The 72,089-nt window shown below is 38.6% G+C and overlaps 1 long non-coding RNA gene and 1 pseudogene across 1 annotated transcript; one reads left to right on the top strand and one right to left on the bottom strand.

The window, feature by feature from the left end:
* Nucleotides 1-57,763: 57,763 nt before the first annotated feature.
* LOC107697988 (cilia- and flagella-associated protein 36-like) lies at nucleotides 57,764-64,655 on the top strand (annotated as a pseudogene).
* A 4,537-nt stretch (nucleotides 64,656-69,192) lies between these two features.
* Nucleotides 69,193-70,670, bottom strand: LOC107697990 (uncharacterized). The gene is made up of 3 exons (XR_001635290.1): nucleotides 70,629-70,670; nucleotides 70,246-70,376; nucleotides 69,193-69,249 (listed from the first exon to the last, which is right to left on the bottom strand). It is a non-coding gene; the product is annotated as an uncharacterized LOC107697990 (long non-coding RNA).
* Nucleotides 70,671-72,089: the final 1,419 nt, after the last annotated feature.

Raw genomic sequence — 72,089 nt, 5'->3', positions numbered from 1 at the left:
GCTGTTTCATAGAGAGAGAGAGAGAGAGAGAGTCATGGTCAGAATTATTTTGGCACGCTAAGAAAATATGATCAAAGAAGGTTACGAAAGGAAATCACAAAAATCTAACTTTTCAACAAAATCACATTATGAAAATATTTTTTCTCTAATGCACATTATTTGTTGTCCTAGAAATTATAATGAGTAAAATATCTGAAGATCAACAATCCCATTTATATTTACATTTGTTAGCACACCAGGGTGACTAGGAACATGGAATTATCCAGCCATGACTTCCTGTATATATATATATGAGGGAGCACACGGGCCAAATTCCCTTTATCACCCATCACAATGAGAAAAAAACAAAGAATGGTGTTCTGATGTGAAGTAACAGATATGCTTTAGAGAAGCTTGTTAAGAGAACCGAGAGGCTTGTTAAGCTTCTCAAAATATGAAGTCGAGAAATAGCACAAAATAGAAAGTCAAAAAATGTAAAAAAAAAGAGCTAAAGCATTGAACATTTCCATTTCCATCATTAGGACAATAAGTAAGGAGTTCCAATCAACAGGAAATGTTACAAATCTGCCAACAGTATATTGACTGTGTCTGTACTGTCTTAATGCAACTTGAGGAAAAAAGACTCTCCAAGGATCACAGCTGGATAATTGCAGAAAATAGTTGAGTCTTGGGGTCAGAAAGTCAACACAAAAATGGGTCACTCAGCACAAAACAAAGGTTCTGCCATGGCCATCCCAGTTCCCTGACCTGAACCCTATAGAAAACTGAATAGGAGTGAGTATCAACATGGAGCTGGGAATCTGAAGAGTCTGGAGTGATTCTGTATGAAGGAATGGTCTCTGATCTCTTGTCAGGTGTTCTCCAAACTCATCAGGCATTATAGTAGAGAGATTTATTTTATTTGTATTTTTTTGAATAAAGGATCGAAATCAAAATGAACAGTGCAGATTTATTTCCACAGGCTTCTTTGTTCATATCTACCTAGGGTGCCAATAATTTTGATATATAAAGACTGGAAACACAAAAAGCAGCTGTTGGTCAGAATTATATTGGCACCCTAAGAAAATATGATCAAAGAAGGTTGTGAACATAAACCTGTATTTTTACCCTTTGATCTTTCAGAAAGTAAATAAAATTTACTTTTTGGAATAAAAAAATCTAACTTGTTAACAATGCAGATATATTTTCACAGGCTTATTTGTTCATATCTACCAAGGGTGCCAATAATTTTACATAAAATGACAAAATACATAAAGACTGGAAAGGCAATGTTAATTTGAGGTTAAACCTGCTTCCTGGTAGGTTTAATTTAAGCCTCAATTTAATCCTGAAGTAATTCTAGTCTTCCTCCAGGAAATCAGCCTATTAAATTCTGGACTAGACTAAATCTAGATTTCTGTTAATCTGGTTTAAAGGGCCATTTTAGTCTAGGACTAGGTTTAATCTCTGTCCAGGAAACCGTCCCTATATGCCAAAGTAACATATTCATTATGATACCATCACTGTACCATACAGTGATAAAACCACTGTTGCTGATCTCAGTTCATCTACTGACAAACAGATGGCATTTTAACTTTTTTTTTTTTTTTAAGTACAACAAGATTTTGACACTTCATTTCATGCTCGGACAAAATAAGGAGAAAACATCCCTAATGTAACACATGCTTTATTGATTCACCATCATCATTATCTTGCTTGTACTTAATCAGATCTGAAGTAACTAGTCTTTTCATTTGATACTTTTTTACTTTTACTCAAGTAATTATTACAATTATTACTTTTACTTCTAATTGAGAAATTATTTCTGTAAGTGCTTGTACTTTAATTGAGTCCAGTTTTTGACACCCGCCTTTGCTCGCGTCTCTAAACACTGACAATCAGGGGACGTTGTGAGGACGTCACTTCCGCTGTTCAGTTGCTTTGACACAATCTGTATTGTTAAAAGCGCTATATAAATAAAGGTGACTTGACTTGACTTGACAATCAGCACAATAAACTGACGAGTGTTTATCACTGAACTTTAGCATGAGAAGAAATCATTCTGATAAAGATTTGATCATGACAAACACTGGGGAAACTATGTGACAAATAAAGAGCAATAAATAAAACACAAATAAAGTGGATTCTAGTATTTTCATTATCAATATTTGTGTTTTTTATTGTTCTTTAGTGTTTGACTCAAGGTTTTCTAGCATTATACTTGAGAAAGTTTTAATGCAAGTTTTGTTACAATTTAACCTGAAGAAATCCTGATGTTGTTCTTTGACCAAACGGTGATCATAAACTCCACTTAACAGATTGGTTTGTCTGACATAATTACATGTGAATTTATTGACTGGAAAAATACACACAAACACAGAAATATTGAGTAGAAATGTTGAATATATGCATTTATTTAGTATAATTAATACATTTATACACTGTAAAAAAAGTTGAGCTAACTTTAAAAAAAAAGCAACCTATCACACTGAAATTGTTAAGTTAACTAATTAGCCATCTTGATTTTTTTTTTTTAAGGTAAGCTCAAATTTTTTTTTACAGTGTACCATAGTTTACTCCCCAAAGCCTATGAATTTTTAGAAATATGCATTTAAATTTTTTTTATTCTGGGAATGTGAAAACCGCTGAAAAACATTAATGACTCTTGTGAATGTCTTCAGAGTTTTGTTCAATCAAATATTGTCTAGATTCAGAACATCCTTCTTGTCATAACTGGAGTGGCATGTTTCCCTCGCTTTTAGAAATGACTTAATTCTTATAAAGACATTTTAAAAAATATGAAACTGTTCACGTGAATGAAGCCTCTGATTGCTGGTTGGCTGAATCCCATTGGCTAGCGCTCACCTTTACCATCCACGCTTTCACAGAGACAACATGATTAATATTCATGAGTCCAAATGTTGATCTGTGCATCTACCTGAGGGAAAACGTGAGCAAAAAAAGAAGTCATCTTTGACTATTTTAAGTTAATGTTATTAAATAGATGAAAATGTTACATTTTATAAAGTAACTTTTAGCAAATTTTTAATTTCAGGGCCCGTATGTATAAAACTTCTCAGAAATGCTCTTAAGAATAGTCTTAGACTTTACTGAAAGTTGCTTTTAGCTTCTTTATAAACGTCTCCTACTCTTAGAAAAGTCTAAGACTGATTCTTAATTGTTGACTGAGGAGACACTTAAGGCTTGCAAACTAAGGACTACAATGATGTTAGCCCAAAATGGCCGACCTCGACCTCTGAAACAGCCAATAGTGAGCCTGCTCATGTGAAGTCACAGCAGCACAACACCAATCATTTGATGTAACTACAATAAAATCATTTAATTAAGACACTGAAATATTTTAATATTTAAAAGTATTTTTTTTTAAATGCTTTGCATTGTGCAAAATTATCACAAATTGTTACTGATGTTTTGAAATTGTTTTCTCTTTTACAGTTGGAGCACTGATGTGAACATGAGTTCCATCAATGGCTCCAACAACTCCAGGAAAGGCCTCAATCCTCATGAAAGTGGCTTGTTTATGCAGCGTGGCTTGACGGTCAGTTGGAAAGTCGAAGAACTGCCATATAGTAATGGCCAAAAGTGATGCCGGCCTAGGAAATTTGACATCTTCACTCTTAATAAATTTTTTTAAAAAGTGTTAAAGATTTTGGAAGCATATTGCATAGTTGCTTAGAATCAATTGTTTTATTTGTGATAAAAATGCGAAGAAACATGCCAATGAGGTCATAATTTTTGGCCATGCTGTCATACAAGGAAATTATGAACACATGCAAAAACAAGAGAGGACCAACGAAATATTAATAACTGATCATGTTGTAGTCAATGTCAGTGTGGCCAATTGAGTGATTTTGTCACTAGATTTAGTTACTTCCTCGCACCTTTTGAGACTTTTTTCAAAAGCCAAGCAACAAAATAAATTTCTTGGACAAACCTTATCTAGATTCCAAAACTCTCCCACTGATCTATATTTATATTTATATAGATCAGTGAACTCGCCATAAAGACGTAATCTAGTAACATTTAGACTGTTTTAGCTACTTTCATTTGAAAGCAGTTGGCAACACTGGTCAGTGTTATTTTTCCCCTCATATGTTGATGGATTAAGTGAAATGTGGGGTCATTAAAAAAAAAAAACACACATCACTTTTGGCCACTGTTGTGTTTGGTGGGGTTAGTGTCACAATATTTAAGACCCTCATCAACGGTGCATTGCTGCATTTTTCCAATTTTCCAGCCAACAAATGTTATTACTTAAAAACCTCCACACATCACTTTTGGCCACTGTTGTGTTCGGTGGGGTTAGTGTCACAATAGTTAAGACCCTGCTTACTGTGTCATCACCGGTGCATTGCTGCGTTTTTCCAGTTTTCCAGCCAAAAAATTTAATTTCTACTTTCATTTCTGCAGTTAGAGCATTGATTTGTAGAGTGGAAGAAGTTACAAAAAGAACTGACTATCTTGACGATCGAGTTTGTATCATTTTATCAAATCCATATCATCATATAACTCCAATACGTCCTATCTTCATTGGAAAGTGTGTGTCTCCTCCTCTTTGCTGCCATCTTGTTACTCCGAACTAGGTTAGTAGGCCTCTCCAGCTCTCTTAAGTAATTTAGGAGCTGAGACCTAGTCTTAACACTTAGGAACCTATATGAATCACACTTATTCTTAAGTCTAGGAATAAGAGTAAATTTACATCATTCTTAGAATTTTGACACACTTAAGACTAAAATTTTACTCTGCGCGGCTTTATACATACGGCCCTAGACCTCATTATTGTTAGTCTTTTTTTTCACAGAAACACTGAATGACCAATAATGTCTCAAGCACCAGCAGCCCTTAATTCTGTTTAATATGAAATGTATGCATTTTCATTCAGACATTGTTGCCAGGTTTCAGGGGCCGTATGTATAAAGCCGCTCAAAGTAAAAGTTTAGTTCAGTCAACATTTAAGAATCAGTCTTAGACTTTACTGAAAGTTGCTTTTAGCTTCTTCTACTCTTAGAAAAGTCCTACTTTTTACTAAGAATTTTTTGACACTTAAGTCAAAGCTTAAGACTATTCTTAAGAGCATTTCTGAGACGTTTTATACATACGGGCCCAGGTCTAACGTTTATATAAAATCATAAAATGCTTGACTGATTGATGATTCTTAAAAGTTCATGCTTTCAAATGATATCACATATGAATCTATCTTATGTATCTTTGCCATATCACTGTCATTTTGTGAAGAAAAGCTGAAGAGATTTATGTGTATTTGCCTCTTACAGAGACAGAGCATCTAAAAGTTCATGCTTTCAAATGATATCACATATGAATCTATCTTATGTATCTTTGCCATATCACTGTCATTTTGTGAAGAAAAGCTGAAGAGATTTGTGTATTTGTCTCTTACAGAGACAGAGCATCTACTGCTACAGTACTAGTACTTCAGAAAGTTTAAGTTGTAGTTAACTAACCCACATTAACACACTCTTCATGCTGCTCCAGAATCAGCTGTGTCTTTGAGGTGATTGAAGTGAATGTGATGTGATTTCAGTCTCAAGCTGAGCACATCTGCAGTTCTGATCCTGAATGTTCTTCCAGAGTCCAGATCTCATCACAGCCGGATCCACTATGTAAAAGTTCTCCTGAGATTCTGCTAGTGTGAAGATCTGAGGAACCTCAAATGGCGTCTTAACGATGAGTGTCTGTTCAACTAGATAGATAGATATATAGATATATAGATAGACACACGTAGATAGCCCTCTGGGGTCTGAGTTTTGACATGCGCTGATATTTGTGCTTTTTTCAGTATTTTAAAAACATTAATGTCTAAAGTCTGATTGACACTATTCAGCACAAACTGTGCTACAGTAATATGTAAGCAACATGAATGTACATGTCACTGAAACAAGGCCATAAAACACATACAGAACATTGTAAGACAGGTTTTGTGTTAGAAAGGCCGAATGTGAGGGAGTGACAATGGCCCATCAGTGTGACTGTGACTGTGAGGCAGATACGAAAGAATGTGAGAAGAGTAAAATAATGGGGGTTTTGATTATTTGTGTTTTATTTGCAACACAGTATAATCCAAATATACACAGTGTCGGTCAAAGACACATTATTGAGCACACTGATCTAAACACTGAGACACGAACAGTAACACAAATTTATGCCATTCCTGGAAACAGATCCCTTTTTTCAGTATTTTAAAAACATTAATGTCTAAAGTCTGATTGACACTATTCAGCACAAACTGTGCTACAGTAATATGTAAGCAACATGAATGTACATGTCACTGAAACAAGGCCATAAAACACATACAGAACATTGTAAGACAGGTTTTGTGTTAGAAAGGCCGAATGTGAGGGAGTGACAATGGCCCATCAGTGTGACTGTGACTGTGAGGCAGATACGAAAGAATGTGAGAAGAGTAAAATAATGGGGGTTTTGATTATTTGTGTTTTATTTGCAACACAGTATAATCCAAATATACACAGTGTCGGTCAAAGACACATTATTGAGCACACTGATCTAAACACTGAGACACGAACAGTAACACAAATTTATGCCATTCCTGGAAACAGATCCTGTTAAACTTTTGAAACAAGTAAACCATACCTGGTATTTCCAATCTGTTTGCTGCTTTTTTCCCCATGAATTCAGGTGCTCTCATTGCTCTCAGAGAAAAACAGTTTGAAGTGAAGTCTTCAAGGTATCTGGCGTGTATTCCAGAAAGCAAGGTTAACTTACCGTCACATATACCCTGAACTCTCGGTTGATTATCCCAAACCTGGTTTACTTGAGGTATGCTGGTTCCAAAAACACGTGCGGGGTAAGTTCAGTCAACTCAGAGTATGTTCCTGGTTAACACACGAGACATTCTCAACAGAACGACGAATCGACGAGTCACCATGGAAACCGATGCTGCTTCTTTCTTCTTCTTTTGTTCAGTGGTCATTTACATACTTACTGCATATCGCCACCTAATTGATGGTTGTGCAATAATTAAAAAAAAAAATTTGTTTAATCTTATTATATTGTTTGTTTGATGCTAATTATATAATAAAAAATATCACATGCGTATTTTTATTATAGAAATACATTATAGAAAATGCAGATCCACGATGTGTGAGATGACAATAAAATATAATAAATATATTAGAATAAAATGAACATTGTATTGAACAACATATATATATATATTGTATATTTGATAACTATATTGTAATCATATATAATATTATAAGGTGACACATGTGCTGATAGCTCTGAAGTAAACTAACCCTGAAACAGAAGCTACTCCGGAGCAGGTTATGTTCAGAGAGGAAGTTGCTATGGCTACTTACATACCCTGAGAGTTACCTCAATTTATGGAACGGAAAGCTGAGTTTATCTGCTTACTTACCCTTAAACACACCCGGGTATGTCACATAACCTGCTTTCTGGAATAGGCCTCTGTTGTGCGTCTCAGAAACACAGCAGTGTTTCGTTCCTGAATGAATCTACGTTACGCTTTTGAACAAATCATGTCAATGATTCAGTGAGCAATTCATAAACTTGCTTTGTTTCTGAATTAATCTGTTTGGAGGAGTCGGTTGAGTGACTCATTAAGACGGTGACCTGCCGCCACCTACTGGACGTTTTAGTTTCATATTTTGAGTGTCAATTCATTTAAAACAATAATTTAATATTTAAATATTCATTTTTTAAAACCTATTAATGCCCATCTATTATCATTATTTATGCAATGTTGAATCAAAACATTTCTTTCTAAAGCCACTTTTTGTAATGTCTAATTCAATGCTTTACTCATCTTACACAATAATGTTTTAAAAAAAGTATTTTCGGGGGTGTATTTTCAACTAAAATTTACGTGTGATTAATTTGTGATTAATTAGATCTAGAATTAGATTAATTAGCATCTAGTGGCTACATCATGGTGATGATTTTGAATATGAACATATATCAAATGTATGTAAAATTAATAATTTGACATATATTTGAAAGTGAAAAGTGTAAGTGACGTGACGTACTCAAAATATGTGCTCTAACCCATCCAAGTGCACACACACAGCAGTGAGTAGTGAACACACACAGCAGTATTTATGTATTTTTGTATCTTGGACTGACACTGTATACAGGCAGAGGTGGAGAAGTTGAGCTAGAATCCTAAGTATCCCTGGAACATATTTTGTCTTTAAAATGCAACCCTGTAAATAGGATTTTTAAGGATGAGAATATATTTGCAACAGTTAATGAAATGACTACAGACTCGACTCGAACTTGTGATGAAAGACTCGAGACTTGACTTCAGACTCCAGCTTAAAGACTTCATACTTGACTCGGACTTCAGATGAAAGACTTGTGGACATGTCTATATTATACACTGTCAATTAGCATAGCATTATAAATATACTTTATTCTTATGAAAATGAAGCTTGAAGAACACAGATAAACCATATATTGTCGCAGTTGTGTGTTCATTGTCTTCAGATCTAACAAGTCAAAGTGTATCCTAAATAATTGTTATTAGTCAGATTGCTCTATAAGTACAACATTTTGAGGTCAAATTGTGCAGCCCTACAAGTAGGCACAACAAACCAGGGCCAAGAAAGCACCTCAGACCCCAGAGGGTTAAAAAAACAAAACAGCATTACCAGCTTCACCTTTTACTTTCCAGTTTGACTTTATTTCTGTCATATACCTACAGAAGTTCTTGTTGAGAATGAACAGAGGTTTAGATATTGATGTTTTATTGTTTCAATTGAAGTCACCTGTGTTTGCTTTAGTTGGGCTCTTGACTCTTTATGAATTTCTTTGGTTGCTTAAACAATGTGTTTATAAGACATATTTTCTGTCGCAAAGTAATGCCAATGTAAGCTGAAATCAGTTTATATTGGCTACGTATTGATGATAATAGCATCATCATCATCAAGTTGTTTGACTCACTGATTATAGGTGTGTTGTGCCATTAATAAGTTTACATTTTGTATTACCAATCCTGTGATTTTGCAGCTTGAGATCCAGCAGTCGCAGCAATCAGTTATCATATAAGGATTTTTTGAGCTACTGTATAATTCAGACACACACAGACATAAACAATCAGCATATGAATCTCTACAATGGGAACAATCAACAAAAAGCTTCATGCCCCAATGCATGCTGGGTGCCACTATAGTACAAAACTCCCAGCATGCATTGCAGCATGAATAAATTATTAAGCTGAATTGTCCTATTATTTTAAGTCTTACTATTTATTTTTATTTTTTTCTGCTGTTTTTGTTGTGATTTTTAACAGCTTTGACATTCAGAGTTGATCTGTTTATCTGAATATTTTGTTTGTCACCATTGCTGAGGTTTGTATGACTGTAGATGTCTAAATGTTCTTTAGTTCTCAGTTCTTCCACAAAAGATGTTGTATATGCTTTAAAAAAAACAGATTTCTCTCCACCTTATCACAACGGTAATAAATTACAGTGAACTTTTGATCACAACGGCATGATTTACCGTTCAGTAACACCTTAACTTTCGTTTATAAAACATAATTATATTTTATGACACTCATTCAAATGTCATAAACATTTAACTTCAGCTGATTTTTTTCTCTTTCAGTGTCTTTATGCTTCAACATGCTAGTTTTTTTTTTTTTTTGTAAAACATTATTGTAACTCCTGAGGTCTGTTTCAGAAAGGAGGTTAAGTGAAAACGTCTCTGGTTACTTACGTAACCTCAGTTCCCTGAAAGGAGGGAACGAGACACTGCGTAGCTAACGCTTGGGGTTATCCCCCTCCTCCCAAAATACTGAAGCCTGATTGCATCGTGCCGGTAAATTTTACCGGCCAATGACGCTCAAGTGCTCGATCTAGGGGCGGAGCCACCCGCTATATAGGACGGCGCCCAGCATCATTACCTCGGAATCTTTCGACTGTTCAAATGGGTACTGAGGATTACAACACAGCAGTGTGCGCAGTGTCTCGTAAGTAACCGGAGACGTTCCCTATCAAGTTCGGTCTCTCGACACTGCGTAGCTTACGCTTGGGGAACGCGTACAATCCCGCTGTGTTGTATTCCCCACATTTGGTGAAAAGAGTCTTAACGAGACAGACTTCGATAGCCAAGCCCGTTAACTACTCCATAGCGCACTCAGGGGAAAAAATGCCCTCCAGCTCGAGCTGAGCGGGACTAAGCACAGCATATAACACAACACTACACATAGACTGGCCGCAGCTCCGCTGGAGCCATGTACATATGCAGCATATACCATTTGATACATAAGTAAAACAGCGCACTCACCGGGGTCGACAATAACTCAACGCATATAAGAGCCGCTGACTACAATGTACCATTGTAGGCATGTCCTGGGTCCACCAGACCTAGTCGAAACCACCCTGATTGACTGGGGGGCGTGGTCAGATGCAGGCAGCAGCCAATATCAAGCTGTAGAAACATCACTGCACAGACATTAACTACTCCATAGCGCACTCAGGGGAAAAAATGCCCTCCAGCTCGAGCTGAGCGGGACTAAGCACAGCATATAACACAACACTACACATAGACTGGCCGCAGCTCCGCTGGAGCCATGTACATATGCAGCATATACCATTTGATACATAAGTAAAACAGCGCACTCACCGGGGTCGACAATAACTCAACGCATATAAGAGCCGCTGACTACAATGTACCATTGTAGGCATGTCCTGGGTCCACCAGACCTAGTCGAAACCACCCTGATTGACTGGGGGGCGTGGTCAGATGCAGGCAGCAGCCAATATCAAGCTGTAGAAACATCACTGCACAGACAGAACGAGCGGTGCGAATGACGGAATCTCCAGGTTGTAAAATCTGGTGAAGGTGTCCTGTGAAGACCATCCTGCTGCCAGACAAATATCTTAAAATCGACATATCTTTTGCCCAAGCCCATGACAAAGCCATTTTTTCTCGTGGAGTGGGCATGTATGTACCCCCACGGACAGGCCTCATTTTTAGAAGCATACGCCAACGCGATCTCTTCCACAATCCAATGTGACAGCCGCTGTTTTGACGCTGGCAGTCCTTTGGTAAAGCCACCGAAACAAATAAACAGCTGCTCCGCCAGTCTGAAATGACTAGTCCTCTCCAGATAAACTCGCAGAGCACAGACTGGGCATAGCGGGTGCGTCGCTGGCTCTGAATTCTGAGGCGCAAATGCCTGTAGCGTAATGACCTGTGCTCTAAACGACGTAGAAAGCACTTTAGGCCCATACCCCCATCTACGCTGCAGTCTGACCATACAGTCATCCTTACCAAACTCCATGCATGCACGATCACCGATAGGTAAATGGAAAACTGATATAGCAGCCACATACACTTTTAGAGTAGATGGCGTGCGTCCAGTGTCCAAGCAGTCCTGCAGAAACGATAGAATGACAGACACATCACAGCCGGCTGGGTCCTCATCCCTCGTCATGCACCATGTAGCGAAACTTTTCATTTCAGACTATACAGGCATCTGGTAGATGGAGCTCTCGCTTCTGCAATTATATCCAAGACTTGCTGAGATACATTTAGCATCTGCTCTCCGCGCTGACCTGACAAACATGCAGATTCCATAGCTCCGGCCTGGGATGCCACAACGAGCCCTTTGCCTGAGATAATAGATCTCTCTGCAATGGAATCGGCCATGGGGGAGCCAATAGAAGCTCTATCAACTCTGGGAACCATGGCTGTTTGGGCCAGTTCGGCACGACCAGAAGCACCATCCCCTTTTCCTCTCTGATTTTTTGCAGCACTAGCGGCATTATCTTCACTGGTGGAAACGCATATTTGCACTTCTTGGGCCAGTGACTCGAGAGAGCATCCCCCTGCAGGGGCACGTTCGTCAGCGAGAAGAACGGCTGGCAATGCGCGTTCTCCTCTGAGGCAAACAAGTCGATCTCCGCCTCTCCAAACAGGTTCCAAATTATCTGAATAGTCTGCGGGTGCAGCCTCCACTCCCCATGAACTGGGCCACCCCTGGACAGCATGTCCGCGCCACAGTTCTGACTGCCGGGAACATGTACTGCATGAATCGACAGAAGGTTTCTGTCCGCCCAAAGTAGGGGTTGAACGACTTCTGATTTTTTGAAGTCGACTTTTATGTGATGAAAGTCGAATCGAAGTCGACTAGTCGCTGATGATGTCATTAATGAACAAATAAGTCTGGAGCTGTGACGAACACCTTGTGCACAGCTATGGCATATGACACAGCGCTGCCCATATGGCTATTGCTCCTATCACAGCTTTTTTATCAGTCCTTTTGTATTTGGGTCGTTATAATTCTCACATATTTCTGCTCATTCTAAATCAGATACAGATAACGGCGATTAACTTACCTGTGCAATAAGCTGTTTAAAACGTGCATTCTCCCGTTCAATTTCGAGCATCCAGTAATATAATCACACATGTCTTGTGGAGCGCTTTCAGAATATGCATTTATTTGTCATTTGAACTGTTTGGAAACGGAGCATAAATGTAGAAGTCCTTCAAAGATTTATTATCCTGTTGCACCCTCTATAGGACCAGCGACTAGTCGACGTCAAGCTTAAAGCGTCATGGCAGAGAATTGAAGTCGACTAGTCGATTAGTCGGTGCAACCCCTAGCCCAGAGGAGGAAACGTTCTGCCAACCTTTGAAGTGAGCATGTACGAATACCTCCCTGATGGTTGATATAGGATACCACCGTCGTGTTGTTTGTCCGAACCAGGACGTGTTGATCCTTTATCAGTGGAAGAAAGCCTTGCAAAGCTAAAAATACTGCCTTCAACTCTAGGCAATTTATATGCCACTTCGCTTGCACACTCGTCCAAGTGCCATAAGCCGGTCTGCCATCGCAAAGGCTCCCCAGCCCGTCAATGACGTGTCCGTAGTGACGATTTTTCTGCGAACCACTCTGCCCATCGAGACTCCCTGCTCGAACATCTTCGTGTTGAACCAGGGGGCTGGCCACCTGCATGCATCCACGAGTCACCAAGACACGCAACTGACCGTTTTTCCATGCTTTGCTTGGTACCCGGGATTTCGCGGCGGAGGTGCAGTGGACCGATCTCTCTTCGGCGGAAAGTGGCTCATCGCCTTTGACTGTTTCTGGGCCTCCAGAAACTTCTCAGAAAACGAGCACACCGCATCACCGAACAAGCCGAGTGGAGATATTGGCGCGTCCAACAGCTGAGCCTTCTCTGATTCCCTCATTTCAGTCAACATCAGCCAAAGATGTCGCTGCAGCGTGACGAGACTGCCCATACAGCGGCCGATTCCCTGGGCCGTCTTCTTCGTGGCTCTGAGCGCCAAGTCAGTGGCCGAACGCAGCTTTTTGAAAGCTGCAGAATCTGGCCCCTCCTCATCCAGCGTTTGCAACATCTTGGCTTGGAAAGCCTGGAGAACGGCCATAGTGTGAATTGCGGACGCTGCTTGGCCGGCTGCCATATAAGCCTTTTCCGCGATGTGACTCGTGGTGCGGCACGGCTTCGATGGCTTCTTGTCACAGTTAACACCCTCCACATTTCGTTTCATTAACTTCCTATCGTAATGGAAAGAAATGAAGTAGCACGTTGATCTGCCAGCTGTGGGTTTTTATGCAGAGAATTCTGCTCATACTTTTTGCATAATGATGCATTTAAAAGTTAATGGCCAAGCGGATGTTTACAATAATTCACATTGTTGTTGTAGATGAAATATCCTAACACAGATAACATTAAAGAAAATTTTTTACAAGTTAAATGTTGATTATTAGTAACCCTTTATTGAACTCTTTATCTAAACCTCTCTAGCCTACTTAACTGTCGGTCGCGCACATCCGCCATGTTTGTAGTTAAAAAAAAAAAACTTTTCGTGTTTGTAAGTCTGAACCGAATCATTCGTCAAAGTGCAATGGATTGTGGGAAATATTAGCCATCAGAGTGTGCACGGATCCACACTTCAAATATCGACCTGAAATAGTAGACCATCCGGGGACTTCCGGCATACTCTTTACAACATACTATGCTTTGGGACACACTTATTTTAATCTCACATACTACTTAGGATGGATAGTATGAACATTGGGATGCAGGGTCGGAGTCAGCCTACTCAGGATGGATTGATCTAATTCAATTCAGCTGTTCTGAACCCGAAAACTCAAGAGTTTCCCATCTCAGGGTAAGTCAACTCAGAGTTCAAGTTTTAACTCACAGTTGGTTGAACCTTCTTATTGAAACAGGCCCCTGATCACCATAATGGTGACTTCAAACAGAACATTTTCATTAAGGGTGTGTCCACACTTGTAGTTCGGTTCGTTTGGTTCATTTGTTCATCATGTCGCATAGCGTCGCATATTTTCATTACTTCCTGTTTTTGGTTCGTTTAGAAGTATTTGGTCCGTGTTGCGTTCATATATCATTCGAACCACACCAGAGTTTGTTTGGAAGCGGACCGAGACCCATCTTTTTAGTGGTCTCGGTCCGCTTGTTTGGTGCGCACCAGGGTTTGGATGGCAGCGTTCACACTTACTCAAACGAACTGCACTAACAGAGCAATCGCACCAGGGTTCGTTTTAATCGAACCAAACATGACACGTGTGAACGCACCCTAAAACATCAACATCTAAACTTGAAAATGTAATTTAATTTTCAATAAAAACTTCTGTAGATGTATGACAGAAATAAAGTCAACCTGGTTTTTAATAATTGAAGCTCATAATGCTGTTTTTGGAGTTGTTTAAACCTCCTCCGCTGAGATCTTGAGAGATTAAAAGCCCTGATATACTTGCAGCAAAATTATTTTTCGTTCTTCATTTAGGGGTAAAAAGAAGTTGGAAATACTTATGCAGCCACCCATACTGCTGAGAGCGGCATTTAAATGATTATATAAATATATTCTGCGCACTTTCCTCACAATAACAATATAAACAAAAAAAATACAGCAGTGAGAAAACAGCAGTTAAGGAACCAACTGATCACAGCGATGTGGATGTTTGTCACAGCTCTGCAATTTGGCACTCCAGTCAAGAACAGTCACGTCATGTTGATTTATATAGCACTTTAAACTAAACAGCTTTACAGTGTGAATCATGAAAAAACCGTGTCAGTGTTGCCTTCAATTAGAATTACACTTCTATTCATTACTACATTTCTACTATAAATCAGCTCTCCAGTGTTTATGTTTTCACTCGCAGATGTCTGACCTCGATGGACTCATCAAAGGAAAAGAACCGGAGAAGACTTCCACATCAAAGTGGGCGGAGCCTCAGAGCGCACCTGCCTATTACACGTGGGTTTTGCTAGACCCCATTTACTGGGGCACGTGCCCTAGTCAAAATCTGCTGTGCCCCAGTAAAATCTCGAGTTATAATTTACTTTACTTGTCAGTGTATTCATTTAGTATAAATGAATCTATATGCAACAACCAAATTAACGCTTGTAAAAGCAACACAGTTTAACCGAAACAAGCTGACGCATGTAAGATCCACACAATTGGCCCAACGGTGGATGAAGGTTTCCTGCGCGTTCGGTCTTTTCAGTGCTCAGAGTTATTAAATTTTTATTTGCAACATTTTATTATGACCTCGAATTTGGATTGTAATGCAGATTGGTTGTTTGTCCATTTCTAATTATTCTTCTTCTGACACTTGATTATTCTAGTGAACACTTTATTTTATATTGTACTCGTTCGTTCGGTTGCCAGAGTCGCACAGGGTCCTCGCACCGGCCGTTCATTATTATGCGGGCCCACGATCACAAGCTCGACCGTATAACCAGAGGTTATGGCTAAATCAATTTAACAATGCTGCCCATGCTTGCTATTGTTAAAAGGTATCCATGTAGCCCCATACAATCGCCTATATAACAACTTAGTTAGCTCAGACAGTAAACAGGGGTTATGATCAGTACCATAAGGTAATATACTAGAACTTCGATAGTATTTTATCTGACCCCATATAGTTAATAGTATAACTATATAACAACTTATTTAAAGCAGAGGCAATGACCAGAGGTTATGGCTAACACTATGAAAGCCCCATATAGTGGATGCGATTGCATAACAACTTAGTTAAAGTTAAGCAGTTAATTCAGAAATCAAGAATCTCGCTTGATGTGCCCCATGCACCATACAATCCAAGATTATAGTATATACTTAACCCTGGTCGTAGACTTGCAGTAACAAAGGATACATCGTAATCTACTAGAGCCAATAATTTCAGAGTAAATCTGAATTAATTAAAATCTAACAATTTATTATCAATCAGGTAAATATGTATTATGCCAATTAGCCAATTCAGAGGTATCAATAAATCAATACAAAACATAAAATTCTCAAAGATAAATCTAAGAGCAAAGTATGCATACCTGACTTAAGAAAAATACATAGTATGGAGTGTATGGACACACTCCAAACTACGGGCTCATCTGGCTTACAGAAGCACCCTGATCTCCTTGCAACATTCACTTAAGTACTCAGACCAAGACAAACATCTCCCAAATGGAGACAGGAACAAACCATTGAAATTTGCATTGATCAAGTCCTAGACATGTAGAGTTTACACCTTTTGAGGACAGATGGTAATTTGCATGAAAGACACTGGGAAATGACACACCCTCTACAGTGAGCAAAACATCTCTAAACTCTTAGGGTTTGTGTTACCTTTTAGTCTACTTCTTGTAAGATTGAGACTATTGTACCAGTCGCACAGAGACAATTCAAATGATATCAAATATGACTGTGAATATCACTTGCATTCATGTAGAACATGATATTTTGCTATTGACCATTCTGAGTGAGCGGAGTGAGGGGAGATGGGTGAGGGGAAGGAAGTGGATATAAAAGGATAGGTGAGAAGGGGCTTTTCTCGCATCTTCTCTCAGTGAGACGTCAAAACATATGCCTGTATGTTAATAAACTGTGTGTGTATTGTCCGGAACACAGAAGATCAAAGTGTCTGAGGTTCTTCAAGTCTTACACGCATGCACGCAAAAATCCATACACGCAGCCTTTCATGAAGTGTTATGAGGTGGGCTATGAATAAATGTCGAAACCAGAGCTCGAAGTGGGCTGGTACACACCTGTACGCTGTTGCAGCACTTTTATACTTTTACCCTTAGCGTACCATGAATTTTGCTGCTGTTCTTAGCCGGCACTTCTTACATGCTGCCCTGTGCCCTCCCAATTTCCACCGAGAGGGATCCCCCCAGCCCCCGAACATGATTTCCCTCACGGCAGTTTTGTGTTTCCACTTTAAGCACTGGACGAAACTAAAGTATGTCTAAATTCAGGACTGACACCCATTATTTTTAAGATTTTCTCCTAAATCAGCAAGTTATCCTAGTAAACACAGAGCCTTTTTTTAAATCTCCAGGTGATGATACATGGGGCAATGTCAGATCGGTCGTGGGCCCTGTGTCTGACATTGTTGCCCGTTGACAGCAACATTGTTGCCTGGCAACATTGCTCAAAAAGTAGCCCCATGTATCATCAGCCTTTGAAAGGACACAAAATTTAGAAGAGCCATCAGTGCAAGAATGCGCCTGTCTCTAACGCTACGATTCCTTGCTACAGGCAAGTCAGTTTAAAAAATAAAAAATAAAACATACAGTGTATTGTGAAAATAATGTTTGTAAAAACATACAGTGTATTGTGAAAATAATATTTGTAACCAAACAGATGTGGGGCACCATTGACTACCATAGTATTTTTTTCGTACTATGGTAGTCAATGGAGCCCCACATCTGTTTGGTTTCAGACGTTCTTCAAAATATCTTCCTTTGTGTTCAACAGAACAAAGAAAAAAATTATACAGGTTTAACATAACCTGAAGGTGACTAAATGATGACAGTACTTTTATTTTTGGGTGAACTATTCCTCTAATTTTCCTGTAATTTAATTACAGCTACTTCTGAGTAAATACTGCATAGACTATAGAACAGTTCAATATAAAATAATAATGGATGTAACGATTTAATGTCTAATGTTAAAATGTATGTTTTCATTGTAATCTCCCTTTAAATACTTTGGTTAGTTCAAGAATATTTTAAATTCTGTCGTGGTACTCCCTCGATGACACATCATAAAGGCAAGGGTACTGTTGCCATAGCTCCACAAAGCTTTCTTCCATTTGGTAAGTCCACCTAGCAGCAGAGTCGTCTCGCTTTCGTTTTGCCATGTTTAAAAGCTGTGTACAGAAGAGATTCTGCGCTTCTATTGGTCAACGTCAACCATGTGACGGAACCCGTCGTGGACGACGGGAAAAAAATTAAACATGCTAGACTTTCTGTGTTGATGTCGTGAAGCGTCGCAGACATGGCATCGGTTGTCGTGCACTATGACACACTACACGAGATGAAACGATTGAATCGTGCGTCCCGACGCCCATTGTCTTTTACGAATCCCCACGACACCCTACGTCAAGCAGATCGTGGCAAAATCGGGCTAAAATCGTGTAGTCTGAACGGGGCTTTACAGACACTTCTTCAGATTCCTGAACAAGAACAGTTTGTAAAAAGCTACTTTCCTTCATGAAAGAGTAAGCAAACTACAAGTGATACATATGCATTATAAGTAGGGATGGGTACCGAGAACCGGTATTTTTTGGACCGGTACGTAATTGGGTCGATACCGGAGTACCGATAAGCTTCAGGACAAACAATACTGTTATCGATACTTGCGTTGTTTTATCTCCGTATACTTCAATGTTATCGACGAATTAGAAGCTGCTGCTTGTCATTTTCCTTCACTGAATGATGTGGCCAAGGTTTTGCTCGACGTGCGTGTGATACATCGCGGCAAGAGTGAAATGTTAAGAGTTTTATTCAGGTGCTGTTCTAACGTGTTTATTCAGAGCACGTACACCCAAAGCGTGCATACACTAAAAGGCTGGTCAAACGGCACCTGATTACTTAGTTATTGTCTGATTGCGCTAATACTGTCAAAAACACACAAGGTTTAACATTACATATAAACACAGTTAGTTATGTCTAAAGTGAAAGTAAACAGTTGAGAGAGAAATGGATGCGTGCATCTCTTAAAGGGACAGTACTAAACATGCTGCCGCTTGTCATTAAAGGGATAGTTCACCCAAAAATTAAAATTCTGTCATTATTTACTCTATTCTACCAAACATGCATTAATTTTTATTCATTCTTGTGCTGAACACAAAAGAAGATATTTTGAAGAATGTGGGTAACCAAACAGTAGCTGATCCCCACTGACTTTGATAGTAGGAAAAAAAATATGAAAGTCACTGGGGACCAGTCACTGTTTAGTTTCCCACATTCTTCAAAAATAACTTTTTATGTTCAACAGAAGAAAGAAACTCATTCAAGTTTAAAACAATTTGAGAGTGAGTAGATGATGACACAATTTTCATTTTTGGGTGAACTACTCCTTTAATGTTAATAAAATAAAACACAGAGAAAAATAACTCACTGCTCTTGACTGAAGAACTAAAAATACAGTTGCTAAAGTCCAGCAGTAATAAAATAACTTGATATTTTCAACAAAAATAGTATCGATAACAGTATCGATAAGTACCGGTACACAATAATATAATTTAAATCACGAAATAAAATGATACACAAGAATAAAACTCTCTGAAATTGTTCGTTGGGGAGGAACTCCATCTTTGAGTTGATCTGAATCTCACAGTTGAATCGGCTGGTTTTGAAGATGAAGAACTTTATTCACTGTGAAGCTTTAGATAATGTTTCTTTGTCATGTCACTTGTAATGTCTGGTTAGGACAGATTTATCCAGATGATATTTTATTGCTTGCTGCATTATTGTGTCTCATTTGGTGAGGACGCAGCATCAGATCTGAAAGTGCTGATCTGAAGATGATCTACTTACTGTGATTGTTTTTTGTATGTCTGTGTAGAGCAGATGAATTATTGAAACACTTCCCACATGCAGTGCAGTGATACGGTTTCTCTCCAGTGTGGATCCTCTCGTGCAGTTTTAAAGTTTGCTGAAATAAAAGTCTTGTCACACTCAAAGCACATGTACTCTCTCACACCAGCATGTATTTTCTGATGTTCTTTCAAATATTGTAGATGTGAAAAACTCTTTCCACACAAATAACATAAATATGGCTTCTCGTTTGTATGAACTTTCAGGTGATTCTTCAGGTCTGAAGCCCACAAAAATGTTTTGCCACACTGATCACATGCGTATGGTTTCTCTCCAGTGTGGATGGTCATGTGGCCCTTAAGGGTTGATGATTGTGTAAAACTCTTCCCGCACTGATTACATGTGTACGGTTTCTCTCCAGTATGAACTCTCATATGCTTTATAAGGCTTCCTTTTTGTGCAAAATTCTTCCCGCACTGATCACACTTGTCTGGTTTCTCATGTGTTCTTTAAGGTTTGCTAAGTGTATGAAACTCTTCCCGCACTGATCACATGCGTATGGTTTCTCTCCAGTGTGGATCCTCTCATGTTTTTTCAGGATTCCTGACTGACTGAATCTCTTGTCACAGTGTGAACACTTGTACGGTTTCTCTCCAGTATGAACTCTCATGTGAACATCAAGATTATATTTGCATGTGAAACTCTTCCCACACTGGGTGCAGGTGAAAGATTTCTTGGTTCTTCTTTTCTTTAAATCTTTATGTCTGGTTTGAGAGCAACTCAAAGGTTTTTCTCCAGTTATGACATGATTTTTCTCTTCAACTTCACTCAATTCTTCATTCTGCTAATTTTCTTCAATCAATTTAAAAAAAAAAAGAAAAAAAAAGAAAAATCATTAATTTTCAGTAACTTGCAAAAAGCAGAGAAATGTGGACATAAAAGTGAACCCTGATATAACAGTGTAAAATAGACAATTGTTATACACAATGTTGGTCATTTTGATGCATTTTTATAAATGATACGTCCCTAAAACTTTCCATGAATGAGGTACATTGATCTTTCATTTATTATTCACAAATCCCAGGTTTTTATGGAACTATTAAATATGTTTACATACTTAATACACAATTATCTAACTACATTTTTTTAGAAAAAAAAAACAACCTATTTTGTAGAAAGTGTCATTATTTGTGGCTTCATCTACATTATTCCAACAGTTCTAAAGATTTTCCTGTTACAACAAATCTTAAAGGAGTGGTTGAAACGTCTACGTCCCACCCCTCAGCTCAGCAGCATGTGCTCCGGCTGCATTGTAAACAATGGCATCGTCTATATTGCTTATCAGTTTGAGCCCGATTGAGATGCAGAGAAAATAAGTGTATAAATGGAACAGTTCATTGTTGGAGCTGAGCTGAATGAGAGAACGAGAGAGAGAGAGAGAGAGATGCAGAGCGTGTGCAGAGCAGGGGACGCGAGGAACAGGATTGAGAACCGCTGCTTTAAAACATTGATTTTGAAACGTGTGAATCCATTAGAATCGTTAGAAGACAGAATCGCGATTCATATGTGAATAGATTTTTAGGTGCACCTCTAGTTTTCTTTTCCTCTTCTCTAAAGCGGCGCAGCATGGCCTCGCCCCCTTTGCTGCGTGGCAACTTTGCAGATATTGTTTATGCTCAAACAGCAACATTACACACTAACTAATGTTAAAAAAAAGTGAAATCGCAATCAACCACCCCTTTAAATTAAAACTGCTTGAAGCTTTATAACCTTCAACATTATTATTGAAGAATCAAGAATAAACACCAACCTGTTTGTTCTTCAGTATCTTCAGTGGGTTTCATTCTGCAGGGTTTGTGGGAGGAGCTTCACAGATGATGTGATTGTTGTGGGAGGAGCTTCACTGATGATTGATTGTTGTGGGAGGAGCTTCAGAGATTATGTGATTGTTGTGGGAGGAGCTTCACTGAACATGAATTTCTGTGTGGAAGCAGATTTCCTAAAATCAACAATAAATCGCTTTACTTTTTTTTTTTTTACTAATTTTCACATTGAAATATTTATGTAAGTGAAGCAGATGTCCTCCAAATTCTATTTTATAAGAGACCAGAGCCTTACAAAGTGTTGTCTCTTTGTAAATCATTATATTACTATATTAAAAGAAACAGCATCGACACAAGGAGCACATTAGTTTAAAATGCTCATTCAGTAACACTGCACTCACATATGTGCTAATTCACACTTTCTATGCATTTCTGTTTTGCCTGGCTTCTATTGTTAACATTTGTATACATATTTTTTTCACTCTGCCCTGTATTAACATATAAGATATTTGTCTAGAAATAAAGAAAATACTATAATGTTAATTCTTCCAAATATAAATAATAGTACGATAATTGAAAGCATAAACACAGAAATTTTATGACACCCATCTTCATTAACAACTACAGATAAATAACTAGAGAACACAATATGTAAATATAGTTAGATTTTCTAGTAACTATATTCAGAGTTATAAAGTTATGAAATGATTAACATGTTATAGTTTTATATGTGCAGAAACTAATGGTGATCATACAATCTTATTTAAACAGAAAGAGCAAAATTTTAAGAATGCAGATTATATAACCATTGGTATTTCATTGATAAAAGACGGTTTTATTTAATTTTAAGATATTTCGATTTTAAGATTTTAAGATATTTATATAAGGTTTTTATATTTTAAGACATGTTATGTGTCACAGCAGTTAAATCTGTGTCTATATTGCACGTTTAAACCTTAATATCCTTCATATCAACAGGTTAATAGATGTTTCATCCAGGAATAATGAGTTTGTAAATGTTAGAGGAATGCATTGAAGTGTAACTAAACCCATTATATTTTAGTCGACTAAATCTACTGTAGATAAAGCACGCTAAAGTTATTTTAGGTTCGATATTCGCTTTCCCCTGCCCCTTGTTCAGTAGAGCTGACAGTCTTACAAAGATATCAATATCACAATTAGTTTTAACAAATGCAGCTATTGTATACAGTTATAGCCAAAAATATCGGCACCCTTGGTAAATATGAACAAAGAAGGCTGTGAAAATTAATCTGCATTGTTAATCCTTTTGATCTTTTATAAAAAAAAAAATACACAAAAATCTAACCTTTCATTGGATAAGAATTTAAAATGGGGGGGAAATATCATTATGAAACAAATGTTTTTCTCTAATACACATTGGCCACAATTAACGGCACCCTTTTATTCAATGCTTTTTGAAACCTCCATTTGGCATAATAACAGCTTTGAGTTTTCTCCTATAATGCCTGATGCATGTTGGTGCTTCTCCTCTTCAGTTCACCACACTCATCTTCTATAGGGTTCAGCTCAGAGGACTGGAATGGCCAGAGCAGAAGCTTGGTTTTGTGCCCAGTGACCCATTTTTGTGTTGTTTTTGAGGTTTGTTTTTGGATTATTGTCCAGTCGGAAGATCCAAACATGGTCCATTATAAGATTTCTAACAGAGTCAGTCACTTTTTGATTTTTTATTCCTGTTGGTATTTGATAGAATCCATGATGCCATGTATCTAAACAAGATGTCCAAGACCTCCAGCAGAAATACAGGCCCACAACATTAAAAATACAGCAACATTTTTATATAGAGCAAAATAAATTTCATTGTACACATGGGGTACTTTTTATCCCTGTGTTCACCAAACCCATCTTGAGTGTTTGCTGCTAAAAAGCTCATTTTTTAGTTTCATCTGACCATAGAAGCCAGTCCCATCTAAAGTTCCAGTCGTGTCTGATAACTGAATATGCTGGAGTTTGTTTTTGGATGAGCTAGGAGAATTTTTCTTGAAACCCTCCCAAACAACATGTGGTGTAGGTGCTGTTTGACAATTTTATTTTAAGGTTTTCTGACCCCGAGACTCAACTATTTTCTGCAATTCTCCAGCTGTGGTCCTTGGAGAGTCTTTAGCCACTCAAACTCTCCTCTCCCAGGCAGATTTGTAACATTTTCTGTTGATTGGAAATTCTTCATTATTGCCCTGATGGTGGAAATGGGAATTTTCACTGCTCTAGCTCTTTTCTTAAAGCCACTTCACTAATTTGTGAAGCTCAATTATCTTTTGCTGCACCACTTTGGTTTTTCTCATTGTGATGATGATTAAGGGAATTTGGCCTTTGTTTTCCCTCCTATTTATATTCCTGTGAAACAGGAAGCCGTGGCTGGATATTTTCATGTTCATAATCACCCTGGAGTGCTCAAAATTGTTAATATGAATGGGAATATACTTCACAGATATTTTACTCATAAGAATTTCTAGGGGTGCCAATAATTGTGTCCAACGTATATTTGAGAAAAACATTTATTTCATAATGATATTTCCCCCCATTTTAAATGATTATTATCCAATGAAAGGTTAGATTTTTGTGAATTTTTTAAATAAAAGATCAAAAGGATTAACAATGCAGATTCATTTTCACAGCCTTCTTTGATCAGATTTACCAAGGGTGCCGATATTTTTGGCCATGACTCTATGTACTGTATAAATTAACTTGTACGGAACATCATCAGACTTAAGCATCTGTGTGCATTTGTGTGCATTTTATGGTCATTGCGTTCGAGACTGGATGCATAGTGTACAGTAAAGTCGCCGCAGCTCACGTGCAGCGGTACAGTGGATGTTGAACGGGTCCGACAGTGTAGGCCTATGTATGATTTCTAATTAAGTGTATTTGCGCTCAGACTCTGATTTCTGCAGTATAACACAATTTAAGACAGAATTTTGACAGCCAATTATTAGCTTCTAAGCAATCCTCCCCACAAGCTTTACGGAGGTGCTAGAGGAAGAGTCGACGCTGTAAAACTGGCGAAAAAGATTTGGCAAACGAGCAGCGCGCATTTGTGTTTTCAGACATGTTTAATTCCATGAATGCAAAATCAGAGGCATTAAAGTGCACCCACCGCTCAAAATACGGTTGATTTTGTCCAGTGCTGAGTTCTGTGCACTCACGAATCCTCTTATTACAACAAAGTGTAAACATGATGTAAATAAGAGATTTATTGCATAGTGTGGAGAGATTGATTTTAACGAAATTTAGTAATCGCAATAAGCGAAGATTAGTGACAGTTTTTTAGCAATTATAAAGGGAGCGCTCTTTGTGCCATAGCAATGGATGGGACAAACATATAGATCAAAATAGATTTGCATTAAGGTTAGAGAACCCTCACTATTTTCAGAAGCAACCTAAGTGATTTGATTCTGAATCGCACCTGCCCCACTGTTATTAACGCTATCTGTTCCAAGCGGGCGATTTTTAAAGGGCTTTTTTAAAGATCATTATTTGGTGTATTTGGTGTAACAGAATATGGTTTTACCATCAGTTCAAGCCCGAAAGGGCAACAGAGTCGCGTGACAGACACAGTGATGATGCAGTACACAAGCCGTGGTTAAGACAGCTGACGTGCTATGATTTCTGACAGACAGTTCACTCTCCTGTGATGTGACCCTGTTCCCCTCTCACACACACACACACATACAACCACACACGACGCGTAAAGGCCCTTTCACACGGTACGCGGCAGTCGCGAGTGTCTAGTACAGTCTCAATGGGAGACATGCGGAAAGTGGCAAAACGCTTGCGGTTTCGCTGGCGGCGCGGAGGCGGAGCGCAAGCGGTGCTTGTGCACCCAAAATCCTGCCGCTTCCACGGGCACGGTGCTTCGCAGCAGGTGCCGCCAAAGATAAAAATATTTTATCTTTTTGGCAGCGGCAGCCGCGTCGGTTTCAACCAATCAATGATCAATAAAAACAAATTCTCTTGTGCCAAACGAAAAAAAAGGTAAATAATGACAACAATTAATGGCACAAACACAAATTTCCGTAATGTTTTATTTAGATGTTTTAATGTTTTATTTTATTTAATACAAAGGTGATGTTGACAATTGTAACTATGGCAACGTCTGCTCCGAGACCGCAACGCGACCACCGCCTCACGGAAGGCCAAATAAAGTGCTTTTGCTTTCACGCTGAAACACACAGCGTCTCCCTGACATGGCCGCATCAACACGACTGCTGTTCCTGAAACCACGCCTTCTTTCTTTGCGTGAACATTTGGGCGGCGTTATGCAAATCTTCCCACATAGTGACGTAGATATGTGGGGGCGTGTTAGAACGAGCCATTTTAGGTAGGTGTGGCTGACTCTTAACTTTTATAAAGAATATCTCTTTGGATTTGAGACTTTAGTCTTTGCAACTTTACAGATCTTCTTTATGCACCAAGAGCTTGTAACACTCCAAAGAGAAAGGAAAAAATGAAATCGCTCCATATGACCCCTTTAACTTCTCAATAATTATGTCATGTAATCTGTGTGTTTAAATTAATTCATGAGTGGTATATTTAATCTAAATCTGTAAATTTAAAGCATTGTTTACTTTATTACATGTGTGCGGCGCTGCGCTCATAGTTTAATTACGCCATTTACTGTTGATAAATCCTGATTCTGACAAGGTTTATATAGGCCTAAATCAGGCCTGTCTGACAGGAGCAAATATATTTCGTGTTACATTAATTAATTAAATTATGAAGAACCACTGAAAACGGATTGGAGATGTTATTATCTGTCATCCGATCAGGAAAACTCTTGGCCCCTGTGAAATGGTTCTGTGAGTGGGCACCTTAACTTTCCTCATGAAATGTGTGTGTAGGTCCGACAATAGCCTTCACAATGTCATCACTCGTGGCCAGCGCACTCTTAAGCAGTTATGAGCAGCAGGCTGTGTAATATGTGTGAAATATTTTATTTTTGTTATTACTATGGCCATTTGACTTATAGCAGTGGCCAGTGTTTCCTATACATTGAGTTATTTGTGACGGCTCATCACTATATCAAAACTGACCGCCACAAATAGATTTTCCAAAAGGCTTATACTTTGTTGAATAAAATGAGCGCTTCACGTTTCAAAATTAAAATGCAGCGCGGGTGTTTTTATATGAATGTATCTTTGACTGTCTTCAGAAAAGCTTCTATGTCATTTCGTCTTTCCTCTAATGCCTGATAAAGTAGCGCTTATTAGATTACAGCCATTACCGGGGAAACCGCTTTATCTCCCGCTCCAGAAGTGCCTCCTGCTGGCAGAGAATGAATTTGCAGTCTGTGGGAAACACTGGTGTCTGTCAGCAAACATAAACAAAAAGCATGCTTCAGAACTGTTTTGAGAAGGTGCTTAAGTTTTGAGCCATGTATTATTAGGTCGTATTATTATACACGGCCTCCTTAGCCGTGACAGGACAGGACGAGGATTCACAGACGGCCTCCATAGCCATGACAGAACGAGACTTACAGAAACAAATTCTGTAATCATTATGTAAAATTAGCTACAGGACCCACATACGCCAGCGAAAAAGAAATTGACCACACCATCCCCTCTGAATTTTTTTTACAATTCGACCACTGGTTATGTGTGTGTATTAGTGTGTGTATATGTGTGTGTGTTTGCATTTATTCTCCATCTTGGTTGTGATATGGTGTCACTCCATCATTTCTGTGTGTGTTTTGCTTTGTAGATGATTTTTATTTGACAAATTATGTAAGAGAAAGCCACTTGTGTCATGTCACTTTTTCATTCCTCATGAGTTGGTTTTATGGGTGTTGGGGGCCGGGGTGGGGGCCATGTGTGTTTTTCCTCCATCGTGGATGTGCTGTGGTGTCACCTCTTCAGTTTTTGTGTGTTTTCTGCATTGTAACTGACATTTTCGACAATTTATGTTACAGAAATCAATATTTTTATAGTCTCCCATTGATGTCTATGGGTGATTTTTAGGGGGTGGGATGGTGTGTGTGTGTGGGGTTGTAAACACAAATGTTGCATTGTGAACATGTGGAAGGGTTGCCACTTCATTTTTGTATAGTTTGTGTTCTGCATTGTGGTGGATTTAGTGATTTTACTTGACAAATTAAAAAGGAAAAGTATTGATTTTATTGTTCATTTCAATGTGCGGTTTTCCGAGACCCCAAACATCATGAGTGTGACTTTTTTCTTTTCACACTAACATACAACCAAATATCAATCCAATTAAATGTTTTATTTGTAGATCTAGCAAGTGTTGACAACTATACAAAATCTCATGCCATTTAGATAAAGGGAACTTTCGTTTTTTATTTTTTAGCTAACATCATTTGGGGTCAAAAAGACCCTGAACAGCATCTAAATATTAAACATGGCAAACATTATCACCCCAAACATCGAAACAATCATTCACACGAACATACATAAAACACAGAATCGCTCAGGTCTGAATTAACTCATGTTTCCCTCACACGCTTGTTGTCTGCTGTTCTAATAGTGCTTAAGTCAGCAAACACACAAACAGCGCTGTACTCGATGAAAACAAAGCAGAAACAGCCTCATATATTTGAGCTTAAATAAATTGTGCAAAGTGTATTTTACAGTTGTTTTAAATGTGTGAAATACCGTGAACTGCTCACCTCTCCTCAGAAGACTCGCTGCGCTGCGTCTGAAAGCTATGATCACGGTTCTTCCCGAAAGTGATTTCAGACAGACTTCTGAGACAGAATAATGCTTTAATGATGCACAACAACAGGGCTTTGCTGAAAACTAAGCGAATATTTAATTACTACTGTCATGGAAAAGTCTAAATCTGTTGTTAAATGTGAGACTGAGAGTGAAAAACTCAGAAGCTCTGTAGTGAGAAAGACCGAAGGCGGTTCAGTACAGTCTCTTCTATACTGATAAAGGCTGTCCAACGATCAAGCTTGACCTTCAACAGTATCTTCTCAGATTAGCTCTAACCGCTCACAGCCATTCTGTTAGAGGAAAGCTGACAGGAGAATTAGCCACATACACCGCTTACAAAAAATAACTGCATTACAATGAAGTACAACTGGAGATTTTCAGTATTATGAAGTATAGATACAATATAACTTCAGTTCAGTGATGCATTGAAATGCATGTGAAGATTTCATATGCAAAACTTCTAAGTCTGTCTGATTTATTCATTTTTTTTATTTTTTTAATGAGCATTTTTAAATTAAGCTCCTATGATTTGGTTCAGTAATTTCACATGAATGACAATGAGGTCCCTTTCATTGCCATTAAAGTAAGTCTTCATGTATAGGTCTACCACTCGTTCTACTCTGTATTGTTATGCTGTATTGTGCAACATGTAGCAAGTGCTGTGGTTACAGAACACTTGGCCAGAATTTATTTATTTATTAAATGAATGAATGGAGACTTCTGTTATGTGCAGTACTATATACAAACACACGACGAAGGGGTAATCCAAGAAAACAGTCTTTACTAATAAATCCATAGAGAATAAACACAAGTAATCCTGGGGTGTATTCCAGAAAGCAAGGTTAACTTACCGTCACATATACCCTGAACTCTCGGTTGATTATCCCAAACCTGGTTTACTTGAGGTATGCTGCTTTCAAAAACACGTGCGGGGTAAGTTCAGTCAACTCAGAGTATGTTCCTGGTTAACACACAAGACATTCTCAACAGAACGACGAATCGACGAGTCACCATGGAAACCAACACCAAGAAAAGAGCGCCTTGCTGCTTCTTTCTTCTTCTTTTGTTCAGTGGTCATTTACATACTTACTGCATATCGCGACCTAATTGATGGTTGTGCAATCATTAAAAAAAAAAAATTGTTTAATCTTTTAATGACTGAGAATAAGAATGATATTGTTTGTTTGATACTAATTATATAATAAAAAAATATCACATGTGTATTTTTATTATGGAAATACACTGAACAAAATTATAAACGCAATACTTTTGTTTTTGCCCCCATTTTTCATGAGCTGAACTCAAAGATCTAAGACTTTTTCTATGTACACAAAGCCCTATTTTTCTCAAATATTATTCACAAATCTGTCTAAATCTGTGTTAGTCAGCACTTCTCCTTTGCCGAGATAATCCATCCACCTCACAGGTGTGGCATATCAAGATGCTGATTAGACAGCATGATTATTGCACAGGTGTGCCTTAGGCTGGCCACAATAGAAGGCCACTCTAAAATGTGCAGTTTTACTGTATTGGGGGGTCCGGGGGGGTCCGAAAGCCAGTCAGTATCTGGTGTGACCACCATTTGCCTCACGCAGTGCAACACATCTCCTTCACATAGAGTTGATCAGGTTGTTGATTGTGGCCTGTGGAACGTTGGTCCACTCCTCTTCAATGGCTGTGCGAAGTTGCTGGATATTGGCAGGAACTGGAACACGCTGTCCTATATACGCCGATCCAGAGCATCCCAAACATGCTCAATGGGTGACATGTCCGGTGAGTATTGTGACGTCTTATTGAGTTACTCTGTGTTTATTCCCAAGTCACAGGTGATTGGCTGACGTGGTGCTGCACCTGGACTAAATCAACTGGTCTTAAAAAGGACTTGCAGGAACAATGAGAGGGAGAGGAATAGTTGTTTGTTGTTGGCGTTGGTGCATGAGTCTGCCAGAGAACTCACGGGACGTAGAGGTTATGGGAGTTCGCCATTGCACTGGAGAAGTTTCTGCCTTGATTAATCTCTCCCTAAATCGGACGTTTGGTTTTGAGTTTTGTTATTGATGTCTGCTTGGACTGATGTCATTGGTATTCCTTACAGTTACTTCCTGACATACTGACTTTTATTTACACTGACTACATTACATGTTTATTTTCCTTTGTAAATAAATTTATTGTGTTAAGCAGTGGTTGTGTGCGGCGTCTCCCTGGCTTTTTGTTGCGATCTGAGAAAAAGAATCATAACAAATGGGGGCTCGTCCGAAGCTTATTTAATTAGTTGTTTATTATTGTAGCTTTTGTTTATATTAGGCCTGGGTTGGAACGTGCTCGGGAATATTTGTGTAGAATGTCCCGTGGGTTCGACGGTAGTCATCATGAAAGGTAAGTGCATTTATGTTAAAGTACAGGTTGTACATTGTTCTTTTTCCCCGTTAGGGATCAGCAACGCTTTGCGTTGGTCTGTTATTTTGCCTTTTTTATTTTTGTGCAGGCTTTTGGGTGAAGCACACCGCCGTGGTTGCGGGCTGGACAATTTCGTTCAGTGTTGAAACCATCGGTAGCTTGGTGTTTAATGTCACTTCACTCTGGGAAGCTGCATGAAGACTAGGCATAGAACAGTTTAGTGGGTTGTTAGGTAGCGTAGAAGGGAAGAATTAGAATATATGTTTAATCTGTACGACTTGTAAATGCATTGCCTTTAAATTGAAAATAAGCCAACAATTTGAAAAGTTAAAATGGCATCCGTTGATGAGTTTATTAAAGCGCCTTCAGAAGATGTGTTAGATTTGTTTGTAAAACAACAGTTGTGGGAGATTATAGAGCATTTTAAAATTAGTGATGTGGACAAACGAGTAAAGAAAAGCGAACTTCGTTCTATTGTGAGAAACTGGTTAATTGAAAATAATCTTTTGATTGTTTCCGCACAAGTTGAGATAAAGGGTTCGTTAAATATCTTCTCAGGGTTGTCTTTTGAACAAAGAAAAGAGATCTTGAAAATGCAACAACGTCATGATAAAGATTTGGTTAAGGAAAATAAACGATATGAATTTGAGATTGAAAAATTAAAAACCGAAAGTTCACTCAAACAGCGCGAATTTGAATAGAAAAGGTTGGAAGCTGAAAAATCGGTGTGGGATTTAGATTTACAGGTGGAACGTTTAAAATTGGTAAAGGAAGGAAAACTATTCTCCGAGGGTAGTGAGAGAGCTGTAAATGTGTCGGGTAGTTTTGACTTGGCGGGTAATTTAAGACTGCTCCCTTAGTTTAATGAACATGACCCTGATGTTTTTTTTCTCTTTATTTGAGTCCATAGCTGAAGAAGGGAATTGGCCAAATGCGGTTCAAATTGTTCTGCTTCAAACTGTGATTACAGGCAAAGCCCAGGAGGCATATGCAGCTCTTACAATGGAGGACAGAAGGGACTATCATAAAGTTAAAACTGCAATCCTAAAAGCCTACGAGTTAGTTCCTGAAGCGTATCGCCAGTGTTTTAGGAACTGGAGAAAAAGTGATCGTCAAACACATTCTGAGGTGGTAAGAGAACTTGTTTCGCACTTTGACCGCTGGTGTATTGCTTCCAATGTGGACAATTTTGAGAAGTTACGTGACTTGATAATTTTAGAACAGTTTAAGAACATTGTGCCAGAGCATATTGCTACTTATATAAATGAGAGAAAGGCAAAGGATTCGACTGAAGCTGCGGTCTTGGCAGATGACTATATGTTGACACATAAAAAAATATTCAGAGAAGATAAGTCAAGCCATAATTACGGTAACTTCGGTGAATGTGTTGCTTTTACGGAGACGGAAGACGTGCTGCGTGAATCAAAAGTTGATCCTATAAAACACTTTACTCCTTTTATCACTCAGGGTTTTGTTTCTTTGATTAATTCTGAGGATAGAGTCCCAGTTAAAATCTTGAGGGATACAGGGGCTTCGGAATCGTTTATTCTTGAATCTGTCCTGCCGTTCTCTGACAAAACAAGTGAAGGGAGAAATGTTTTGATCAAAGGAATTGGACTACAAACTCTTTTTGTTCCTTTGCACAGAGTGAAGCTGACCTCTGAGTTGGTCTGTGGGGAAGTAACTCTGGGAATGCATCCAGATTTGCCTGTGGATGGGGTTACGGTAATACTTGGAAATAACTTGGCTGGAGGCAGAGTTTGGCGAGATGTAACTCCACCCCCTGTGGTAGTGTCCACACCATTGATTGAAGAATCTGATCCATTAAATCAAGAGTTTCCTGAGGTTTTCACAGCGTGTGTAGTAACTCATTCAATGAGCTGTGATGCTTCTGTTGAAGAGAAAGATGTTTCAAAGTGTGTTGTGCCTGTTTGTCTGCTCTTCCTTTTATTTCTCATAGGGAGTTGGTGACTGCACAACAAAATGATCCTGGGTTACAGAAATTGTTTGAAGATGTTATTTCAGCTGAGGAGGTAAGGAGTGCTGTCAGTGGGTATTTCCTCCAAGATGAGCTACTCTTAAGGAAGTATGTGCCTTGTAAGAAAAACTATTCAGAGTGATAAAGGGACGAATTTCACTTCACAAATGTTTGCCGATATTTTGAGGGTGCTTAAAGTAAAACACAATCAATCAACTGCATATCATGCTCAAAGTCAAGGGGCCCTTGAGCGATTCCATCAAACGTTGAAAGCATTGTTGTGTTCTTATTGCGTGGAGTTGAATCGGGATTGGGAGGAGGGATTATCTTGGTTGCTGCTTGCAGCCCGAGAGGTTCAGCAAGAGAGTTTAGGGTTTAGCCCAAACTATCTAATTTTTGGTCACAGAGTGCGTGGTCCACTTTCTGTTTTGCGGGAGGGATTGGTGGAGGAAGATCCGCCACAAAATTTGTTAGAATATGTCAATGGTTTTCGTAGGCGCTTATTTTTGGCTGGAATAACTGCTCAGAAAAATCTTGTTGGAGCACAAAATAAAATGAAAAGCCACTTTGATAATCGTGCAGAGTGTCGTGTTTTTACACCGGGTGATCAAGTGTTGGCTTCGTTGCCTTCACCAGGATCTCCTTTTTGTGCACGATTTACTAGTCCGTACACAGTTCTTCGTAAAATGTCTGACCAAAATTATCAAATTGCAACTCCAGATCGGCGGAAGGTTAGGCAATGTTTTCATGTGAATTTACTTAAGCCTTATCATTCCCGTAGATCAGAAACTCAAGTGATTAATCCTGTTACTGTAGCTTCTGTTTCACTTGATAATTCTCAATCTCTTTTTGTAGGAGGAGAGGAGGATATGGTTGTCCCTGAGGATTGTGTGTTACTTCCTAGGTTAAAGAATTCGGAAACTCTTCAGAATTTTGATTCTTTGCTCTCACATTTGTCAGAGTTACAAAGGTTAGAACTAAAAAAATTGGTACTTGAGTTTCCTAGTTTGTTTACAGATGTACCATCTCGTACACATTTGATCCAGCATGATGTAGAGGTGGGAGAGGCTCGGCCCATTCGTCAGCGTTTTTACAGGGTTCCTATTAGTAAGCGGCAAATATTGGACTCTGAAGTGCAGTATATGCTTGAGAATGGAATAGCTGTTCCTTCGTCTTCTAGTTGGGCCTCACCATGTTTATTGGTAAAGAAACCAGATTCTACATACAGATTTTGTACTGATTATCGCAAGTTAAACTCTATTACTAAACCTGATGCTTTTCCACTTCCTCGAATGGAGGATTGTGTGGATCAGGTGGGTGCAGCGAAATTTGTAAGCAAATTGGATCTCTTAAAGGGATATTGGCAAGTGCCATTAACTCCTCGTGCTCAAGAACTAACTTTGTTTATTACACCATCCGGGTTATATTCGTACTCTGTGATGAGTTTCGGTTTGAGAAATGCCCCCGCTACCTTCCAGAGGTTGATGAATAAAGTGGTATTTGGTCTGGAGGGTTGTGCGGTGTATTTGGATGATGTAATTGTATTTAGTGATACTTGGGAACAACATTTGGTTCGTCTTCGTGTGCTGTTGAGGCGTTTAGTGCAGGCATCACTTACAGTTAACCTGGCAAAGTGTGAATTTGCCAAGGCTACAGTAAGATATTTAGGTAAAGAAGTGGGACAAGGCGAGTCCTATTCAAGCTAAGATTTTGGCTATACAAAGTTTTCCTCCACCCTCAACAAAAAAGGAGCTAATGCGTTTCTTGGGTATGGTGGAGTATTATCGAGGGTTTTGCCCAAATTTGTCCACTGTTGTGTCCTCAATGACTGACTTGCATAAAATTCTGTTAAGTTTGTTTGGAGTGAAAAATGTCAGAAAGCTTTTGACAACGTTAAACTGTTACTAACTACTGCCCCTGTCCTAGCTGCCCCTAGGCTGGATAAGTCATTTAAGATGCAAGTGGATGCAAGTCAGGTTGGTGCTGGAGCTGTTTTATTGCAAACTGGTGTGACTGGACTTGATCACCCTGTTTGTTTCTTTTCCCGTAAGTTTAATACCTATCAGAGGAACTATTCTGTAATTGAGAAAGAAGCATTATCCTTAATCTGGGCTCTTCAGTACTTTGATGTTTATGTGGGGGGAGGATTACCTCTGGAAGTTTACTCTAACCGCTGACTTGGGGACTGTAAGGAATGCAAAAAAGTTAACGGGTTATGGTCAATGCGTTGGATTCTATTTTTGCAGCCTTACAGCTTGACTATAAAACACATCAAAGGAGCTAAGAATGTAGTGGCAGATGCATTTTCGTGTTCCTGACCCTTATGAATAGTGTACTGTTGTGTTTGAATGGTTTCTGTTTTTCCTTTGCTCTCTTTGCTGTCTTAAATTGCTTTCAGGATCCAGATTGCTGGGGGTAAGGAGGTAGCTTGGGAAAACTGACGTGACTGTGAGAACACAAGAAAACAAGGTCACTGAAGGTGGACTGATGCCATGGAAAAAAAAAAAAGGAATTTTTTTGATTAGTTTCACTTTTGATTTTGTTTGGTGTTTTAAGGATCCTTTATTGGATGCAGGATATTTTTAGGGGGAGTGTGTGACGTCTTAGTGAGTTACTCTGTGTTTATTCCCAAGTCACAGGTGATTGGTTGTCTGCAGGTGATTGGCTGACGTGGTGCTGCACCTGGACTAAATCAACTGGTCTTAAAAAGGACTTGCAGGAACAATGAGAGGGAGAGGAATAGTTGTTTGTTGTTGGCGTTGGTGCATGAGTCTGCCAGAGAACTCACGGGACGTAGAGGTTATGGGAGTTCGCCGTTGCACCGGAGAAGTTTCTGCCTTGATTAATCTCTCCCTAAATCGGACGTTTGGTTTTGAGTTTTGTTATTGATGTCTGCTTGGACTGATGTCATTGGTATTCCTTACAGTTACTTCCTGACATACTGACTTTCATTTACACTGACTACATTACATGTTTATTTTCCTTTGTAAATAAATTTATTGTGTTAAACAGTGGTTGTGTGCGGCGTCTCCCTGGCTTTTTGTTGCGATCTGAGAAAAAGAATCGTATGGATGGATTATCTCGGCAAAGGAGAAGTGCTCACTAACACAGATTTAGACAGATTTGTGAACAATATTTGAGAAAAATAGGGCACATTCTGTCGGTTGCAGCTCTGGCACCTCTGTCTCAAAATACTGTACAATGCGACATACATTCACATCAGATGTTAACACAGCAGTTGAGTTGACTCGAGACACTACACAATCACAAAAGTGCATTATTTACATGTACTTTAAAACCTTGCCAGTTAAACATTGCATTCATGTGCTGTTCTGACCTGCATGCTTTTTGAGCGTGTACAGCTGAAGCGTGCGCACACTAAAACGCCTGTCAAACAACACCTGATTGCTGAACTAAGTTATGTATTGCATCTGATTGCACTAATACTGTCACAAACGCACAAGGTTTACATATAAACACAGTTGGTTATGTCTAAAGTGAAAGTAAACAGTTGAGAGAAAAATGGATGAATGCCTGTATATTAGATGTGTTCAGGTCTTTAGTTAAAGGTGCTATATGTACGTTTTTTTTTTTTGTTTTTTTTGTTTTTACTCTACTAAAGCGTAAAAAGACCATATGATTGCAGATATTAAAGAAACATGCTAAGTTAACATACTTGTTTATCTGAAAAACAAAGCTACAGTCAGTTATTCTATTTTTTAACATTTGCGTTCCGTGCCGGAACGTCGGTCTTTGTTTTGGACTGTGTAACCCACACTGCCAGTTTACCCAATTGTATTTCGGCATGCCGGGTTGCCAGTTGGCGGAAAACAGCGCATTTCATTGCATTCATCGTCATGTGCGCTCATTCTTGTTGGTGTCGTCAATCTGGCATCCTGCGTGTGCATTAAGTCTAAGGAGGGGCGGGATGGAAAAAAAACCTCTCCAATATTTTGAATTTGGACTGCAATACCTAGTTCAACCAATAGGTGTCAATCCTACATACAGCACCTTTAAAGGGACAGTGCTAAACATGCTTGTCAAGGTATTGTTCACCCAAAAATTCCAATTCTGTCATTATTTACTCACTCCCATTGGGGCATTTTTACTGTGTGATAAATATGAGCAGCATGGCACACTACATTCAGATTCATCAATCGTAATGAATTCAGTCCGATTGAACCAAAAATTGTGCATGTAATGCCGAGTTCGCACTGCACGATTTTAGCCCGATTTTTCACTCGCCGACAGGTTTTGCGAAATCGCCGACAAATGCCCGAAATCGGAGGCAAATCGGTGCTCGTTCACGCGAGTGACAATCACACAGTGTGAATTATCAAAGACGCGATCTGAGGGAATCGCCGACACCCGCAAAATATTTGGCATGCTAAATATCTGGAGCTGTCGGCGATTCTTCCTATTGTGAAGTCATGCAGTGTGAAACCCCCTGTCGCCGATCCATCGTGCAATGTGAACACAGCAGCAACTGAATGCTACCCCAGATAGTCACGCAGTGTGAAAACAACGGCGATCCGACGAGTTTGAAAATCGTGCAGTGTGAACTTGGCATAAATGTAGCCACGGAGTCAAAATAGTGTTGGCTTTTTGACCCGCTGTGTGGCTGTGCCTGTTGATTCAGTAGTAGCTATTCGCTCATGTGCAGGATCTGCTGCAAAGTGTCAGGAGTGTGTAACATTTAAATGATGAAATGACTCTCAACAAATGCTGACGGGCCTGATCTCTGGGCCAGGTGTTTGGGGGTCCCAAGTGTGACCCCTAGTGTCAGCACTCGACATCACATTGAAGTGACTGACAGCCCTTGGCTTTTATCAGTCATACCATACTAAAGGTACTTAACCATGAACTGACTGTATAACATCTACATCTCTTATTTTCAAAAAGGAAACAATGGACAATACGGCTGGAGAATGCAGTGAAGTCGTGGAATCTGATCCACCACAAACGGTATTGATTTATGTGCTACAAGTGCAGTTCACACCTGTAGTGACTTTAACTGAACAGAAAGTCATGTTTATGATATTTTTGGGAAAATTAATCAGTGGTAGTATATTATTGATTACTTTGCCATTGGTTTACTGTGGATTAGGTGGTTACAATTAATTTGTAAATTTTACATTGAATTGTCGCACAGGAAACAATGGACAATACGGCTGGAGAATGCAGTGCAGTCATGGAATCCTATCCACCCCAAATGGTATTGATTTATGTGCCACTTTTAATAAAGTGCAGTTGCCACCTGTGTTGACATGACACTTAGTTTGCAGTCATATTTAAATATAATTTGTCAGTACTCGTGCAGTTTTTAATAATTACATTTGATTAACTTCTTAATCTTAATTATTTATCATGTTAACATGTCACAAAGGAATCAATGGACAACACCGTTGGAGAGTGCAGTGCATTTTTGGAATCCACTGATCGAACCCAAACGGTATTGAGATATATCTCCACACATGTTGCTCACCTCTATCTGCTACTCCAGCATTTCCCAATCCCAGTCCTCGCGCCCCCCCCGCTCTGCATATTTCGTATGTATCACTTATCACGTACAACGTTTGTTCTATTCGACTGTAAGTGCCCTACGAAGTGGACATCACAGGATATTCCGCCATGATTCCAGTTCGAAACTAGTGTATATGTTCCATTCAAAGTGCATTAAAGTGTGCTAGACATGAATTTAAATTGTATTTATTTACAGAGGTATATGATGTCCACTCGTCTGTGTGTGCAGATGCTGCAGGCATTAATGTTCCGAAGTTAAGTAAACTTAAACGGATTTCCCCTGCTGAGGGAGTAGGGAGCAATGAACATGGTGTAGGGATCATATCAATTGGAATGCAGTTTATGCAAGTAGCTCTCTACTAACGAGCTGGTTATCTGAATCAGGTGTGTTAACTAATGCCGAGTTCACACTGCACGATTTTCAAAGACGTCGCATCACTGTTGGTTTCACACTGAACGACTATCTGGGGTAGCATTCAGTTGCTGCTGTGTTCACACTGCACGATGGAACGACGACAGGAGGTTACACACTGCATGACTTTATATATTTTTTTTACATTTTACCTTATTTGTATAGTTGTATTTTATATTTAATCTGTATCTATCTGTATTTATGTTCTACTGTTAGTGTTATCTGTCTGTGTGTATGTGCTGTACATGTGGAAGAATTGACAATAAAGCAGACTTGACTTGACTTGACTTGACTTGACTTACAATAGGAAGAATCACCGATAACTCTGTCTGGTGCAAGGTTGCCAGGTTTTCACTACAAAACCCGCCCAATTACTACTCAAAACTAGCCTGAAAATAGCCCAATTGCTTTCGAGGGGGGTAAAATACAAATTTTTTGGCGGGGTTCTTCTGGTACAATTCACATTCCAGGGCCTAAATATCACGTTATTGGGGTCGCTTCAACCTGCTGACATAAAAAACAACCGGCGGCAATCGTGGATTTGGCAACACTGGTCCGCAAACTACGTTTCATATAACTCCTCCCCAAACTTCCCGCTGCCCTGTATCTTGGTCTCTCATTGGCTGTAGGTCATCGCCGATGTGTTTTTCAGTCAGAACTCATTGCACACAGCGTGATTGTGAATCGCCGATTCCCTCAGATCGTGTCTTTGATAATTCACACTGCGTGATTGTGCTCGTGAACGAGCACCGATTTGCCTCCGATTTCGGGCATTTGTCTGCGATTTCGCAAAACCTGTCGCCGAGTGAAAAATCGGGCTAAAATCGTGCAGTGTGAACTCGGCATAAGAGACATGCAAAATATGCAGGTTGGGGGAGGACTGGGATTGGGAAACGCTGTGCTACTCAATGTAAACATACTAGGATTCCCTTTGACAGTGAATGTAAAACAGGGATCCTCAAATCTGGCTTGCGAGATCCACTTTCCCACAGAGTTGAGCTCAAACCCTGATTAAACTCACCGACCTGTGATTTTCTAATGATCCTGAAGACACTGATTAGCATGCTCAGGTGTTTTTAATTAGTGTTAGAGCTAAACTCTGCAGGAAAGTGGATCTCGCAAGCCAGATTTGAGGATCCCTGATATAGATGAATGTTTAAACTTTAAAGGCTACATGTATTTTTGTAGTTCTATTTGTCTGAGTTTGCTTTATTCATTTTTTCCTTGTTTGTTACTAGGATTAAATTAATCAACATTTTTATATCAGTGTCATGCTTTGCCAAAGAACAAAACGTCCAACCAGCTTTATAGTCATTAACTTTCAGTCATTAACACTCTACAAGTGTGGTGGTAGAAAGACATTTATTAATGCTACTAAAAGTATTGGGGTGCTTTACTGTCAGTTGCATTTCTATGTGACAAAAATGCAGTAATCATTTTGGAAAACACATTTGCGGGAAATTGTTTCTGCTTGTTGTTTATTCATTCATTTAATTAGTCTAATTTAAGTTCCCTAACCCCAGCAAAATGTTAACGGGGGACCTTGTAGGCAGTCTAGCCATGGCCAAAAATGTTTCTTGCTGTTTTTGTTTATGAACGAATTATCGTTCTATTCAGTGTGATAACACAAAAGACTGCTATTAATTGCTGTACATTTTAGGAGAGTCTTCTTCAAAGAAGAAACCTTATACTTGAGCAAAATGCTGAGTTCCAAAGATGTTTGGAAATTGATCGACAATTTATCGACATCTTAAAAAAATAATTTAGAAAAGAAAATAAGTATTTAGGAAATGACTGCTGTGTCCACAGATGCAGACACAGAGAGAAACGCACAATACTGCAAAACTCAGAGAGAAGGCGTGTAGATGTAAGTATCAATTAGTTTTGTTTTAACTACCCTAGCTTTCTTTACAATGCAGTCATGTAAAGATGTTTAGATAAAAATGTAGAAAAATTTCTACATTTAGAAAAAATTCAATAAATAAAAAAAACTAAAATTTAAAATGTAACCGATATTTGCAAATTGTATAAAGTGCAGCTAAATTTCATTAATCACTTGACAACTACTTTTGAAGGATCTGTTTTGATGAGCAAATGACCTTTTCAGCTGTAAGGGAACAATCAACAGCATTGGATAGCCGCTGTCTCTATAACTATGGTATTACAGCAAATGCAAAGGCATCTGAATGTGATTGTTTTAGACAGTTGATCAGTAAGAAGGAACAAGAGAGTATTGAAATGAAAACATTTATTCAATTGTTCAAAAGGTTTATTTCCAAAAGATAAATGTAGAAAATAATCTGTGGCTAAAGAAGTTGTCCATAATTTGTAATTGATTAAGTTTTTGTTAAATCGTTAAATTGATTGTTGATTTAATTTCAACCACGTCAGTTTTTTTCTGTTAATGAATCTTATTGAGGTGTACTGTAAAGAATGAACTCAATGATAATACACTAAAAATATTCACATTTTTGTATGCCAGTAGACACATTTATGCTGGCCATTCCTTTGAAATGTTTAATGTAATTCATCTTAACACAGATTGTGAATCAGAGAATGGCAGATGCAGAAAAGGTTTCAGCAACAGATGGTCCTACCTTTCAGTTCCGCTATTCAGATGGAAGTTATCGTAGGAGGAGTTTTCATCTTGATAGCCCTATCCAGGTGCGTGGAACAACCAAAATAGTGTTATTATAAAGCTACCTGTTATTAGCTTTAGACCTGCAAACAAGAATGCTTATGGCATTGAAGCCCCTTTACATTGGCATAGTTTATGCAAATGGTTGACTGAAAGTTAATTCTTTTAAAAACTCATGTATTCCTCTTCATCAGTAGGGTTTTACTTAAAAAAAAAAACTAATTTGCTATCAATGATGTGAATTTTGAAACAGTGATGTTTCTCCTATCTTTCCTATCATTTCCCATTATCCAAAAACTACAAATAACAAAATTAATATGGATTCTCTTACATATTAAATGGTGTAACTAGAGCCACAGACAACCAGGAAACAGTGAGTTGAACCTATTTTCTATTTTGTGTATGCATGTGATTATGCAAATTATGTGAATGATGATTTGTAAGTACATCTGCAATACAGATGCAATACAATTCACAATACTGATTTCACAATACAATTTCCTTATTTTTATGTAACAACATGTTGCATTATAAAATTATAAATGAAAAGATGTCCTTTTATTATTGCTTGGACAAAATGCTGAACATTTCTTTGTTAAATCGAAAAACAAACTTTTAAAACAAACCTCAAATCAATTAAATAACACAAATTAAATATCTTCATATAAACAAACAAAGGCTTTGCCTGTGCTCTTTCCAATCAGTTAGAGGCAACCACTGTATTTTAATCATGATCCAAACAGATGCTGCATACGTGCAACATGAGCCGTTTTTATTCTAAATTGGATTATATAATTTTCGAAATCTGAAGCAAAATACAACTGGTCTGACTTTAACTTTGTGAAATTATGCTACATAAAATATCTGAACGAGACAAAAACAGCAGTCGGGCTGAATGAGGCAGAAATTCACTCTCTGACAGCAGGTGGCACTTATGGAACAGCAGTGATACAGTGTTTCCTTGGTTACCACTATAAACAAAGCGGTGCAGTGCTTATGAACGCTGGTTTATTATACATTCTACATGTGTACATGCTTGCATATACATGCATTACACATATTATAGAGTCAAGATTAAAAGAAAATATCATTTAAACTTTTCTAATGACAGTCAGTTCCACTCAGAGATACAGTCATAACTCATACTCCCAACTGTATTGCGATTCCTTTAATATCCCAACCAATTTAAATCGACACGTATTTGTATCGATTTTAAACCGACTCCTGGTGCATTGATACATCCCTACAATATTTGCACAGTACAGTACCATACATATTCTACTACTAGTAGATTTCATCTTAAGGATTTACACCACACTTTGCAAATGAACGTTCCTGTTCATTTTCAAGCACCTCTTAATCACAAGCAGTGCAAAGAAAATTATACTTTCAAAGGGTATTCAAACCACACAGTGAACACCTGCCTGTGTTTTTTAGCTCCCAAGAGAAGTATACTTAACTACCAAATGGTGATTCCCAAGGGAGATTAAGTAGCAGGTTTTATGTTAATTCTGTTAAAATTACAAATACATACATACATTTATGTATTGTATGTTATGTTAATATACAGATGGGATTAGTGTGGTGCAATTACACAATTTACTATGTGAACTGCTGTAGTAAGCCACAAGTAACAACACCACGTTTATCAAGATAATTAAAGGGATAGTTAACCCAAAATGAAAATTCTGTCATTTACTCATCCTCATATTGTTCCAAACCTGTATGAATCCCTCTCTTCTGTAAATGATGACAGAATTTTCATGTTTGGGTGAGCTATCTTTTTAAGACCAATTGTGTGTTTTTGTTTTTGTTTTTTCTTCGTATTGTGCTACTTGCCTTCACCTATTGTTTGACTTCCATACTTGGCTATGTTGTTGTTTGTTTACAGAGTCTAATTTCTTTTGCTGGGGCTGTTCCCTCTGCCACAGAGGATTTCCTTTTAGCATCTCCAAGTCCGGTTTTGCACCTCCACAGTCAACAGACCGGAACCCTAAGGGAGTGTGGTTTGTTGGAGTCAACAACTATATTTATTCACTGGACACCCGCTGGTCAGGTTATTTCAATTCTGTTGATACTAATCGTCTGGAATTACTGCAATAAAACTTTTAAGTTCGCTCCATTTCATAGTGGTACTAAATGTGTTTTTGAAAATGTAAAATTAAATTAGTAGAGTTGGAAAAAAATTACTAGCCATGATAATAATAACACTGAATTGACCAAACTGATAGTGATCTTAGCTTTGTATGCTTTTAGCACAAATGTTTTACACTATAACATGTTTATTGTCTGTCATAAGAATTCACCTGGTGCACTGGAGGCACAGTCTCCATTACGGGCTTTATCTGAGTCTCAACCTGGATCTCCACCACGGGCTTCTGCAGGGCCTCTACCTGGGTCTCCACCTTGGGCTTCTCAAGGGTCTCCACCACGGGCTTCTCCAGGGTCTCCACTGGATCTCCACCTTGGGCTTCTCAAGGGTCTCCACCACGGGCTTCTCCAGGGTCTCCACCAGGAAGTCCTTTAAGCTGTGATTCTGATCTAAGGGCAGTATTGCGTAATCTGCAATCAAATGTTAATTTTGAAGACATGCCACCAACAGCAAATAGGATTAATGTTGTGAGGGGAGACATTATAGAATCAGCTTTCAGAACATTTAGGAGGAGGCAGTTCAACCCTAATTGCAAATTGGATGTGGTGTTTGTTGACGCATGTGGTCAAGGTGAAGGAGCAGTGGACAATGGTGGACCCACCAGGGAATTTCTGACCCTTCTAATGAAGGAACATTTGAACTCGCGTAATTTTGTGGGGCCTGTATGGAGGAAGAACCTGGGACTGGACTCCATAGGTATGTACATGACAGGACAGCACATAATTATTAACATAGGGTTAGGGTTATATATGTATGTGTATGTATGTGTATGTGTGTGTATATGTGTGAATACAATTTTTTTTTTTTCAGGGTGCTGTATTTTGAAGAATTTTGAAAACTCATTAAAACCCAAAAGTAACAGATCCTTATTGGAAAGGGTTTTAACAATGCTTTCCATGCTTGTTTGATGAACCATGAACAATTATGGTCTATGTACCTGTGAAACAGTCCTAAGACACTAACAGTTTACAGACGTTAGAAAATTAGTCACAATTACAGACCTGCCAACCTGTATGCATTTTGCATAGCGGGTACGCATTTTGACCTTGAAGTACGCTGGTACGATTTCTCACATTAAACTACGCAAAAACCTGGTGACCTGTCCACGCGCAGTAAACAAGCAACAGAAAAAATGAGGAGTTCAACCAAGCAGAGCGTTTTTTCCGGTTTTGCATTTAAATAATTTCTGTGTGTTTTATTTCTCTCCAAACTGGCTCTGTTTGTATGTCCGTGAGTCGCGCGCTGAGATGAGGAAACACGTGCATGGTGCATCTGAAAAAGAAACATAAGCCTAGCATGACTTGTAATGCGGAGCGTTTCTAAACCTGTTGTCCAACAAAACAGAACATTATAACATGCATGGCTCCAGACTGCGACCATTTTTTCTGCCGGTGCGACTAATTTTTGTGAGCGGTCGCACTGGCGCGACCACCGCGTTGTTCAACTCGTAAAGCCCAATTTATACTTCTGTGTCGAACCTACGCCGTAGCTTACGCATAGACGCACACCCATACGCCGTAGCCTTACGTGCATCTCTCCAAAAATCTTAACAGCGCATCAATTCTATGCAGACTGCAAGCACTGTGATTGGTCTGCAAGAACCCCTCCCTCCATATGTACTTGAGTTTTGTGTGTGTTTATGTGCACTTTAATATATTTTAATGTTACACCTTCTTATATAAAATAAAACAAAGCAAAGAACAAGTGTCTTATCATTTATTATACTACATAGCATTATACATCAGTAGTTGTCCGCAACAAACAATGTTGATCTGCCGTGGTATAAGTCCTTGTGGAGATTGAAAGAATGCCAGTTTGTAGTTTAAAAAACATTTAGTTTTAAATAATGATTTAATGATTTGATATTTATTTGCCGCCATCACGGCTATAATGCTTCTCCGACGAGCAGCTTCTTCTTCGGCTTTTGCCGTGCAACATGCAGCAACATGCCCGTGGACACCGCTGACTAGCGGTTTGCATGTGTACTGCACGTTGACGCGGACAACGACGCAGAAGTATAAATGAAAACTGATGCATAGCCTACGGCGTAAAGGCTACGGCGTAGGTCCGACGCAGAAGTATAAATCAGCCTTAAGCGCTGTCATTTCTGTAGCATTTGAGAAACATCAAGCGGCAATAGAAACGAAAGCGAAACTAAACCGTGCTACGTTTCAGCTGCGCAGCGCGGACCGTTTATCAGCTTGGACCGCGACGCAAACACACTTGTCTAAGCTCAGAACAGCTTTACTCGGGGAGCCAATGTTGGTTTCGCGACACTGTAACTGCACAGATGCACAGTGCTGCGAGATCCAGTGAGAAGCGTTTGAATTCGCCGCACAATGATAAGGTTGCTGCGAGATCTAGTGAGAATCATTCAAATTCTGCACAGAATTCTCTGTTATAAACAGCGCTGACACACCTCAGGAAACCAGAAGCGGTAACGCTAACTGTAACCGTGGTGTTGTGGTAGAAATAGTCGAATGCATTGCATCGTTCATTTCAGCGTTTGTACAACCTTCTGAGAGAGTAATTCAAGCACTTTTCAATGACATTCAAGCATTTCACACAACTATTTCCAGCACTTAAAGCTCTAAACTGATCCAGTTTGAATGTTATTTTTAATGGGATGACCAAAATATACTTTGTGATAAACAAACGCTTATGTAAAATAAAAAAAAATACATAAAATCACAATTATAACCAGTAGACGGCAGCAGAGGAGCACTTACTGGCTTATTAGTCATTCATTTCTACTTTTTCTCTATATTTTAAAATTATAAAATCACGATTATAAAATATCAAATCATCAAGAAATCAGATTTTGTCTGAATTTTACAGTTTTTGTGTATGAAGTTAGAAAAGTAACAAAGTGCCTTAAAAAACAAACTTTTCTTCAATTTACTACTAAACCACTGCTCTCAAATGTTAGTCTGGAGCCCTGACATACTCCACAACATCAGACAAATGTTAGAAATAACTTCCGTCCTGATCTGATGTGGCTTCTTATCACAGAATGACGCAGAAATATATTCTATACTCATACTGTAATAAAGGCTATGTCGATTAGCAATGGACTATAAATATACTTATGAAAATACCCGAGGTGGTTTTAAGAACAGAGATAAACATTGTCACTGTTGAGTGTTTATTGTCTTGATGTTCTCTTTGAATGTCATCATTAAAAGTGTTTCTGTCTTTCATTCAGTTATAGCAATAGCTGCTTTTGTCCATATTAGGGATTTCCTGGAGCGTAGTAAGCACTATTTCTTCAGTGATGCATATGTGGACTTTCTGCACAGGGGCGCCCTCTAGTATCCAGTAGGAATAAAACAGACATTACATGTGTTTATAACACTAAATAATGGCCAACCTATAAAAATAATACTTCTCTCAAAAGAAATTTAAGGTAGACATGTGATAATCCATGTTTTTCTACAGTGTACAACAATGTACTGGAGTTTTTTTTTTAATAGCATTTAAAATTGCTAAAAAGAACTCTGTTGTGCCAAACCATCAGAACCAAACTGCAAACTGTGGTTAAAAAACAGGTATTTATTGAACCTTGGGCTAACTGTATTGTTGCATTCCTACTGTTTACTCTAAAATACCGTATAACAGGAATATCACAAACTGAGTGCAGACTCGGAGTACTAACCTATGAAACATTTTTAACATGAAGTCTAGCATTTTGCACATTGTGCAATTACGATTTTGACATTAGCCATCAAGGAGCTTCAAGTAATGTAGGAATAGGCTATATGACCCCCGGTATCATGCCCCCAAGGTCCCACTGATGGTACTCAAAAAAAATGTCAAAGGTTGGCAGGTCTGCAATTACAAATACTTAGGACACTAAAGAGACCTTTAGACTGACTCTGAAAAACATGATGAGAAAGATTTCCAGGGTTCCTAATGACCTGTGTGAACATTCCATAATCCTGCTGCAGGGAGCCATAAGGACTTCAGATGTGGACAGACCAGTAAACTGCAATGTCTATAATGTAAGACACTTAAGACAGTGCTACAGGGAGACAGGAAGGACAACTGATTGTCTATGCAGTGCCAAACTACATATGACCATATGTGCCCCTAGAGTTGTTTGAGAATATCAAAGTGCCTTGGTGGAAGAGTGAAGTCAAATTTCACAGCAATAAATGGGTCATCTATTGCAGTCCATGAGGATGAGATGAATCAAGATGTAGTTTCCTCAAACAACAGTTACAAAAAGGCCAGTTGCAAATTTAAACAATATGCCACATTTTTAAGACATTTACCATTTTGACACAATTTACCACTTGTACACTCATATCTGTGCCAGATGAATGCATTGAATTGCATTACGTTTTTTAAATATTTTTAGATTTTGGACATGGTAAGACAAAATTAAACACATGGATCACATGAGAGTATTAACTTCATTCAACAGTATGACAGACAATTGCTATTGTTGTAGTATTAATGTGAAATGCTTCTGAGCTTATGTCGTATGATTGGTTGGTACAAATCAAGGTTTTGTACTGCAGCATACATTTACCATGGTGTATGAAATAAACTGCATCTTTTGCAAGATTATATTGCAAATTTAGGGCATGACTGTCAGTGTGAAACAATAGTGGGGAATCTACTAAACCAGTGGTTCCTAACCACGTTCCTGGAGGCCCCCCAACACTGCGGCTGCATCCGAAAAAACCTAGGCAGCTGACTTGCTGCCTCGCTGCCGTATGAGGCAATGACTTTGCAGGCAGCGTTTTTGCACAAAGGCACCTCATGAAACTGGTTTCGGACAGGCTTCTGAGGCAGCATAACGGTTTAATGATCTACAACAAAATAGAACGAGTTTTGGTGATAACTAAACGAATATTTTATTACTATAATACTAATTTCTCGCTAGAAATAACATCAAAAGTGCACAAAGTTAATCAGAAATATATATTTACACACAAACTAACCACCAAACAAAACGTTCAGATGTCATCTTTACTTTTTAGCTCAACCGTCATGGAGTGGAACGCACAGGATTGTGGGAAACCAAAGGCAGCGAAGGATACATCTATGCTGCCTTCAAAAATCCATCAGATGAAGGCATCTCATGAGACAGGAAGTGAAGCTAACTTTGAATTCGGACATGCCTTCCTGCCTCTTCCGAAGGCAGCATTTTTCAGTTTTCGGATGCAGCCTGCATGTTTTCCATGTCTCCTTAATCAAACACACCTGATTCAGATCATCAGCTCATTAGTAAAGAGTCCAATACCTAAAATGGGTGTGTCGGACAAAAGGCTTGTTTGAGATGAGCAAAATCTGCACAGAATCGATCACCGGTGATCACTAACCGAATGCATGCCGGTTTGAAAAGTGTCCAAGTTACGTCCGACTTGCTCTGATGTCATGCTGACGTGTGACAAAAACTCTGGCGACGGCGAGGTGGCTGTGTCGGATTGTGCAGTTGCTCTCCACCGACTGCGCTGATCTAAAGCATGATGGGAAACGACTGACACAGCTTAATGCTCATTGGTTCAGAAAACCGTGATGTTGCGTTCTCTTATAAAATGTTAAATTTTTATGTCTGATATTATGTGATTATGTGTTTAAATTATGCATGAATATTCCCAAACACTGACAGTGCGATCTCTGTGTGAGATATGACTGTTCTCATACTTCTATAAAAATCTAAAATACATGTTTGTATTAAAGTAAAAATGGATGATAAATGCACCTTTCGTATGGGATTAAATAGCAAGCACTTTGAGGGTCTTTATCATCAATATATTTTCATATAAAGCAACAGAACTGAAATTATATCCTGTTTATCAGCAGCACAGCACGTGAGTGAATAACGCGATATCCACCTTTGATCTACTTCGAGAGGTCAGAACTGTCCGTCTTGACAGCGCTTATTTCACTCCTCCCCTCACTGCAGCCACCTACTCTAACCTACATTTCAGGCGAAGAGCACCTCAAACAAGCCTAATGAGAGATGCAAAATGTGCAGTGTTGGGGGGCCTCCAGGAATGCGGTTGGGAACCAGTAAACAAATGCTATCATGCAATTTTAGGCATTTGTACTGAAAGAGGACAATACTCTGCCACTGAGTAAAAAGACAACACATCTCAGATTTTTAATTTGTATACCTCTTTTAGTCTTTTGGTTACACTTGGGTCCATTGCACATTTCAAATTTGATATCTTGGTGAACATATGTACGTAAACTAACCATTATAGAAAAAATTAAAATGTCAGGTCCACCCGTTCCTTGCTTTGCACGTACATTCAAAGTTTAAGTCACAGACTGGATGGCAGTAATGTTTTGTGTCATTGAAATCAACCAACACAAAATTAAATTGTGACATTAATTACCAACCTGTAAAGAACAGTAAAGACAGTTGTTTGTTCATTGTAGATTCAACAAGCAAAAGCAGTTGAAGAAACCCAGGAAGCTGTAGAGGAGGCAGCCTCTAACCTTGTTCTTCTGGGATCCTTAACTCTCATCAGGACGTTAAAAGACCGTGATGAGGTTTTGGCTTCATCTTTTAAATTTTATCTGGAGCACCCTTGAGACAGTAAGTGTTTGGATTGTACCTGTGGTTTCTTTGATATAACCTTTTTGTGCTTGTACATTCCCTGAATGTTTTCATAGGGGCTTTCACACCAGAGGAACCTTTTCATAGTTCCTAGAACTATTGGCGGAAGTACCAGTTTTTTGGCGTGTTTGCACTGTTTGGGGAAGCTAAAGTAGTTCCTACTTCACAGTAGGGTCTAAAACCGTTCTCTAGGAACTACCAGTGACATAAGTGTACGCTGATTGGCCAAACGCATACGAAATACCAGCTACCCGGCATTTTTAAAAAGCCATGTAAAAATATTTTCTCCACAAACATGGAAAACGGCGATAACTGCATTTACCTTTTCTCTGCAGCATTGTGTTTTTTCTCAGGCTCAATGATAGCACTGCAAGGTGTCATAAGCAGGGTTTCCGTGGGTCCTTAAAGTCTTAAATGGTACAAGAAAATCCTAATTATGATTTAATTCATTTGATTCATTCAAACGGCTGATTCATTCAGGAATGAATCAAACGGCTCTCTTTATGAATCGATATTTAAATCATTGATTCACACGATTCGTTCAAAACACTGATTCAACCAGAAAATAAACACCGCTGTGTTGCTCGGAGACGCACAACAATTCTGCTATGGCTTTAAAAGTAATTATTTTCTCTGCAAAACTGAGCAAAAACACATTGTGTTTAAAATATAAGGCAATATCAACTTCTTTACTGAACTGTAGTACAGTATAAAATCACATTTAAACTCGTGATATTGTGGACAAACAGCACTCGTGTGATATTGCTCTCTCTGCTCCTGTGATATCGCTTATCGTATGATATAAATATGAGACAAAAACACATACTGGGTCATTTTTGCACCAATATCTTGAATTTTAGGGTGTTACTGCATGTATGGAGTTGTTGCCCTGCATCATATTTCTCAACAGTTAACTGTATGAAATGTAAGATGATGTACAGGTTTGGGGGTGTTGCCAGTGCGTTAACTGTGTTAAAATATTTTAATCGCATTATTTTTTTGTAACTAAGTTAATGCATTAAACTGACAGCCCTAATATTAATATTAAATTTAATATAATAATTTTTACTTTTGACTCATCCATTTCCTTAAAAATGGTTTAAAAGCTGCATTGTGAAGTTTATCATTTTATAAAACTTTTTTTGTATCTGAACTGTAAATCGTGTTTTTACAGTCATTTTACAATTTAATGTTACCATAGACATTGCCCCACCCTGCTCTTATGGTATATTTTTATTTGTGTAGGTCTTAAACGTCATTAAAAGTCTTAAATTTGAGCTAAAAAAATCCTGCAGATAGCCTGAGAGATTTAGTCAGATTTTCTTGCTCTTTCAATTGCATAAAATGTGCATTTACATTCCATCTCCGTTATCATGAAACTGATGACACATAACAAAAACAGCTCCGATCACAGCATCCTACATTCACCGGTTGTTGCCGTTTGTAAATGCCGCTTTAGAGTTCCTGCTGCTGGTGCGAATGCAACCAGGAAAATGGCCTGAGGGAGAAATTGGTTCTCTAGGAATGACACTACTGGCTAGTTCCTAGAACAGAGTTCCTACAACTACGTGGTGAAAAAGCCCCTACTGTCTTCATAAGTTTGGCAAATACATATAAAGATGTAATTGTCACAAGCAGTTGATCTGTATTTACACACGGCTAGTAAATTAACAATTTACTAAAATAATTGTTTTCTAATGTCTTTATTAGATTGCAGGAGGGCTTGGAAACACTGGGGGTGCTAAAAGCACTACAAGAAGACACTAGCCTATGGGACTTGTGTATTGGACGCCCCCTGCTCCACTGACGGCTCAGCAAACAACATTCTCAGATGTTTTATATATATATATATATATATATATATATGTATATATATTATTGAAGCCTTTGAGTTCAAAGGCTTTGACATTCTTAAAGGAAGTAAATAGGGACTTTATATTGGTTATAATGCATGAATACTAACATTGTAACTTCTGATCAAAAAGACACAGAGAAGAAAATACAGAATGCAGGAAAGTGGGCCTCTTGGGCTGGAGGTGAGAAACCCTGCTCTAAACAGTCAGCTACTTCAGTTTAAAGATAAAGGCTGTGATATTGATGTTGCCCACTAGAGGGAGCCATAGGATACGGATTCATATAAGCCTAATGTTTGGTTTCTGGAAATAAATATATTGATCTAGTTCATTTGTAAGTATGGTGTACTGACAGTAAACGTGAAACTGGAATAGGCAGTGATTTCAGCACTGTCAACATAAGAGGTGCATGATGATGCGAGTACTACAAATGTTTTACAATGTGCTAACATAGACATTATAAGTACATTTTATTAAATATTTAATAATATTCAGGCCACGTACTATGAATTGTGACCAATAAATGTAAAAAAAGAGTAAATGTAACAAGATGGTTAGTGGGGGTAGAATTAGAAAACTGGCTGTCACTCAAATATATTTTTTACTTTGATCAGTTGCTGGATATAGTATGTAATTCATCATCTAAAAGTGGCTTCAAAAGATTGTGGTGATTTAATTACAAGCACAACAATTATGCTGTGGAGCATTAAGATCATCTCCGGTGATAGCACTTAAGGTTGGATGAAATTTATCAAGATATATGGATAGGTTCAAATTACACTTGTACAAAGCTAAAAGGCTTCTGAAATGCTGTCAAACTTTATTAAATTCTTGATCATTGAGAACAAAAAAGATTAAAAAATGTTGATTAGCTCTAGTTTTCAAAATATGGTATTGGGTCAGTACTTTACTCAGTACACTGAGTAAAAAGACAACACATCTCAGATTTTTTATTTGTATACCTCTTTTAGTCTTTTGGTTACACTTGGGTCCATTGCACATTTCAAATTTGATATCTTGGTGAACATATGTACTTAAACTAACCATTATAGAAAAAATTAAAATGTCAGGTCCACCCGTTCCTTGCTTTGCACGTACATTCAAAGTTTAAGTCACAGACTGGATGGCAGTAATGTTTTGTGTCATTGAAATCAACCAACACAAAATTAAATTGTGACATTAATTACCAACCTGTAAAGAACAGTAAAGACAGTTGTTTGTTCATTGTAGATTCAACAAGCAAAAGCAGTTGAAGAAACCCAGGAAGCTGTAGAGGAGGCAGCCTCTAACCTTGTTCTTCTGGGATCCTTAACTCTCATCAGGACGTTAAAAGACCGTGATGAGGTTTTGGCTTCATCTTTTAAATTTTATCTGGAGCACCCTTGAGACAGTAAGTGTTTGGATTGTACCTGTGGTTTCTTTGATATAACCTTTTTGTGCTTGTACATTCCCTGAATGTTTTCATAGGGGCTTTCACACCAGAGGAACCTTTTCATAGTTCCTAGAACTATTGGCGGAAGTACCAGTTTTTTGGCGTGTTTGCACTGTTTGGGGAAGCTAAAGTAGTTCCTACTTCACAGTAGGGTCTAAAACCGTTCTCTAGGAACTACCAGTGACATAAGTGTACGCTGATTGGCCAAACGCATACGAAATACCAGCTACCCGGCATTTTTAAAAAGCCATGTAAAAATATTTTCTCCACAAACATGGAAAACGGCGATAACTGCATTTACCTTTTGTCTGCAGCATAGTGTTTTTTCTCAGGCTCAATGATAGCACTGCAAGGTGTCATAAGCAGGGTTTCCGTGGGTCCTTAAAGTCTTAAATGGTACAAGAAAATCCTAATTATGATTTAATTCATTTGATTCATTCAAACGGCTGATTCATTCAGGAATGAATCAAACGGCTCTCTTTATGAATCGATATTTAAATCATTGATTCACACGATTCGTTCAAAACACTGATTCAACCAGAAAATAAACACCGCTGTGTTGCTCGGAGACGCACAACAATTCTGCTATGGCTATAAAGGTAATTATTTTCTCTGCAAAACTGAGCAAAAACACATTGTGTTTAAAATATAAGGCAATATCAACTTCTTTACTGAACTGTAGTACAGTATAAAATCACATTTAAACTCGTGATATTGTGGACAAACAGCACTCGTGTGATATTGCTCTCTCTGCTCCTGTGATATCGCTTATCGTATGATATAAATATGAGACAAAAACACATACTGGGTCATTTTTGCACCAATATCTTGAATTTTAGGGTGTTACTGCATGTATGGAGTTGTTGCCCTGCATCATATTTCTCAACAGTTAACTGTATGAAATGTAAGATGATGTACAGGTTTGGGGGTGTTGCCAGTGCGTTAACTGTGTTAAAATATTTTAATCGCATTATTTTTTTGTAACTAAGTTAATGCATTAAACTGACAGCCCTAATATTAATATTAAATTTAATATAATAATTTTTACTTTTGACTCATCCATTTCCTTAAAAATGGTTTAAAAGCTGCATTGTGAAGTTTATCATTTTATAAAACTTTTTTTGTATCTGAACTGTAAATCGTGTTTTTACAGTCATTTTACAATTTAATGTTACCATAGACATTGCCCCACCCTGCTCTTATGGTATATTTTTATTTGTGTAGGTCTTAAACGTCATTAAAAGTCTTAAATTTGAGCTAAAAAAATCCTGCAGATAGCCTGAGAGATTTAGTCAGATTTTCTTGCTCTTTCAATTGCATAAAATGTGCATTTACATTCCATCTCCGTTATCATGAAACTGATGACACATAACAAAAACAGCTCCGGAGGCCTGTTTCATAAAACAAGTTTACCAAATAAGCCAGGCTTATTTCCGTCTGACTTATTTTGCACCAAATCAACTGGCAGTAAGTCAGATAAACCTGGCTTATTTGGTGAACTTGTTTTGTGAAACCAGGCCCTGCTCTGTCTTGTCTGTCGGAGTGTTGTGATTTTCTAATGTCTTTATTAGATTGCAGGAGGGCTTGGAAACACTGGGGGTGCTAAAAGCACTACAAGAAGACACTAGCCTATGGGACTTGTGTATTGGACGCCCCCTGCTCCACTGACGGCTCAGCAAATCACAAACCTCTTTAAGGTCTGTTTGTCAGAGCGAGGGTAATAATCACAATGTAGCTTTTTGTTCATTTCAGTTTATTAAAACTAACAGTTCTACAAATAGTAGAACAATTATAAGAAATTAATGCCTGTTCAGTTCTGTAAACTTCATTGAAGTAAGAAAAACTAATGGAATTATGAAATGTAAAAGTCACTGCTTAGTCTTTAGCATATTTATTACAAATTAACTGATCGCTCAAAAGCAGTGATTAACTTTTCTCTTTTATTGTTTGTTTCACATTAATGACTGAAGGCAGCATATTATGACCATATGCATGGATCTAATATAATGTTAACACATCAGATGTTTTTCCTCAAAAGTTCGCTTAAGATATATCCAACTGTTTTGTGTGAATACTCGCCCAGACGGGTATTGTGTACCGACTATTCAAGCGCAAACTGAAGTCAGGATCGTGTGTTGTCTGAGAGGCGTTACATTAAATTATATATTAGATTATATTCAATTAAATGTGAAGTATGTTAACTGTTACAAGATGATTGACAGGACAGTTTATGGTCACAGGATGCATGTAACTAAGCAACAGAACGTCCATAAAAGACCATTTTCTGATGTGGCAGTATGTCCTAAAGCTTGTCTTCTGTTTTGCTACACATTTAAAAATTCTTCACCAAAAAAGTACATACTGTTAGTGTTAGGGCGCAGTATAAATGGGCGAATTGGGATGGAGCAACCATTTCACTCAGATATACGTCACAATAGGGAAGAAAAGGCCAGCCCTGTTTTTATTTCATGCAGGCCTAAAAGATTTCAGTAGAGCCACAAAACGGTATTTATTGTTTGAATTTCTTACAAAAAAAAAAGACAACATTTTAAAACTGAGACCTTATTTCATACCAGAAGTAACTTGGGGCCTGTTTCATAAAACAAGTTTACCAAATACCACAGGCACAGATCGAATTCCTCCACTTGGGTTTGATTCACTAGCATTTCTACATGACCCAGTAAACGGAGTGAAGAGAATTTATCCGGAGGCAAACACGTGTGCACTGATTCTGAGGCTCCCAATACATGCCTTGCATGACAGCTTCAGCAGACATATGATTTTGGGCATTGGGCAGTCCCCACATTTTGGGCTAGCCTGATGGGTTATTCGTGTTGTTGGGTTTTTTTTTTTACTTGTTCTGGTGTTTTTTGTTATTCATGTTGAAATATTATAAAGTGTTTGACAACAATGCTTTTGTTTTTTGTTTTTTTATACTTATTCTGGTGTGTTTTGTTGTTCATGTTGAAATATAAAATGTTTGACAACATTGCCTTTTATAGTATTTATTTTTTTTTTTAAGTCTTCAGATTAAATGTTGGATAACAATTAAAATGTACTCTGAATTTTATTCTTAATATTTTTAGCTAGTATTTTGATAACCCAAAACTTCAAATGTGTTGGTTAGTAATGATGATGAATTTAAGACATTATAGACAACTTCTCCAAAGCAATGCCAATGTATCATTACTATTGTACTTTATTCCTGAAAATGAGCAAGCAGTACAAACAGTGGCTTGAAATAATGACAATTACAAAAGTAGGCAACAAGACAAAAAATAAGTAATTGCACTGGAAAAGAGACACAATAAAATGTAAAAATATGAGTTGTATTCTAAATGTTAATGGTTTCAGAAATTTTCAAAATTTTAGTGAAATAAACCATTGTGTTTATCCTACAGGCCAAAAGTCATATTTTTAAAGGACATGGAAAAGTTTTGCGTCTCCATACATTATGTTCTAAAAAATAAAGAAAAAAAAATACGTTTGGAACAACATAAAGATCCCTATTCCTTTAACACTTTGGTACTGTTCATTTTCAATTAATAAAAAAGGTAAATTCAGGGTATCCTCCCGGTCTTGACTAGATCTCGTGCCTCGCAATATTACAACGTGTGGATATTTCTTGTCGAGGAGAAAATGTGTCTCGCAATATCAGCATAGTTTGTGGCTAAACATCTGACAAAGCATGCATTATTTTATTCTGAATTGTACCGTTATCTGTTAGTGTTGTTCAATGAAACCATATGATTACTCGCTTTTGATGTTTTATTTAAACCAATTATTATTGCCTCATCGTTACAGATATTTTAAGTCTATTTTTAAAGATTTACAGTTTAAGCTACTGTTCATTTAAGTCTATCTATATTACATAAAATACCAAATCATCAGTAGATTGCTCATTTAACAAAATAATCGTTAGTGACAGCCCAATTTAATGTTTCAAAATGCACCTGCATTGTTTACACACTTCTTTAACAATTCTATTAAAATACCGTTTCACCACCTTCTCTTGAACAACATGATGTATCGACTCATCTCCTGAGCTAATGTATTCGCACAACTGTGAGCACCATACCAGAGTGTTAAGTAAAATTATTAACATATAACCAATATATCAAAAGTAAAACCTCAGAATGGCACATATCAGAATAATATGTTAAATAATTAATGAATTTATGTGTGAATTTATGTGTCTGTAAAGTTGATGTTATTGTGAAAATACAATTAATTTTCAGCTCTGTTGATGGTGTATAATTTGTAGTAAAATAATAATGTAAAACCGAAAATAATTTAATTGAACACTATTTGAGGTATTTGGTGTCACAGTCTGTGGAGGCGACGTACCCTTCTCACACGTAAAAGTACACGACTGTCAACTCCGGCGGGTAATCCTGTCACATTGCACTCGCCATACATCAGTGTAACAATGAAATACGGTTTGATGAGAGATGAGCTGCTCGTCACGCGTGCATATTGTTCACACGTTGTTTTCAGTGTTTAATGATGAGAATGAGGATAAGCTGACGTACACGGAGATCCACCGGCGGTACAAGCAGCTGGTGAGAGCCGCGCTGAATGCTGTTCTGATCGGTGGTGATCTGTTGTGCTGTCGAGGTGGAGCGCCTGCTGGAGAGCCACACGCAGGAGGTGGGCATCAGTGAGCAGCTGTTCCTGCACGCCTGCTCCTCTTTCACCAAGTCTGAGACTCTACAGGTAAGAGGCCCAGAGTAGATGCGCTAGAACGGGTGGCGTTCACTGAGGATCTGATGGAGCTTGTGCTGGGCTTCTCTCGTGTTTGTACTCGTGTTCAGGCTGGATCGGTTTCCTCCACTTTGACACTGATGAAGAAGGAGCTCACACAATACTTTATTTCTGGTGTTCGGGTCAGAAGTATCGCGGCCTGAAGCTGCAGATTTTGGACTGAGAAAAGCTTGAGTGCTGAGAGAGTAAGTTTCTGTGACAGGCAGGTTAAGGCAGTTGAGGGAGATTAGTGTGAGGTCGACCTGGGCTGCAGACAGACCCGGATACTGCCGGTCCTGATCACACCAAATGCAGATATTCACCGTAAACAAGAGTCTGAATAGATTTAGTCACCAATAAACCAACAGCATTTAATATTAATAATAATAATACATTTTATTTGTAATGCACCTTTCTCAAACTCAAAGCGCTACAACATGCAGGCTACAGAACAAAGTAACAAATCAAACCAAAAATATATATAAAAAAATCACAGTAATAAATCAGTAATTAAAAACTTTACTAAATAGATGAGTCAAGCAATTTCTTAAAACAATCCAAAGACGCTGCATTCCTAATAGATGCAGGCAATGAGTTCCATCATTTAGGCACATTATAGGAAAAGACCCTATATAAAATCAAAATTTTAAATTCAGTACGTGATTGAGTGCAGTTGCTGGAGCACAGGAGTAATGTGATGGCGTGAGGATGCGAAAGACTGAGCTTTGTATTAAACTGCAACCTCTTAATGGAACTTGCTGGTAAACCCACAAAGAGAGAATTACACTAATCAAGCCTCGATGTGATGAAGGCATGAATAAGCCTCTCAGCATCAGGCCTAGAGAGAAAGGGAAAAAAGCTACTTTAGTTATATTTTTAAAATAAGAATTAAAAGTCAGCTGCGCATAAAAAATCACGCCCAAATTATGCACCTGCACTGAAGGGGATATTTGGGTATTGTCCACTGTGAGTTTAAAATTAGTACACTTATTAACATTAGATGGAGTGCCAAATAATACAATTTCAGTTTTGGAACAATTTAGCTTGAGAAAGTTGTTTCTCTTCCATGCCTTAATTTCCAGCAAACAGGCAGAGAGAGTTAAAGAGGAAGACGTGAGATCAGGCTGAGTGCTGATATAAATCTGGGTGTCGTCTACGTAACAATGATCGCTCAGGCCATACTTCTGAATAATCTGCCCAAGAGGCAGCACATAAACACTAAATAAAACAGGACCCAAAACGGACCCCTGAGGGACACCCTGACTCAAAGGCACAGTCTGAGATCTGTTAGTACCCAGGTAAACATACTGGGAGCGACCTGAAAGGTAAGATTTAAACCAGTTCAACACGGCTCCAGACAGACCGATCCACCTGTGTAATCTGTCCAGTAATATGCTGTGACGTATAGTACCGAATGCAGCATTAAGATCTAACAGAAGCAAAATGCCATAAGCCCCAGAATCAGCTGTAAAGAGAAGCTCATTTGAGCTCTGCTCTTGAAACTGCTAGATTTTTACTGAAGTAATTACGGAGTTATTTGCTTGAAGTATTCAGCAAGCATGCACACCTTTGCTCTGAGAGACACAGCTGATCCACGTTACGGTTACATCTTCTGTCCTTTGCACCAAATACCTCATTAAACTGAGAATTAAATGAATTGCGATCTATTTAATGATGATGTTTTAGTTGGTCTTTTTCTGTGTTTTTAATACGTTTGTAAGCATTCACCATGTTTCATTTGAAACACATGTATTGATTGGAATTATTCCTCTTGTCTTATTTTTCAGCTCAAATATAGCGGTTTACATTTTCTTTTTAGCTGTAAGGATACCGTACTAGAACTGGACAGTCTCTTTCTGTTGTTGATACGGTTGATGTTCACACAGCTGTGTGGAAGATCAGCCTCATTGTCATCTGATCACTGGATCTCTCTATCAGAGTTTAGCCGACTGAACATTATCCAGTGAAAATAATGCACCCAAAACTGACAATGATGAAAATCCTAATGCTTTTCCCTTTCCTGCATCCATGCGTATGTGGTTTTGGTTCTGCATGCAGACAGCGGGCAGAAACATTTGTGTGCTTTCCTCATGGCTAAAATTAGCTTCCTGAATGTTTTCTTCTTCAATCAGGCTGTTTTCCAGCCAGTTCTCGCTACAGATGATTTTCAGATGTTTCGCTCTCTGATGGTCCAGAAGAACATGGAGCTTCAGCTGCAGGCTCTGCATGTCATCAGAGAGAGAAACGGTACTCAGCACATGTTCACACGTGCATTTGTTGTTTTTCGGCTGTCGAAGCATTAACGCTGCGATTAGTTAAACTTCATTACATTTATTGCATTTGACATGCTAGCTGATTCGTTCTGTTCTCTTCAGCTGTCTTGTGTCTCTCGCATCAAACCAGCTCCCATTTTTCTGTAGATAATAGAGAAAATATGGAAGCCTGTTAAGTAGCCACTTTTGAGTACTTAGCACAATTCTGAGAAGAAAAGTCAAAATTGTGAGATATAAAGATAAAGAAAAAGAAAGAATTTCTAAATTCAAGCCCAGACAGGATGTTTCACAAAAGTCATTTGCACTGTCTTTAGTGGTTAAGTATCATTAAAACAAAAGATGACCTGCGTCGTCTTCTTCAGTTGATCTGTTGGTGTTTTATTAATGCTGATTCTGTCAGGACATGTGTGTTTCAGGCGGGCTGCCCCGGTGTCTGACAGACGGAGTGGACGTCGTGAGTGAACTCGAGCAGTAAGAAATGAAGATCCTTCAGGAGGTTCTCCAGTAATTTCACCACCTCGCCTCGCTGGCATCAGACGTGCTGCTTGTATGATGAGCACCGTCTCTGACAGCTGGAGATTACATGCATCCCTTCATAACCGTGGCCAGTGGCTTCGGGGTTCAGTCATAAACTTTGACCCAGCGCACACGTGTGTTCCAAAAGCATTTCAATCATCTTCCTGCGAGGTTACTTCAACTTGTAAAGGGATTGATAGCGTTCACAGTAAGCCAGGTGTATAACGCCGCAGCGAGACCACTGACGGTTAAGCAGCTTAATGTCCCACCGAAACAGAACAGTGTCATATTCTTAGCGTGCTGAGTTACTGTCCCAGCACTGCCAGCAAGATTCACATGATGCGGCTCTGTCCCGAGGTTTCTGTTTCTATTAATGAAGATGCTAACGCTAATAAATGCCATTAACAGATCAGGGTTAGATCACATTGCTCAGGACAAATGTTTGAATCCAAACCTGGATTTAGATCCTGCTCCGTTAGTGTTGCAGAAGACCAATCCAAGTCAATCAAAGACGGTGTGGAGGAATGGACTGGCTAGAGATCATAGAAGTTTAGATTTCAAAATGAACATTCAGCCTAAATCTGGAGCCTGACTGCTGCGTTCACTTTCTGAGCGATCACAGTCCAGCAGTCCAGGACTTTTGCTAAGCTATTTCAGACGTCACAAACTTCATCCAACAGCGATTGACCAGCATTTTCTCTTCGCAGCATGTAAGCAATCGAGAGTTGGGCTTGTGATTTCAGAAGTTAGTATAGTAGTTGCTGTATGTTTCACAGGCACATTTTCCTTTACATATTCACCTTCTCAGCTGTGTAACTCTGTCTCTGTGGATTTTACGTCAGTGGGCTGTATAATGTTGTGGGAGTTTGGAAGGCTTAGTGGTTTTTTACTGGGAGTGCGTTCCATCCGTCTCTCCAGAGTGAGTGCGTTTGTTCAGCAGATGTCCTGTGCTCACTGAGTAGAGTTTAGGGACCCTGTCTGTCAGTCGAGCTTTGTCAAGTCTCTCAGTGAATAACACTCATACACTGCTTGTGTGTCTGCAGGAGGTCAAAGGAGGAGTATGATCTGGAGATGGAGCACAGGGTGCAGGAGAAAGAGGAGCAGGCCTCCACCTCCAGCAGTCTGTCTGAGACTCCTCTGTGTGTCTCTGTGAGCCAGCAAACCAGCGCAGTGAGTCTGAATCATCTCCGGCGTGGCCGCCAGTGTGTGCTATTATATAGGTACTGGAAATAAGCAAGTAGTACGTAAACCTGATTTAATATGGCTCCTTTCAAGAGCAGATGTCACAGATAAGAAATAAAGTGGTAGCATTGAGCATCTGAGCCCTGGAGGTCACTGTCCTGCAGCCCTGAGCAAATGCACCTGAACCAGCTGATCACTAGACGGTTTCAGACAGGCCGGTTTGATCAGGATCCTGCTGAACTCTGCAGGACAGTCACCTGTTTCACAGCAAAAAGCATCACTAGCCCAACTAATGCAAGTACTAATCACTGATTAAAGAAGAACAGAGGAAATGGTTGCTCTATTGCATTTATTTGAGCTATTTCTCATAAAGATGCAAGTGAAATAAAGAGAGCAATACGTTTTGGTTGTCTATCAGTAGTATTCATGAATTGAAAAATCAAATGTAAAATGTAAAATGAAACGCTATACTTCACTATGCTAGTTAAATATAATTGACTCTTATTAAAGTTTCAAAAGTTATTCAGTCAAGAGCAGCGAGTGTTTTTCTCTTATTTATTTTATATGTAGATAAGGTATATTAGGCTACTGCCGCTTTAAGACTGAATGTGTGGATGTAGTTTAATGATACACATCTGATTTACCTTCTTAACGGACTGTGTTTGCAGGGAGATTTGACATTGTGTGCTGTGCGACTGACATCTTTAGACAGTGCCAGAGTAAAATCACCTGAAAGTGTGAATTAACAAGGCTTATAAATGCATGCAAATAAACTTTTGTGAGGACTGTTCTGAGCCTATTGATGTTTTGCTGGCAGTAGCAGGTGGAAGCAGGAGCATGTTTGTGTCTTTCTGCTGTCCACAGACCGATGGCAGCACAGACACCAGAGAGCTGAAGTTAAAGGAGTCTGCAGCCACGCCGTCACGTGAGTGTGTGTGATCACAGCCGGCACGCCTCACTAATCTCACATATGAAGCACATCTGTTGATGACCATGCGATCAACGGCCACGGCTGATTTAACGCTCACATAACAATCGTTTTTGTTATCATCAGTCTTCATTGAGTTCAGCTTCCGTGTCAAATTAAGTGCTGTTATGAAGCTACTGATGTGACGAGTCTTGATTTGAAGTGTGAGAGGGTGTTTGACTGCAGCTTCAGCACAGTGCGGTGTGTGTGCAGGTGAAAGTGCAGAGAGGACACCTGTCCAGGGTTCGGTGTCTGCAGACAGCCACACGCCGACAGATCAAGTCAAGTCAAGTCAAGTCTGCTTTATTGTCAATTCTTCCACATGTACAGCACATACACACAGAGAATTGAAATTGCGTTACTCTCAGACCCTTGGTGCATACAGATAACACTAACAGTAGAACATAAATCAGATAGACGCGACGAATACGTACAAAAACACTGCGATTCACAAGACAAAAAACACGAAAACACCTTTCTGTCAGATGAGTCCAGAGTAAGACACTCTCATCACTGACCCTTCACACACACACCGCTTCTGACCTGTCTTAATCTGACACTTCATTTAGAATGACCGCTTTAATGTTCAGTCCAGAAATGTATATCAAAGGCATGTTTTGCTGGATTGTTTTACCTGATTACACTGCACCATTAACCAGTTAAACCTTTGATGAACATGTGATCAAACAGACAGAGCTCAAGTGTTGTTGTTTTTCAGTTTAACTCTTTGGTGTGTGTGTGTGTGTGTGTGTGTGTGTGTGTGTGTGGGATGAGCAGGCGTTACAGTAGCGCTCTGAGTATCTGAAGCAGCAGAGAGACAAGCTGCAGGCCCTGAAGAGAGATCAGACACTGCAGAGCCCGGCTGACGCTGCTCCTGCGGCCCCGGAGCCCAGAGCCCCTGCTCAGGTACTGAAATCCTGCTTTAGCTCCAGAGCTGTGAGTGTGAGAGACACGGCCCCTAGAACAGCCACAGCGGTGCTGCTCGTCTCTCACACGTGTATGACACGCAGCCGCTCACAGTCACATGGGAAGACATGACCAGATTTCTTCTTTTGACATCATAAAAGGATGCATTTGCACATCATGATTGGTGCTGGGGAAATGAAAATGCTAATTTTCCCTCACTGCCTCTGGCTGTGTTTCGTGCGTCTCCTGCCTCATCATTTTGTCTGGTCTCATGAAACACTTTTGATAATGATTTCAGAAGCACCAGTACTTCGCTACCAAACTGATCCTGAATGTCTGCTTTTCTGCAGTACTGGATATATTGGGTAATCAGAGTAGAGCACGTGAATGCAGCGGCCAATCAGAGCTGTTGGAGTCTGAATCCACTTCTGCACACTCGCAAATCCTCTCGTTAGAGCGTCTGTAGAGGAAAACAGCACTATTAACATGAACTGATAACTTTGATAACATCTCAGGAAATGTAGTTCGGTGCTTCATGATCCTTTAAGGCACAGCTGAATGTGTTAATTTGTTATCACTTGTCTGATAATCTGCAGTTTTGTCATTCCACTGCTGCTTTTGGATAGTCCTCCTTTCCAATAATCAGTTTTCTCCTTTTTTTCATATTCCAAGGAAATCTCTGTTGAAGAGAAGAAGAAGTTGCAGAAGACAAAACACCTGGCAGAGAAGCTCAAAGAAGAAGTCATCAAGAAATGAAGCTCAGGTCGTCTCTGTGATCATAGAGCGGGAAACGCACTGTAAAGCCATGACACTTCAGTTTTACTGCGGCGCCGCGCGGGAGACAATAACATGGAGGGATACAATTGTGTATATTGTTTAATCTATATTTTTTTATGTACCTGTCGTCGCCTAGCATTAGGTGTGATCTCCGGTTACTCTCTATGAACACCTGAGAGATTGTGAGGTGTGTGTAGCAGCAGTCAATGCAGCCAGTGTTGCCAACTTAGCAACTATGTCACTAGATTTAACGACTTTTCATACCCCCCTAGCCCCCCTAGGGCCACATTTCAGTCACTATTTCATATTTATCCCGTTTGCTGACAACAGAAACAGTAAATTATATAAATGAAAACCGTTTTATTGAGAATTTGGCTGAATTAAAATACAGTATGTGAGCAGCACAGAGAGGCAAACAAATGTAAAAGGAAATACGAAGACGTCATTAATATGCTAATTAGCACATGACATCATCTAGCAACATTTAGCGACTTTTCAAACTGGCTTTAGCTATTTTCCATTGAAAGAAGTTGGCAACACTGAATGCAGCGTTCACACTGGACTTGTGTCAGACCTGTTGACTAATAGAGATGTTTGCTCAAATCTCTTTGAATGATCAGTTTATCGACACAGTGACTGCAGTGTTGTCTGTTTGTTTCTGCAACATGTTTAAATCTTAATGAACTTAATGAATTATTGTTATGCATTATGGGGACACTCACATCAGTGTTGCCAGACGTACGATAATTATCGTATTTGTACGATAATTTTGACCTCTGTATGATGTACGATCAATAATGAAAAAAATCCCATAATGTGCGATAATTTCATAATTTTATGACAGTTCAAATGAAGGTAGTTGTAGTCATAGGGCTTCTATATCCATACCCAAAATCGGCTCATTATAGACGCTCTAAATGCGCTTGTGCACACCTCAGAGTTTGTTAAGAATGCAGGAGGGTGCCCTGCTTTAATATGGCAAGCCAAGAGCATCACATTTACGCTATAGGTAAATCGCGTTTACATACAAAACGCCGTATTTGACGGCGTTTTAAACAATATTAGCGCCGTCAAATACGGCATCCTGATGGCAGACGCCGTAAAAAAACGCACGTAAACCGTAAAAAGTGTTTAAAAAGCGCCGCTTTTAACGCCGTTCGGCTTGCCACAGGACGCCTTAAAAAAAGCGTTCTGATTGCACAAAAGCGTGCGTTATTTACGGCGTTTTCCTTGTAGTATAATGAGCCCGCTGATTTCCACAGCCAGTAATATTGAACTGCTCTCACCCAATGATGAACAGAACCAGACCAGACTAATGTACCACAGATCGTTTTAGCGGAAGAAGTGCTGTGAACTGATAGGAAATATTTATGTACAAAGTAACTTTTTGTATATTTTCATCTCTACTAACATTGAACATAGGCCGATTCCACGTCTTTATCATAGCCTACTTATATGTAATTATTAATATTACATGGACAGCATTTTAGCATACCAACCCCATTGTATTTATATAATTTATTACACAAATACCTTTTACGTACATAAATAACAGGACATTATAGGCTATATTATCTTTGAGTAATTTAATTTCCAAAACAAGAAATCGTTCATAGTATAGGGTAACGTAAGTCAGAGAATGTGTAAAAGCTGTGCAGCTACAGAAGTTGGAGGCAATGGTCCTTAGCCTTTTTGTTAGTGATTGACCCACCACGATCACTGGTTCAAGTCCTGCGGTGACACATTGCTGCCACACGCATATTATTTTTTTCCGCTCAGTTATGTGTAATAACGAGATGTTATGTCGTTATTAAAACGACATATTTTCTTGTAATAACGAGGTTACGTCGTTAAAAGATGTGTTTTTCCCATTATAGAATGGTTACAGAGCACTTGTCCGCGCTGCTGTCGCCACAGTCCTGATGAGGATCTGCAGGAGGGCTAATAGAAATACGCTGTTTAAATGTATTTTAATGTAATGGTTTTAATTGTAGCGGCATGTTTATCAGGATTAATCTCCAATCTGTCTACAATATAATGCTATCCAATAATTGCACTCAGACCCAGAGGACATGACTTGTTTAAAATGAGATCTAACCGGTTATTTCTGAATAATCGACTCTGGGCTTGGAATATTTCTTTATTTGAATGACTTAAGTTTGATTTAACACCAAGTCGAAATACGAACAAAAAGAAATAAAGAGAAATGACAAACTGTTTGATTTTAGTATTATTAGGCTATTATTATTATTATCATTATTATTATTATTATTATGTCGTTCTGTTTGAAAAACGGAACGAAAATTAAGCTAGATTTTTCGTATTTTTTTGTTCGTGAAAAAAATAAAATAAAGAGCTTATGCATTTGTGCGTGAGCGGCCCTGAAACACCACTTTTCCACTCAGCCTGTCTTTACTGCCTGTGTCCCATCACGCAGACTAAGAGTTTATACCGCTCTGCAAATTAGTCACAATAACGTTTCTTCATACTGTTTGGCTGTTGCATAGGCTACAATTCTTGCAAATATACATCTCATATAAAGCGCAACACTGCACTTCTCGGATCCCTTGCATTGTGGTAACAGAGAAAATGAATATAAATGTCTGCTTTATTTTGTGCATTTCCACAATAACAACAAAAAAGTTCCAAATTGCTTTTGTAAAATAATAGGGTGCGCTTTCTGGCAGAGCCTAGACAGAGCTTTCTTTTGTGTAGGCATAAATTCTGCAACCTACCCATGAAATATTATCTCATAAATATTAATTTACTTCGCACCTGCACTCACAACTACCTACTAGCCTACATCATTGTCACACTGCCTGAATTATTATAGCTAACCACCTATTAAAATCTGTGTGGCAAAGCTTGGTAGGCTACTTTGGCACCATTTAAGCCCGCACGTGTTCCAAACAAGCCCACATGATTTATTCACAAAATATTAACATTTATTGGTTTTAAAGAAATAAAACAGCAATATATTTATTTAGTGAGATCAACGTATTTAAAAAAAAAAAATCATTTTAGTAATGTTTGCTATATAGCGCTCATCGACTGTACCAATAACATTCAACACTTTTATTTCACCAGCATTCCAGAAGACCTTAACATTGACATTGATGCACATGACCTTAAATTAAAATGACTACTACAACATCTTAACATATTTACATATTAAAATAATGACTATTAAAGTCATAGCCGCAAGCAGCACTTATTTGGGTCCATACAAATGTAAAAAGGTGACCAAATTTCATGTTATGTTTTGGACACAGTTCTTTTGGAGTCAAGAAATAAAAACATGAAAGTAATAATGTATAATGGGACATACTTAAACAAACTTGAAAGGTTAGCTCTATGTTTTGCCCATTTAATGAAAGTCAAACATAACATGCAGCCTTAAGTTCTATTCTGGGATGAACTCGTCCTTTCCTATGATTGATGTAAAGATGTCAAAAAAGACAAAACATTGCAAAGGATGTCTAATCCAAGTTCTGCTTGTGTCCCACCAAGTGGATTAAATTGTGCAACAAGTTGCTCCAAGGTTGCATTGTCCAAAGTGTAGTGATTCTGTGGTACTGGTATTCTGTCTGGCCAGTCAACCATTGCTGCCCCCTGCATTCTTGATGTCGTTTCTTCTTGTTCAGATGGTCCTTGAACAACAGTTTCATCTGCTGGCCCAGCTCTTCTGCCAAAGATTTCTTGCATTGCTGTGGTTCTTTGTCCTTGTTGTTCCAGGCAGCCTCGGACAAAAATCTGCATTGGGGTCTGATGTCTTTCAGTTCTCAGCCCATGGCTGTTCCATTGTCGGATGAAGGCAGTCATGTCCCTGTTGATCCTTTGCAAGTAGACAATGAAGAGCCCAGAGATGCATTTCATTGTCTATGTCCACTATACCTTCTCTCTCCAGGAAGTGGAAGAGATAATAAACATTAGTCAATCCCCACCACAGGTCACCCCAGAGCCTCTCAATACACTGGTTATGAGTGCTGCTGCCTCTGATAGCACTGCCTCTCTCTGAGCCCCTGAAAATGTTCATCATCACAGACATCATTGTTTTCTCCGCCATGATCTGTTCTGACCCTAGAAGGCACTCCATACCTGGCCACAGCATTCAAAAAGCAGTTCATTTCAGTGCTGCTGCGGTTGTTGCTTGAGGCACGGAGAAAGACTATGAGACGACTGAAGCCATCTATACCACCATGAATGATAATTCTCCATCTAAAACAACACAGAAACGCTGTTATAATAGAAGACATTAAGAACAAAAAGAAAATACATTACAGTACATCTTCCTATAACAAATATTTTAATAATGGGAAGTTCATGAATACTTTTTTATAATATATACTTTATTAAATGTTACATGTATAAAACAAAAAAGCATAGCCATGTAATGTGTATATCTACCTTATCAATTTGTGGTTGCCATCAAGGTGCCAAAGGGAGTTTGGTCCAGCAACACTGTACAATCGCCTCTGTGGTCTTCTTTGTGCCATTGCCCTTAGTGCGGCTGCCCTGGGGCTTGTTCGAATTAAACTCTTTCTCACTCTGTCTCTCTGCACCCGTGCTCCATCTGCCCGTAACTGTGCCTGACAGCCTCAGATCCAAGCTGATCATTCCCAGCCACAATATCTTTGATCATGTCATCAAGGGCATCATCAGTTACATCAGAATATGTCACAGAGCAATTCAAATTGAACCTCCTGAAACAAATACGAATACAAACATAACTACTGTTTATCATCAAGATAATGTTGATCATTGCCTAGAGATGTTCTCGTAGTTCAAATAGTAGAGCATGGCGCTATAGCAATGCAAAGGTCATGGGTTTGATACCCAGGGAATGCATGAATTGAAAACAATGCATGAGTTGAATGCAAATGCAAAATGTAAATACAATGTTAATTTTATGCACATCAAATAGTTTAAAATGAAATAATCTTGATGCAACTTACTTCATGCGTCGCTTGACTGTAGCCAAAGACACTTGCAGAATCTCTACTATTGAAGGAAGAGAAAAACCAGAAAGTTGCTCTCTAGTGATGCTGTAATGGGGCGCTCCTCTACCTCCACTACAGGTAAGTGGAGCCTGATAACTGGAACTGGCTGCAACAATAATAACAATGATAAATAATTGTAACCCTATCAAGTTTTATAAGTCACAAAGAGTGGTTTATGTAGAAACACAATATGAAGGGAATAAAATGTTTAATGCTCTTGTCAGAACAGCTAATGTAATAACCATGTCTGTCCACTATGTGGATCAGTGATCTTTGCTACAAGTTTTACTACAAAAAAACTAATCAAGGCAATTTAATACCCATGACTACTTATCTTACACAAAACAGTACTATCACTACAGATACAGATAGATTTTTAATCATTTAATGTATAGTCAAAGAGATTCTGTTAAATAATGTCTAAACAGTCTCCTATTGCAAAATGCAAAGCTTTTTAATTACTTACGTTGTTGTTCATGCTGCCTACGTGTGTTAACTTCTGCTATATAGTCCGCTATATCACGGAGTAACCGATCCGCTGCCGGCACATTGATGCACCCGTACTCCACCTGCCCGTAACTGTGCCCTGACAGCCTCAGATCCAAGCTGATCATTCCCAGCCACAATATCTTTGATCATGTCATCAAGGGCATCATCAGTTACATCAGAATATGTCACAGAGCAATTCAAATTGAACCTCCTGAAACAAATACGAATACAAACATAACTACTGTTTATCATCAAGATAATGTTGATCATTGCCTAGAGATGTTCTCGTAGTTCAAATAGTAGAGCATGGCGCTATAGCAATGCAAAGGTCATGGGTTTGATACCCAGGGAATGCATGAATTGAAAACAATGCATGAGTTGAATGCAAATGCAAAATGTAAATACAATGTTAATTTTATGCACATCAAATAGTTTAAAATGAAATAATCTTGATGCAACTTACTTCATGCGTCGCTTGACTGTAGCCAAAGACACTTGCAGAATCTCTACTATTGAAGGAAGAGAAAAACCAGAAAGTTGCTCTCTAGTGATGCTGTAATGGGGCGCTCCTCTACCTCCACTACAGGTAAGTGGAGCCTGATAACTGGAACTGGCTGCAACAATAATAACAATGATAAATAATTGTAACCCTATCAAGTTTTATAAGTCACAAAGAGTGGTTTATGTAGAAACACAATATGAAGGGAATAAAATGTTTAATGCTCTTGTCAGAACAGCTAATGTAATAACCATGTCTGTCCACTATGTGGATCAGTGATCTTTGCTACAAGTTTTACTACAAAAAAACTAATCAAGGCAATTTAATACCCATGACTACTTATCTTACACAAAACAGTACTATCACTACAGATACAGATAGATTTTTAATCATTTAATGTATAGTCAAAGAGATTCTGTTAAATAATGTCTAAACAGTCTCCTATTGCAAAATGCAAAGCTTTTTAATTACTTACGTTGTTGTTCATGCTGCCTACGTGTGTTAACTTCTGCTATATAGTCCGCTATATCACGGAGTAACCGATCCGCTGCCGGCACATTGATCAGCCTCCCTCTTACCCATTCAAAGCTTCTCTGCATTGTTTCCAGTCTGAAACACAATAACATGAAATAGTAGTGAATATTAAGCTAAAGAAGCACTAAATGTCTTTTTTTTTACTTTCAGATGCAGAGAAAAATGCCGCCACCAACTGACTCATTCAACTGTAATGTTACCCATGAAAAATACTATAGTAATTAATAGTAAATACTATAGTGTTTTTGAACCATACTATAGTAAAGTATTTCAAATAATTGTTGTGGTAATTCTATAGTTGTTGTGGTAATATAACAACTATAGTAATATAAACAAATTACTTTACCCAAAATTGTACTAAGTTTTCTACACCTATAGAGTACATTATACTACAATACACTACAGTTTACTGTAGTAACAACTAAATACTACAGTTTATCAGTTCACTATAGTTAATACTGTATGCTGTAGCATTCATTAACAACGTGTTGTAAATACTATACAGTATACTACAATTTACAATAGTTTACTATAATAAATACTGTAGTATATTTTCATAATGCCAGCATAACAGAGCATCGATTTGAAAGTGAGAAAGTGAGAAAGCAATCCTTACCTCACTAAAGTTGACTGAAGCACATTGGGTCCAGCATCCTCTGTTAACTGGCGAGTGCAAACATTTAATGTTCGCTTGCAGCGTAAAATGAAGTTTCTTCTGTCCATCTTAAAGCGAACTGTTTTTCTCCTTATTTAATGGCGAATAACTCATGCAAATTTGATTACCACAAATGATCTGTGCTGAATTGGTCTGGTCTGACTCAGTTTACCATTGATTGGGTGAAAACCGTTCAAACTTACTGGCTGTGGAAATCTGTGGGCGTGGCTCATTAT

Source organism: Sinocyclocheilus anshuiensis, unplaced genomic scaffold (assembly GCF_001515605.1).
Source record: "Sinocyclocheilus anshuiensis isolate Anshui unplaced genomic scaffold, SAMN03320099.WGS_v1.1 scaffold2272, whole genome shotgun sequence".
In the NCBI taxonomy this organism is placed as follows: Eukaryota; Metazoa; Chordata; class Actinopteri; order Cypriniformes; family Cyprinidae; genus Sinocyclocheilus; species Sinocyclocheilus anshuiensis.
The sequence above is the reverse complement of the archived record's forward strand: the minus strand, read 5'-3'. Positions and strand labels throughout refer to the sequence as shown.